We start from the raw sequence: 61,506 nt of genomic DNA, 5'->3' as shown, positions 1-61,506 counted from the left end.
GTTTGTGTGTTGAAGACCGAACGTTGACTTTTTATGGTTTACTTTCACAAATTATGACTTGGATGGGAAGTTGTCTCGTTAGCACTCATATCAAATCTTCTAATATCTATTCTTTTTCTTGTTTTCCTTTCTTTTTTTTCTTTCGAGTAACACTTCAAAAATCGATTCAAAGTATTTACAGTGTTATTGCTATACTCACACTCACCGATGTCTTCTTTTGTACTCCATGAACATGAGGATGGAGAAAATCGAAGTCCCTTTTCACACAATCCTCTCTCTCTCTGTATATTCTGTGTCACCATCTCCGTATTTAGTTTTTTATAACCGTCCGTATCTGGTTTTCATACTTAAATTTCATGTTTTAAGCAGCAAGACGGATTTGCCGAGTTATTCATCTTTTTCTTGCCACATCCTTTCTTTTGTGTCGGTATCGTTGTACATAGTACTCTTCTTATTGTATAAAATAGTATGTAACTCCATCAATACTACCATTTTTTGTTCTGCTTCTAAGGTGAGATCTGTATGTAGTTTGGACCTCTTATCCCTTTTCTCTAACGGCTCAACCTTGCTTAACACATCTGTGTCATTCACACATTCATGTATTGAAACACCTTCATTTGTTTTTGATGGACCAGCAATAGGTTGTGATTTAGTTTGGATTGGTAGGTTCGACATCTCTACTGGATCAGTGGTAGTATAAGAAGTCCCTCTGCCTCAACCTCTACCACTTCCACCACGCCCACGAGTTCTGATAGATTTTGGTTTCATGACTTTGCTGTTTCCGAAAACGCAACGTACCAGTGAGAAATAGAAGGAACGGAACCGGATTTATATGGAACACGATTTGACATTATTGCTGAGAGCGTAGAACGATCGCAATAAGAGTGTGGTTTGATCGTATATATGCTATAATTGCAGGAGAATTGCGGAAACATTATGCGTTCAAATATGTGCCGTCGCCACTAACAATTTGACGTCTCGTTTCTATATCATATTGCAACTATGATGATATGCTTAAATTTGAATGAAAATTGTACCATACACTTGTATTGTATTGAGAGTCAAACCTTATTTTACACAACGCGAAGTATACACCTCAAATCCAACAGTAAGATCATGTTGCAATCGAATACATCGTGGTATGGTCGTAGTGCGAACGTGGTGAGCGTAGACAGATCATGATACGCGTATTGAGGTCGCAAATAAAGCGTGACGAGAACGTGGTATAATCGTAGCGGGTTCGTTGTAGAAGCGTAAGAAGGAAGTATTATCATCGTGAATGAAACGAAAATTTACATTTTCCTGTCGTTCATATCGCGACCTCACCTCGTTCTGAATTTATTTTAGATCGCGGCAAGCGTGGTGCGATAGCGGTCTGGAGTGACTGAGGCATAATTTGTACTACAGTTGCATAGCACTCCGTTATATGATCTTATATTGACAAAATGTGTAAATAAAAATAAAAACTGACATATTGGGTAAAAACCCAACATATTTTAAGCCATAATGACGTCATGACTACTACTTTTCCAAGAATCATCGCTATTCCTTTTGAAATCTGAAAATAAAGTAATACCATTTTGGACTCTTTGGTTCCATATTTGTTCGAAAAGGACACACATCCTCCATTGAACAATTGCATATAGGTTTTTAATTGTGGAAATATGCATCGAGTTCTATATATTTCTTTGTTGTTTATTGACTGTGTTATTTATCAAACGTGTAGATATATACCATGCGTGACATATTTACACTGTCTTCTGCTCAGGTCTTCTGTGATCCTTGGTGATTTAAAAGATAAATGTGCCAAAGAAGATATGTACATTTTGTATTTGACATAAACACCTGACGTATATATACAATTATTTCAGAATAATATGGGGAGGATAAGCAACTGCTTTAAAGAACATAGTGATCAATTTGTTGATGTGCTTTCTAAAAATCTGAATCACATTGTATATATGTTGCACAACAGAAAAGCCATTACTGATGAACAAAAATTGAGTATTCATGATAGTTTTTCTCCTTATTCGGGGATAAAAAAAATTGTTTAAGTATATAGAAATAAATGACGAACAAGATGAGTTCATCCATGTACTTTATAGACAGATAATGGTGGAATCGTAAATTTCATTCGACGTAAGTAAAAACAAACAGTGTTTGTCAATTTCTATAAGAGTCACAACTCTATATTCAATGCGATAAATCTTTTACATTAATTTCAAAAACTAATTCAATTTCATTTTTTTTTTATTTCTCTGAACTTCAATGATATTCTATTTCTTTAATTATATAATAACTTGTAGCTTATCCTTTAGGATTTAAAACAAAATTTATTTTTTTGCGTATATAGGAATAACATTACTATATTATTTTTTCCTTTTCTGTCCGTTTATCTTATCGGTGTTCTAAATTGTATTTACCTTAACGTTCGGTTTGTATGTTTATTCAATAATGTTTCTTTGGTTACGTTTGCACTTTTTTCCCGAAAGGTCAATAGGGTGCGTTGAATCTGTTAGCCATTTTGTGATCTGTGATACATTCTTTTTAAAGCAACATTAGCATTTCTTTTTGAAAAGTGATGTAACCAAGTTTAATTGTCTTTCGTGTTCGGTTTCATTTGATAGGTAGATCTGGTCGTAACTTTGTTTTGTATATGATAAATATACTTATTCTAAACTAAAAATTTAGGAAATATGTCGTAATTATTGTTGTCGAACTGATTAAAATTAAATCTCCGCACTCGCTCATTTTACATGCCTGGTCGATGTCGGATGTTAGATCAAGCGACCAAGCATAAAAAAATGAGCGAATGCGGAGAATCCTTTGTAATAGATTGTCTATGCTCGTGGTACCTAATTTATGTATATTCGAATATGGAAAAAAAAGAAAACAGCACGTTTAATAATGTCATTACATGCTTTCGAAGCGCTTTTTGTGATTTACCTTCATCAGGAACGCTCAAAGCCAAATATAAGAGATCCGAGGATGTAAAAGTACCTAAACAGATGAAGAGCTATTTAACAAAAATTCCTAAAAAAAATGCCAAATTTATATAAGGTCAACTTTACTTGAGGGAATTGAAACCTTAATTTCAAATTTTAGAAACGAACAATTTAAGAAAGGGTTGTTATAAATCATATTAGTACCGAAGTACTGACTACTGAGCGTATGATATCCTCGGGGACTGATAGTCCATCAGCTGTGCTGTAAAAAAGTTGAAACAGCGCGTTTAATTATTTCAAGCGTACGAAGCGCTTTTCTGGATTTACCTTCACCGGAAACGCTCATAGCCAAATATTCAAAATCCGAAGATATAAGTACAAAAACTTATATAATGTACATCAAATCGATGGAATCCATCAATCATTTCTTAATTAAATTGTCTGAAACAACTACCAAAACAGTATACGTAAGCACAATTGTTTTTCAATCACCAAGCTATTGATGATCATATTTACCTACAAAAGATACAATCTAATAACCTTAAATACCTCATTATTTGTGTAAATATCCTGTCTGATCTATTGAAGGTGCACGAACCAATACATTTATTTAATCAATAAATTTATGTGAATTTCAAAACAAACCTTTTATCAGATCTCACAAACTAATGTACGTATGTCGTGGTTATGACCTATCATTTTTGTAGACCATTTGTATGCTATTTGACACAAATGCAGTTTTCTAATCAGATGAAGCGGTTTTTTCATTTCTATCTGATGTTTTTTTCATATTCACAATCTAAAAATCATATCAATGTTACAAAATTGTTTAAAGGTGTAATATAAATTTGATTTAATATTAAGTAATTTGTATATACTAAAAACTTAAACTAAGCTTTGATCATACCCTACCGGATAACACGAATGGACGACTAACGGATGGAAATAAAAGTTGTCTGTTGGCCAAATTGTTATCCGTTTGGAGTCCGTTGATGTACTGACGAAATAAAACGAACGTAACGAACGCATAACGGACATACACCGGATATGCAACGGAGAAGAAACGGAAACGTACCGGACAGAACGGATGTCGATGGTATATATCCAATGGAGTACCATATAAAACGGACATCTAACGAAATCGAACCGGATAAAACGGAGGAACAAGATATACGGAAAAATTAAAAGCGACAATAATAAAACATATAAATCGCATAGATGTTCAAAAAGTTTCAAAAAGTTTCTGTGTTACTAATTTTGGTTTGATATTGAAACCAATACTTGATATTGAAGACGTGTCGTTACTCTTAGTTTGGGTATGAATATGAATACTGAAGAAATCTTAATACCGATAATTGGCATTTTTGACACAAAATTTCAATTGGCATTTATCCGTTTCAGATCCGTTCATCATCCGTTTTATCCGTTATACGTCCGGTAGAAATCCGTCTCACATTTGTTTAACATTCGTTGTGTCCGTTACACGTCCGTTGGTGAATTTGTTTGACAGACCTCTAACGGAGGTATAACGGACAAGTAACGGATACAAAACGAAAACGAAACAGAAGAGTCATACAAAACGAGCGCCTAACGAACGTTCAACGGACACATCATCCGTTGGACGTCCGTTCAAAGTTTTGAACATGCTCAAAATTTTCCACCGGACAGGACGGATATCGAGTGATAAAACTTACGCTTTGCAGATATGAAACATGAAACGGATATGGACGGACGTCTAACACATAGGAATAGACGTCTTACTGACATGAACGGTTAAAACAAAGTTATCTCTTCAGCATCCGTTCGAGCTATCCGTTAAGGTGTGACCGAAGCTTTATAAATGTACATAGAAATTCTAAACGGTAATTTAGGACCTTCATTAAAACTGATTAGGAAACGAAAGAAAATTGTACTTGTTTTATAATCAATGACAGTCGAATTTTATTAGATATCTGTGATGATATCGATACCAATCACGGTTGCAAAGGTTTTATCAACTACATAATCTGTAAGACTTTCCGTAGATGAAATCAGTTACGGTTACAAAATCTTTATCAACCCCTTATTTGCATTACGCCATGTTTCCTAAAAAAACATAGTCAGTTGTACTCAACATATATAATTCTTTGAACAAAGATATTGGGTTGCTATTGTGTCTCGTGAAATGCAGCTGTAAATGAAGGTGAAAGATACCAGAGGGGCAGTCAAACTCAAAGATATAAAATAAACTTACAACGCCATGACTAAAGAAGAAAAGGACAAACAAACAAACAATAGTACACAAGACACAATGTAGAAAACTAAAAACTTAGCAACACGAACCTTAACAAAAAATGATCTCACGTGCTTCGGAAGGGTAAGAAGATTCTGCACCACGTGTGGCACTCGTCGTGTTGCACATGTTATAACAGACCCGGTAAGTAGTCTTATTCGGTAGATCACATTCGTTAAGAGAGAATGGATTGTTACGACACAAAGAACATATCCAATATCATCTGTGAAACAGATATTCCACAACAGTCAACCAACTCGTGATCTATCAAGAAAAGCTGAAGTCATCTCTTTTTAGTAGAGTGGTGTTTTCGACCGGTCCTCATTGTCAGTTTTTAGAAGTAAAGATATGAGACACGCTTAACTGTATCTGTTGTATCGAGGATCTCTAGTTCAATGAGTTAAATGCATCTAACGTATTCGAATTATTTAGTGAAAGAAAATCATCTCTTTAGCGGAAAGTACAATAAAAGGATGCAGCTAACTATTTTTCTTTCCTCATAAGCAATTCATGTATGATGTCAGCCTCATCAGAAACAATATAATTAAAAATAAATCCTTTAATTACTCCTGTTCTTATATGTCACGCATCAATGCTTAATTGCTCCTGTTCTGATATGTCGCGCATTCAGGCTTGATGCGCGACATATCAGAACAGGAGCAATTAAAGGATTTAATTTTATTTAGATTGCATCAGAAAAAAGGAACAAGTCGACTAGTAGAGAAGCACAATTGGTTCGTATGCCAATGCCGATAGTTTGTTAACAACGCATCCCCACAACCTAACCAATGTGTTAATCAAGAAATCAGGCATCTTGATGATGTCAGTTTCAGAGAATTTTTCGTTTGAACCAGAGTGATTTAAAAAAAACCCCGAAGTATTATGATATTATCAAAATGCTGGACCTTTTGATCGACAATATATTTGTTGAGTTTTGAGGATTTATAATTTAACAGACATTCAGTATTCCGATGGGTACTAAGTGTGCACCCTTACTGGCAGATTTGTTTTTGTACTCATATGTAGCAGAATTAATTCAGAACTTTTTAAAAGACAAAACAAAAAGCACCTTGCGAAATTCTTTAATTTTACTTTCAGATATATTGATGATGTCCTGTCATTGAATAACCCATATTTCAGTCAATACTTACATCTCATAAATCCAAGTGAACGTAAAAGTAAGGAAGGACTGCTTCATACCTTGATCTTTACCTCATTATTGACACAAATGGATGACTCTAAACGAAAATTTATGCTAAACAGGACTATTTTACTTCCTAATTATCAATTTCCCATTTCTTAGCATTGACATATCTTCTGACTCTTCGTATGATGTTTATATGTCAATTGATATGTTATGCACGTGCAGGTTCATACTATACAGACTTCATACAAAGTTATGGGGAGGACAGATTAAAAATGACACTCCTTAAATTTTTGCGGACACCATCACGAATTGCATGGTTGATCCATGCGATATGCCTTTGTCCAAAATTATTCCCGATTGTGACTGTTTTGCTGAGTGTGAATTCGTTTTGCTATAAGACGTGTTACGGTACTTCCAAATTCCTGTACTTTGTAGTGAAGTTATATTTGTTATCCTTATCGGATTGTGTAAAATGTTTCGTTTGTATCGTTTGTAGTTGTAAATCTTACTTTAGTCTGTTGTATTCTTGTGTTATGGTAACGATAATTAATTATCCAGTTTAGCTATTAGATTTAAGTTTGGGTCAACTTAATTTATACGATATATTTGGTTTACAGTTTGATTTAAAAGAAACACCGATATAGCTAGATACTACTACCACTATTTTATTTTAATTAGTAATGTAATTTTCATTGTTATCAATAAAATGTTAAATAAGTATTACAAACGTTGTTTTGAATTCTATCCTCATTCTATCCTATTTTTGGATTCGTTTAGAAATTCAAAAGTGACTTCACTTTGTGCGTCGATCACTTCGGCTAACTCGGCTGTCACTTTTTACATGCTGGTTAAGGTTTTATTTTTGTATTCGTTTTTATTCTGTAGTTGGTCACCACTTCGGTGTTATCAGATATATCTAATATAAAGTCATCTTTATAAATATACTGTTTGCAAAAGTATGAATTATTCTAAATATTAAGGATGGTATTATCCAAGGCAGCAAACCTTAGCCTGTGGTCCTAAATGCTCTTCAACTTTGAACTTGTTTTGGCTTTCGATTTTTTTTTATCTGAATGTCATTGATTAGTCTTGTGTAGGGGAAACATGCGTCTGGCGTGATAAATTAAAAATCTGGTACCGTTTGATAGTTATTATTCGTGTGTTTCTCTGTCCTATATAAAAAGAAGATGTGTTATGATTGTCAATGAGGCAACTATCCACAAAAGACCAAAATAACACAAACATTAACAACTATAGGTCACCGTACGGCCTTCAACAATGAGCAAAGCCCATACCGCATAGTCAGCTATAAAAGGCCCCGATAAGACAATGTGAAACGATTCAAACGAGAAAACTGACGGCCTTATTTATGTAAAATTTTTTAACGAAAAACAAATATGTAGCACATAAACAAACGACAACCACTGAATTACAGACTCCTGACTTGGGACAGACACATACATAAATAATGTGTTGTATAGGTTAAACATGTTAGCGGGATTACAACCCTCCCCCTAACCTGGGACAGTGGTATAACAGTACAACATAAGAACGAACTATAAAAATCAGTTGAAAAAGGCTGAACTCATCAGATGGACAAAACATACAAGTGGACTGTATGTTATTCAAATTATTTGTTTTGTAGCCCTGTCATGTAAAGTTGTCATGATCATGATATATAACATTGCTAAAAAAGCGGGGGGTTTGTCTGCCACAAAACCAGGTTCAACCCATAATTTTTCTTAAAATATCCTGTACCAAGTCAGGTAAATGGCCATTGTTATTTTAAAGTTCATTTCTGTGTGTGTTACATTTTAGTGTTGTTTTTCTATTGTGTTGTGGTTCTACTTTTATATTTGAATCATTTCCTAGGTTTTGGTTTGTGACTCGGATTTTTTTTTTCTCAATCGATTTATGAATTTCAAACAGCGGTAAACTACTGTTGTCTTTATTTATCCCCATCTAAGGCATGACACTTGTATGTAATCTAATATTTTTTTATGAAACAAAGCAATATCAACTCGTTCAATTTGTCTTTCAATTTATAATGAGGAATACTTGTGTAAAATGTATAAAAAATCAAACATTTGAATGCCAAGGTAAACAGTTTCAGATGAATATATACTGACCGACTTTAGAAACGCAACACTAGATTATTTGTGTGTTATTTTTGAATGAATGTGTCAACGTCAAAAGCGATGACTGCCTGTTACAAACGCCAAAATGATAGTCAGAAAGATCAACAAATTCTGTCTGAAATTTTTTGGGTTCTGTTTTACACCTTCTGATTTTGCATTTGTTCAACCCATTAATTGGTTTTGGCAATTATGCGGTTGGAACTTGAGGGCTTTACAGGTTTTCCTTCAGTCAATTATTTGGCAATGCAGTTCATGGGAAACATTTATGGCATGAATCTGTTCTCAATGGCACTCGGCAATTTGGTTAGCAGTTGACGTTGCTGCCGTAAAACATGATTGGCAAATGACGTTGCATAAACAAATTCTGTTCATTGTCACTTCACGTTAATCTGTTCATTGATGGCCAGCAACAAATCTTGTCTACTTGTATCGTTGTCGGAAGTACAGTAGGACGAGTTTCTGAAGTCATACGGTATGGTTGCAGCACATTTATGTTTTCATGTTTGCAGTATTCTTAAGGGCTAATTCAGTTTCTTTGTTTCGTTTTTATTTCTCAGACTTGGCAAAATGGAGATGCAACATTTAAAAAAATAATAAGTAAGGCAAAGGATTGAAAGAACTGTTTCACAAAGCAAAAAAACTGAATCATTCTTTCATGGGACCAAAATTTCGCTTTAAGAAATTCCTGCGACTTCAAAAATTCGGTATGTTCAATAACCACAGGTAAGTCAGATTTTGATTTTTTGTAAGGAAAAAGAAGCATGATAAGCATGAAAAGTAGTTGTAAGAGAATAAAAAAAGATTTGTTAAAAAAAATCAACAAAATGAGTGTTGCGTTTCTAAAGTCGTTCAGTATATTTTTGAAAAAAATGCAAAAATATTTAATATATAACTGATCGAGGAACCATAACAAAAGCTGTTTTTCAATTTGTGAATAATTTTGAATTTAACTTTGAATAGAAATTAAGATAGTGCTTCTTTATGTTATTATTTTTCAATAGTTGCAGCGAGATATTACTTTACATCAGAACTACTGAAAAGTCTGGCTTTTGAAATCGGAACAGACGTTGTTTTATCTTGCGAAGTCAGCGATGATCATGGCGTACAATGGTTCAAAAATGAAATCGAAATATCAGCAAACCAAAAATATATCTTAAGGAACAATGGTCTTGTCCGTATGCTCATCATAATAAAAGCACAGCCAGAGGATGCAGGCGATTATGTATGCAAATGTAGTTACGACAGAACAGAGTGTACCATAAAAGCAGGTAGTATTATATTGCACCATTTGACAACAAAAGAATGTGTATATGTGTGAGAGTGTCTAATATCACTTTATCTGATAGATAAGATCCCTTACATATACCATGTGATAAATTACCGTATAGCGGGTTATTTTCGCGGGGTGTTAATTTTCGCTTATTTACGCGGATAGAACAAAATCGCCAAAATAAATTCCGCCAATTTAAAAGTGTACCTACAAAAGTATTGATGAAAGTTTTGAATTCGCCAAAATAAAAACCGCCAAAATATTTCTTATCCCCGGCTTAGTATATATCTAAGATTTTGATTGGTTAACGCACGTCGTTACAAAACCCATAGCCCCTGGGTGTTGCTAACCCATATCCCCGGACGTTGCTTACCATTATCCCGGGGAACTTCACTCAAGTTTTCCTTAGTACCATGATTGCTCCTTGTGAACTATTGAATTTTGTAGATTATACATGATTTTTGTAATTACATGTTTTTAATTCATTAACGACTTTGTCCTAATATGCCAATCATTTACACGCATTTCATTAAATGCATCACTTGACTGCCAGATTTTCCGTAATGGGACTACTGACCTAGCTACGCAAATGACCATCGTTGACGTCACACTATTTATGATCTCTCACATATTGAGCGCCAAATTTGACTCAATCTAGTCTCTCTGTCTACGTGTTAAAACTATTTGACTACTTGTAGGGTTCTACCAAAGGTACCTACACCCCGTAAAAAATATGTAAAATTTTAAATTTTCAATAAAACTATTTTAGATAATGAAAAAAAAGTTGTTTTCATGTAACACTTTGTACCCGAATTTCCATAAAACTCGCCCGATTCGAACTTAGACCGGGGATAAATTCGTTATCTACGTTCACATTCGATACTGGGATACTAAAAGGTGTTAAAATATCCACATTCACGGATATGAACGTAGATAACTTATAGTATACCTTATTCAAGGTAAATCGCGAAATTTTACAACCGCGAAAAATAACCCGCTATACGGTATTTGACGTATCATACTGAACATAGCGGTATCATATGTTAAATTGGTTGGTCTGTTCTGTAATATGAATGTCATTGACTATGAGTTAAGGGAATGATGACTAGAAAAATCACTTCAGAGGAGTAAGCCCAGTAGTCAGCAGTTCGGTGTTGGCATGAATTGCAATTATGTTGTTATCTTTTCTTTTTTTTTAAATTTCCTGTTAACAAAACTTTCAATTTAAAAAAACTAAGAATTTTCTTATTCAAGGAATGGATTACATTAGCCGTATTTGGCGCAACTTTTTTCGAATTTTGAATCCTCAATGCTCTTCAACTTTTGTACTTGTTTGCCTTTATAACTTTTTTGGCATGGACGTCACAGATGAGACTTATGTAGACGAAACGCGCGTCTGGCGGGCTGAATCATAATCCTGGTACCTATCAAATGATCATCCTGATAAATATCAAATGTCACGCACATTGTTACTACAACTCTTGGAAGGAAAACTGAATCTTCAAAATCCCCCCCCCCCCACACAAAAAAAAACCCACAAAACCAAATGTTGCAAATACTAACCCCTATCCAAAACTAATCAGTATACGTTTTCAATTATATTCTTATAGCTGGGTCATATGCTTAGTATTATCTCGTGATTTTGAGGATTAAAAAACAAAGTTACATTTTTGAACAACTGTTTTATCTCTCATTTTAGTGATCCTTATTCTCTGATCTTCCTGGAAGTTGGCAGGAACAAGATCGTGTGTCGGTTTTCTGTGGCGGATAAGCCGTTGTTTTCAGTGGCTTCAAACTTAGCTGGAATAAGAAAAATGCCCAACGACGTTTTCGTTTACTTGAAGGGACTGAAAGTTAATTTTTATAATTAGATATAGCAGAAAATGTCTAAAAATTAAGATAATAAGAACATTTATAACTTGATTTATTTCACTTGACTGTTTGGAGTTTAAAAGTTTCATAAAAGACAAGTCTATTCATAGATAGGTGTTTCGGGATAAACTCACCAGTGAAGTAAATTCATTAGGTGACACTCATATGGGATTAGAAATCAATTAATATTATAACGGCAATCATCATTTTCACACATTTCTTCAAATAGACTGTCCTTATGATAATTAAAACGTAAACTCTAACCGATCAGTTGAAATGACATTGATAATACCAAAAATAAAAATATCTGCCTTATTGTACGTATATAAAAATGCAGATTATATCAAATATTCTCTACACGGTCGTTTTTGTGTATTTTGTAATGTATCCGTTTTCATTTTGTAGCTAGTCACCACTTCAGTTTAATCATGTATATCTAATATATAGTCATTTTATAAAATTTACTGTTTGCAAAAGTATTAATAAGGATGTTCTTGTCCAATAAAGGCAACAGTAGTTTACCGCTGTTCAAAAATCCATAAATCCATGGACAAAAAACAAAATTGGGGTAACAAACTAAAACCGAGGGAAACGCATTAAATATTAGAGGAGAACAACGACATAACACTAAAATGTTACACACACAGAGAGGGACCGAGCATCAGACAAAATCCCACGACAATAACAAGGCGGACAACCCCGGTCGTATTGGCCACAATTTTTTGGAACTTTTGGTCCTCAGTAATCTTCAAATTTGTACTTGTTTGGACTTTCCAATTTTTGATCTGAGCGGATTGGTTAGTCTTGTGTGGACATGGTTCGCGTCTGGCGTATTTACTTTTTTTTACCTAGTACCTTTTGTTGGCTATTATTCCTTTGTTTCTCTGTCCTATATTTTCACCAATTTTTTGTATTGTAGTCCTGTCATGTAATGTTTTCATTTTAATTTCATAATTAACATTGCCATTAAAGCGGTAGATTTAGCATGCCACAAATCAAGGTTCAACCCATCATTTTTTTTCGTAAAATGAAAATGACCATTGTTATATTTTAGTTCATTTTTGTGTGTTGCATTTTAATGCTGTCTTTCTGTTAACGTTGTGTCGTAGTTCTCTTATATTTTATACGTTTTCCTCAGTTTTGATTTGTAACCCGGATTTGTTTTTTTCCTCCATTGATTAATGAATTTCGAACAACGGTATACTACATTTGCCTTTATTAAAGTGGAAGTCATTTTATCCAAATTTATTACATTTGTAAAAGCAATAAATGATAGTTTTCTTTAATGCATATTTTTTTCATTTTATTTATTACATGTCTGAAAGGAATAAAATGCTACGAAATATTACAAAACGGTTTTCGTTTTGTTCAATTGGTTAAAACGTCGAAAAATCTGAAAAACGCTTTTTTCTGAAGATACATCTGGTAGTTGGGGTTAAATTGAATGTTCCTGATTATCAAAACAAATCGTGAGTTTGAAGTAGGAAAGAAATGGCTGTCGAACAAAATATCGTGCACGTTGATAGACTCGGAACAGATATTCGACCCAATTAAATTTTGCTATTTTTATTAATCGTGTTCAGCTTTTAGCGTTTACAGCATGATAAAATCACATTATAAAAAATATCTCCTTACAGGAACTATGTACAACTTTTACAAAGACAACTTTGGAAACACCAAGATATTCCCCTATATAAAAAGGCGAATGTTTCATTATGTTACGGAAGTTCCCCGAAATGGATCATTTAAAGTCGTCCCTTTAAAATGGTACAGTCACCAAATTAAAAGTACAAGTGTACAAAATGTTTTAGTTTGGTACTTTAGTAAATCTTGATGAAGCTTATTCGCGTACCAGTGAAGCCGAATCCTTTAATATTATTGATACAATCGATATCCACAAATTGAGGTTTTCATGGTTAAAAGACCTAAACAATATAAGAGACAGGATCAACCAACGACATATAAAAAAAAATCGATAGAAACTTACAAATTTACTTAATTGACGTCAATATTTAAGAAAACCTCAATTGAACGAATTTTTGGTGTAACGTCCGTTGATAGGAATATTGTGCACACATGCTTAATGGGTTGTTCACCTGACTGTAATAACAAAAAGCCATCGTTTTGAATAAATAACTTTCATTTCTTCAATATCAAACCAAACACTATAGAACTGTACATTTAGGTAAAGATAGATTGTTTTATTTAGCTGAAAAAATCAATCCCGGGTGGCATGATATCCTTGTTATTTTTTAAAGTTAAAAAAATAAGCTTAAAGTTGAAAATAATATTGATATCCTGACCCAGTCCATACGGCTGAACCAAATCATCAAAATGGATGGCAAAATGATTTTTCAGTACAAATATATTGAAAATGGTATATTCTTTATTAATGATCTGGTGTTAGATAATAATTATTTATTCTCATATGAAGAATTTTAAAACAAAGTATAATATTCATACTCATTAAGAAGAATTTTGTGTAATTTAACGATAATTTCATATATATGGAAAAGTATGATAGGAGGTAGTTCCAAACTGGAAAATGTTGAAAATGAATTGATAAATAAAATGAAAAGAAACCAAAATCATGAATGATTTTTTTAAATGACTTTTGGAAAATAATAAAGAATTATCTGTATCTTCCCGTAATTAATACGAAACAGATTTGAATATGCATTTTTTTTTCTACAAAATTTCAATTTAAAATTGTTCATACAATTTTAGCAAGTTATCCATTTTATTATAATGTAAATCAACAGAAACTTAACTATGAACATGATGTTCAGAAATTAGACAAAATGTTTTTACATTTTTTTGTAAATGCAATGTAACACAAAACTTTTGGCTACCCAATACGTCCCGGATTCATTCTCTTGCCTTTCAGTATGAAAGAAATCGTTTTAGATTTCGTCACTGATGAGTCTTATGTAGGCGAAACGCGCGTCTGTCGTATTACATCATAAACCTGGTACACTTTGATAACTATTGACCGGGAGTGCTAGTTTTCCTTCAAAAGGTCGGTGTTTCCATTCCAATAAACTACAACGATGTAACTTTAAGTGTTGAAAGTAGCGTAAAACACCAACATTCAATAAAATGTTAAGATTTACATTTGAAATGAATATATGTTTTATATCTTTCTGCAGATATCAAAGTAATTGAAAGTCTAAAAAATTTAGAGGTAGTAAAAGGAGACAGTTTACAACTTACATGCAAGTTGAATGCCAATGTTAAGGTCAAATGGAGTAGAAATGGCCAAGAACTTTCTAGGGACATTCACACAGCAAATGAAACGACTGAAGAATTTTTTTTCAAGTACACTTTAACGATAAAAAACGTCAAGGAAGACTACAGTGGAGAGTACAGTTGCCTTTACGAGAACTTGAAGACTTCTTGTCATGTGGTAGTAAAAGTATGTGTATTTACAGAATCGAAAAAAGAGCTTTGAACATTTAACATTTAAACAGAAAAACTAAATGCCTGGTATCTATTCATGTCACAGCTAAACATACAACATTTCTCTTGTTCCAAAAAAAAATAGACAGGTTGCATCTTTCAATATGATCCATATTATGACAGTAAAACATTTTGTGACGAAGTCAGTCGTTCATCTTATTTTGTTGGATCCCGGAGTAGGGAAGGGGAAATGTCGTTTTTGAGAACAAACACACAACGGTTGTGTTTTGTATCATAACGACTGTTAAAGTTCAAATCAATTATACATTTATTTCGATAACTTTTCAAATAGTAGATACAATAAAATAGTAGACACTGCATTTGTTAACTTTCAGAAACGCATGTTGTTAAACAATTTTAAAAAGCAAAGATAAAATCTTATTTTGTGAACTTTCTCAATTGAAATCAAAGTAAAACAAGTAGAAACGGAAAATCAAAGAAAAATCAGAAATTTACTTTTCAGCTACTGTTTTTACTCTTATTTCTTTTTCTCACGACCTCATCTTAAATTATAAGATGTGGTGTGATTGTAACTATTAACCTGAGTTCAAAGGACGCTGTATATGAGTTTCAATTCGGATTTTTAAATCCCCTTTTCGAATAGTCAGCTATAAAAGTCCCCGACATTGAAAAAAGATAAGAAACAATTTAAACGAGATAAGGACAGACTTGTTCATAACAATGAAATCAACGGAACACACGGCAGCACTCGCACCCGCAAAGTGGAAAGGGATTAATATGAGTTACAAAACTTGTTCCCCAATCCACTATAAATAAATATGTTTGAACTAAACTAAACGAAAAACAAATACGACAGACATGAAATAAGAGGCTTCAGACTATTGGAAAGAATAAACATGCTTGTGAACGCTCAATCATCCACAAACCTGGGATTATTCTTTATGCCCGCGTCACACTGTCCCGATTTTTACGCCGATGGCAACACGATTATTGGAATTTTCAAAATCGGGACTGATCGTATCCTGATCGGGCTAATCGTAGTTCCATCTTTAACCATCGTAGAACTATCGGCCACTTTTTCTAGCCTTCGGGGACAACTTCGGGAAAGGTTCTAATTTTTTTAACATGTTAAAAAATCACCGAAGGTGCGTCCGATGTTGAGGGTTCGTATTGAGTTCGTATCACCATCCTCACCATCGTAATGTCACCGGGAATGCATCTTTGAACATCGTATTGCATTCGTGTTTCCATTGTTTCCATCGGGCAGTTTTGACATTACGATGTCTACACGAATGAATCACGAAGCTACCCAAAGGTCTTACGATTGCAACACGGCTTCGTGAAGACCTCGTAATTCCATTGTGTTGCCATCGAAAAAAAGTACGAAGGCGACATCATGGAACTACGACGGCAATAAATCCACCTAAATGTAAGTTAATTTTTGCGCTAAAATGCATTTAAAGCGCCATGCGCGATATGCACTGGTCAGTCTAATACGACAGTTAAAAAAGACGTTTACAAAACATGGAGCTCATATCATATGATGAGGACAAGAAAGGCGACACCTTGTTTCTATTAATTCAAATGGAACAAGAAGAGCAGCTATTACAGGCTCATGATATACTTTTACGAGTAAAATATTACTTTTTGTCAATTTTTCATATCAAGTAACATAATGAAAATCATAAACGCGCCTCGTACACAAACACCGCAGGTACACGTATATAGGGAGACCAACTTTTTCTTCATTATTCTGATTTTTTTTGCATCGTCTGAGTTGTTGTCACACGAATGTTTACTCCATAACCATTTAGTTTTCTAAATGTCATATGTTGCCGCATTTGTTGCTTTCCCACATCCTTCCGTTTGTCTATATTATTATGATATTCTCCTGGAAAGAGCTCTTTTTGAATAACGAACCCATTACCTCACCTTTAAGATAGATCAGTAAACATGGGCATAAGTATGGGTGATTCTTCAGACTAGTGCACACATTTTACAGTTCAAACAAGGCAATGCCGAACGTGGCATCACCTCGTATGTAACACATTGGGGACAAATATGGACACTATATATGTATATGACACATGCAGAAAATGGTAAATTGAATATGCATGCATATTTGATACATAAACTTTTTTTTTAGAAATCAACCAAAACATTTAGTAACTAGAAATAACTTTTATATTGTCTTTAGAACCAGCAGGTAAAAAATGAACCAATTCCCTGTGTATTATGCTATTTCAAGAAAAAAACAAGTTTATCTGCATGACCTTGACCTTTGGCCTTGAAAGTAAAAAATGTCAGATCATTACAAGGAGGAACAATTTACCAAATGGGGTTAAAATCTTTAGAAGCATATTGGTTTTAGTGTCCACAAGGGTGATATTGCCTTGTACTACAACTGCCACTGTGACATTGACCTTTGAACTTGAAAGTACATTGCGCTTAAGATATTCTTAAAGAGTAACATCATACTAAGTTTCGAGCATTTTGGTTCTAGAGTGTCCATAACAATTTTATCCACACGCAACTTACAAGTAGTATATGCAACTTCAGTGCATCGTAAGCTGTACACTTTTAGACATCGTATGGCCATCGCGCCATCATCGTAATCCATCGTGTAACCTTCTTGATCCATCGTGTAGGCTTCGGCTGAGATATGAGGCTAAAATACCCGTCTTCGGTTAACATTCGTATGTCCATCTTTTGATATCGTATATAATTTCGGCACCATCGTATAGATTACTTTATTCATCGTACTTGCTTCGGTCACATTTTGGTATTTGAACGAGATCGGGACCAACTTCGTACGAACTTACAATTTTCGCTTTCGGGTGTACATCGTATATAAAAATCGGGACAGTGTGACACGGGCATTAGCAACACAACCTAAGATCAGTTTTAATATTATACCATTTAAAATAGTTATTTTACATATCATTACAAACTGTCCAGCGTCTTAACAGACCCGAGCACACATTTTACTCGACTGGTTTGACATTGCCTCGGCAGTACTTGACTGTACATAACTGTATAATGGACTAGGCCTCGACTTTTCATAATAAGTCTGATTTAGTACTTGATGATCTTGGTGTAGTTTGAAATGGTCTCAACCAAGGCTCAACCAGTCTCGACTTGTCTCAACATGGTCTCATCCAGTCTCTACCTGTCTCGACTAGTTTGGACCTTCAAATGTAGTCTTGTGTAAATCAGCCCATCTAACTAAATAAAATATAGTTCTTACAAAGCCCCATATTGTTTGAAAAAGTTAGAAAATAAGTTAGAGTGTACTCTCTGAATTTTGTGCGAATTGCAAATCCTAGCTTTATTTTTACCTAGATTAATTCAATTCTTGAATTTTACAGCAATACACCAAACTATATAACGACCTGTTCAGTAAGATCAATACATTACCAGTGTAGCTGTATAAAAAGTTATGAAAAAAGTTAAAGTGTACTATCTGGATTTTGTCCGAACTGAAAATCCTAGTTTTTTTTACCTACATTAATTAATTCTCAAATTTGGCAGCAATAAACCAAACTATATAATGACCTGGGAGTCAGTAAAATCAATATATAAATAAGATAGCTGCATAGTTTGATGAAAATCCAAGTTGATTTGAAAAAGTTATTAAAAAAAATAAAGATGCCTATATGAATTTAATCATTTTTTTTTACCTATTAATTACATTCTTTAATTTAACAGCAATGAACCAAACTACCAAATAATATGGAGTTTTGTAAGAACTATCTTTAATTTTGTTTGATGAACTGTTTTTATCCACCAGACAAGACTAAATTCGAAGGTTCAGACTAGTCGAGGCTGTATGAAACTGAGTCGAGAGAGGTCGAAACTGGTTCAGCCTTGGTCGAGACCACTTCAGACTACACCAAGATCATCAGGTACTGAATCATACAAACTAAGTAAAGTCGAGACCTAGTCGAGTACAGTTAAGTACCGTTGAGTACTGTCGAGACTAGTCGAGTAAAATTTGTGCTCGAATTTACTGGTCAAGCACAAAATCGGGTCATTTCAGACTCTGAGCAGTGTGTAGTGTATGTAAAAGTTAAACATGTATTTAAATTTTAAATTAATTGGTGTGAGAAAAATCCTGGCTGTAAATAAAAAAATCGTTCTGCAGCCATTGAATGAAATATTGACCGCTAATATTCGCTATATGATAATTATATGCTGATAATTATAAAATGTAAAAATCAGCAATTTAATTCAGAACAAATTTGAAACCTACAGATCTAGTAGAAGTCGTGTTGTGTATGTAAGGTTGTTCAGGGGTATACTACCATTTTGAATTGTACAATCACAGTACATAATCGGTCTAGTTCGTTGCATAAACCATTTTTCACATGAATAAATGCTGATACCAATCAGGAATATGACAGTTGTTATCCATTCGTTTGATGTGTTTGAGCTTTTGATTCGGCCATTTGATAAGGGAATTCAGTTTTGAATTTTCTTTGGAGTGCGGTCTTTTTGTTATTTAACCTTTTTTTATATCAGATATATATAATCCAGCAAATAGTTCGATTCGCTGTTAAATAATAATCACTGTACCTTAAGTCAGGAATCTATGTAAAAAATGAACCTTCTCTTATATAGGAAAAAACGATTGAAGACATAATCAGTGCTGGAACAACAGAAATATTACATGAAATAAGTGACTCAAAACACAAACTAGAGAAAAAGAAAGAACAAATAAACGCGAAAGAAGTAAATCTTGCAGAAATTGAAACTGAAATTAGAACAACAGAACAGGAAATGACTGCTAAAGAAATTGAAATAGAAAGTAAAATGTCAAAACTTCCATTGGAATCAAATGATTCGGAACTGCGGGAAACGGAAAAAAATCAGTTTAATGATTATTGCCGAAATTTGCGCCAGGAAAACACAAATCTACGTGAAAATGCTAGCATGATGCATGCAGAACTGAATAAATTAAAAGAAGAAAGGCAAAAGCTAGAAGACAGAGTAGTATTGTTAGAGAAATATATTGACACTGCAAATGACAAACATCAAAAGACAATTGAAGAAATGCTGGCAACTCAAAAAAATACGATAGCAGAATTGAATGAAAAACACGAAACAACATTAGAAGATATAAAAAAGATTATTCATGGTTTGTATGACGAACTTTGTTCGTATTTTTTTGCTTTACTTTGTTTTAGAAATCAAGTGCAGTACAAGAAAGTAACTAGGAAACAATTATTATAAGTTGTAATGATATTTGTATTTATTTGAGATACCCCAAGTCTCCAAATATTCTTCAGTTCATGGATGAGGATTTTCAAAATCAAAATTAAGCTTTAATTTAACTAACGTTCATACATGACGAAGTTCTTGATATTCGCAATTTCTTAGTGTACCACCTATATATTGCCAACTGTAGTTATCCTTAAGGAGTTTTGGTGTGTAACATATCCTTAAGGAGTTTGGGTGTGTAACGTAGCCATCAATATCGTTTTAAATCAATAAGAATAGACACTAGACACGTCCAACAATCAGAAACACCATCTGACGATATGATAAGTATGTGCGTCTTCTCACTTACGAGTGTGTTTGCAGTCCTAGTATATAAGATGTAAGAACATTTGTCTAATCGGTAATTAAACCGATTCCAAAACTATCTTGGGTCAAATATATATGTTATGGTTAGTGTCAAAATAATACATATAAAGATTGAGGCAATGATTCTAAAGAACAGATAAGTTCAAGCTTTCTGATATAAAATATCAGTTATGAGTATCTGAGGTAAAAGAAAACTGTTTAATTATAGGTTTATCAAGACGAAACTTTGAAACATTTAACACCGGACATTAAAAAGATTTTTTTATGTCAGAATAATCATTTCTATTATTGAGTATGTAATAAATATAACTTTTCTTCATTATCAATGACCGCAAGTAAATTTGAAAGTTCAGTACAAAAAGGTAACTAGGTTACGATTCTTATTAGCTGTAATGTGATTTGTATTTTAGAAATTGAGAATAATATGCATGTTTGCAATAGTACAATTAAAAAAAATGGTATGGTTATTCATTAAACGTTCATATATATATTCAATATTTCATTCTTTCAGAACATGAACAATCCAAAACATGTGCAGTTTCATAGATGAGATTCAGCATCAATGATTATAAAGAATTCTTACAGTGGTTTCAAACATATGAACTATTTGAAATCGATTGAGAAATATAAAACATGTAAAACGTTTCAATGATTTGTATATTCATCCGACAAATTTGTTTTATTGACAATTTATTTTATGTTTGTACATTTATGTTGTTTTAAACTGAAATGGGTGACAGTTGTTTTTTTCTTATCCTAGGTATAGATAACCTTAGTCGAATTTGGCACCACCTTTTGGAATTTTGGGTCATGCTCTTCCACTTTGTACTTGTTTAGCTTTCTAACTTTTTTTTTATCCAAGCGTCAATGATGAGTCTTATGCAGACGGAATGCGTGTCTTGCGTATTAAATCATAAACCTGATACATTGATAACAAAGTACAGTTTAGTTTATTCTTTGTGCGTTATTAACCTAGGACAAATTAAAATAGTTCAGAATTGTTTTACCATTATCGAAAAGGTCAGTTTATAGATATCATAATACCCGTATTTAAAAAAAGTCCAAATTACTTCTCCTTTTTGTAAGTCCATCCTGAATAGTCTTTAATTAAATGTTGTTCTGATTTCACATCTTTTTACAAGAATTAATTTGTGTTAACTATTTAACAATGTGAAAGAGGATGTGAAAAATAGTGAAAACGCAGTATACCATCACCAAACGTGGGAAATATTTTTACAATTCATCTACAAGAGTAAATTCAAAATTGCAGATTTTTTCTTTATGGTTTTGAAGAATTTGTGCTTGCTTTTCGTGAATTTATTTATACTGTACATGAACCATCCTATTAACGTTCGTCAAAACTTTAAATTCTAACTGTTTGTAGTTAAGTTCACATTAGAAATAGATAATAGTGTTGAACTTTTTTTTTATTCTTAATAACCAATGGATCAGTTGTTGCTAGTTTTTCAAATACAAATTTTGTTCATAAAGAAAAAAGAAAAACTCATAAAAGATACCTGACTAATAATTTTGTACGCCAGACGTTTGTTTTGTTTAGGAAAGACTTTTAAAGGCAACTGCGGTTTACTTGTGTTCAAACGTCATAAATTCACTGATAGAAAACGAATCCGGGTGACAAACTAAAACCAAGGAGAACACATCAACAATGAGATGATCTCAAAGAAACATCATACAAAAACTAGACTCACGGTGGATGTACAAGTTGCTTAATTCTTACTAGTAGCAATGTACCAGTTTCACCTGCGAAATCTTTGCGACTGTAATACAAGTGAGATAGCTTTAAATCCTACATTTATGGAAATACCTATAATTAGTCAGGAATATAACATCTATTTTCATTCGTTTGATGTGTTTTAGATTTTGATTTTGCAATTCGATAAAAAAAATATGTTTTGATTGGGATTTTTCTGAGGTTTTACTTTTTTTGGTTATTTTACCATTACATTATTCAATTAAGGTGGTATGGGAGTCTAAAATAAAAATGATGGAATTTGTTCATACTTTGCCAAAACGTAGTATTTATTGATATATGTTGAAAACTATGATAAAAAGTATAGGTTACCGCGCATTTTCTCAGCTACAGTAGGTGACAAAATGACACAAATTGTATAGATTATACAGGAAAAAACACCATTCTGTGATTAGAAACTGAACAAAGTGATAGATTTGTTAAATACTTCACGAAAAGATAGCTTTCAGACAATGCTTTGAGAATATCAAAAGAAAAGATAGGGTCATCGTACGTCTTTTCCTGCTAAAATACAAAATAGGAAAATTCCATGTAGAATCCTTCAGAAAATGCACTGTTTTAGAGTTACCTCCCCTTAAAATGCCAATTATTTTTTTTAAACAACCAAAAATAATCATCTTTTGTAAAAATATTAATATTTTTAAGTTATATCCTTATAAATTGATTCTTTTAAATGAAAATTCACATTAAATATCTGCATTTTGCATCAAATTTTGCAAACTTGATAGAAAATCTTGACCTTTGATTCTCTGTTTTTGACAATCCAAGTTTGAAGAAGACACCCATACCACCTTAAGCTGAGTTAGGGCTAGGCTGCAGACAATAAATAAATCATACCCTATCACAAAAATACATAGTAGAATTGAGAAAGGAAATGGAGAATGTGTCAAAGAGACAACACCACATTAATATATAAAATAAATGAAAGTCATAAATCTAAAAAGAGAACAAAAATCCGGGTTACAAACTAGAACTGAGGGAATGATATCCAAAAAAAAAAGAAGAGAAAACAACAGAAATATTAAATTGCAACAAAAAACAAACAGCAATGCTTCACACACAGAAACAAACTATAAGATAACAATTGTCATTTTCCTTACTTGATACAAGACATTTTTAGAAATAAATGATGGGTTAAAACTGGTTATGTTGCTAGCCAAACCTCTCGCTTTTATGGCAATGTAAAAATATAACACATAAATGACAACATTAGATGGAAGGACTACAATATAAATAAATGGGAGAACCATTACGACAGAGATATTCAGTTATTAAAGATACCAGACTTATAATATAATTCGCTAGAAGCGTGTTTCGTCTACATAAGTGACGCTCAGGTCAAGACAAAAAGCCAAACAAAAACGAAGAGCATTGATGGACCGAAATTCAAAAAAGTTGTGCCAAATACGGCTAAGGTTATCTGCCTGGGATACAAATAGATTTTTCAACACAGCTGATACGGGCGTCAGCGGGACCCTTACATAAGACCTTTTCGGCAAAAACGTTTTACTGAGAACACAGTTATTTCGAAGTGCATTTCGTTTAGACAATAAATTCGAATAAAAAATAATCGCATCGGCTCGATCTATCTCAATGTTTCTAAGAGTAGCAACACGAACCCCACCAAAAAATGGGGGTGCTCCTGAAGGGTAAGCAGATCCTGCTCCTAATGTTACACCCGTCGTGTTACTTATGTTATTACAAATCCGGTAAATAGTCTAATTCGGTAGGTGGCATTCATGGAAAGGGAAGGGTTTAGTAATTACGACATAAGGAACAAATCCAATATAATTTGTCAAACGGTAATTCCATAATAGTCAACCAACTGGTGATGGCGTTCGTAAACTTCGGGATGGGATGATTTCAACTTTTTTTTCATTTGAAACTCTTGGTTTAATAGCTTCCTTGTGAGCAGCAACCCTCGATCAAGGAAATTATGGTAGGAAATACAAGCCCAGGAATAACGAATCTATTGGGAGATATATATTCCGTATGCAGGCGGCGTTTCTGTAATGTTGCTACAAAGAAAGAGAAAGTTCACATCTTGGAAGCTGATATAAACTCATTTGTCGCAAAATGATGTTTTCAACCGACCCTCATCGTCAATTGCTTGATGTAAGTCAAGATATGAGACAGACTTAACTGTATCTGTAGTATCCTTTATCTCCAGTTCGATGGAATAGATTCGTTCAAAATAGTCACCAAATTTTGTATCATATTTTTAAGAACATCATCTATATAGCGGAACGTTAAGTTTCTCATTTCTATAACACTCGCTAAATAACGACAACAATGTGTGAGCAACACAGTAGTTATAAATGTAAAAGAAAATATGGTACAGCATTCAACATTGTGTTATAATCTTAATCACTATTTAAACAAACAACAACTCCAACAAAGAAACACAAAATGACGTATAGAAACTATAAAGACAACCATTTTGTTTGATCAAACAAACTTGCTAAGCTGAACCTATTATAAGAACCCCTGCGCACATTTTTAATTTCTGATCACTCTGTTTTGATTTTACTTAGTTCAACAATTGTTATAATATATCATTTTGTCTAACCTGATTCTTATATTATCAGGATTGTCGTTATTTAGTATAGTCATGTCAATAAGGATTTATTGAGTTGTTACATAAATAGTTCAATTCGAAGATCTATACAATGAATTCATTTAATTACTACGGGGAATCCTTGGTAGTAATTTAACAAAACACGTGTCAACAGGGTAAAGATGTAAGGATTGATATTATTAAATTAGAGACATTAAAACTTCCGGAATACATGCACTAAATGCGTTTGTCATGGGGAGAATACAAGACTGTTTTAAGGAAAACAGGGATGTTATTGTGGAATTGCTGTCCAAAAATCTGAATCAAATTGTGTGTAAGTTGCACAAAAGAAATGTAATAACCGACAGTGAAAAGATTGGTGTTGAATGTAGTTTGTCGCCTGCTTTAGGAATACGAGATTTATTTTATTACATAGAAGCTAATGATAAATCTGAAGATTTTATTGATGTACTCAATCAAACTGAAAATGGCGGAATAGCACATCTTGTTCGCCGTAAGTAAATTGCAGTGTGATATAAATATCTGTCGAAGTAGTAAGACGTTGGGCGAACAGTAAATTCTGAACAGTGATTATTTATGAAACGAGTTTTACAACTTTTTTTTTCTTGTATGATTCTGAAAAAAAAACTTATCTTAACTTATTCTTACAGTAAAATCCATTTTTCCTTGTGTTAATTCAACTTTCAGAGTTTGTTTGCGGTCGTGAAAATAAAGGAAAAAGAGACATAATAAAACACCATAAGTGAAATTATGACAGACATTTGTTTGATGCGTTTGATCTTTTGATTTTGCCATTTGATTAGAGACTTTCCGTTTTGAATTTTCCTCGGAGTTCAGTATTTTTGTTATTTAATTTTTAACCAATGAAGTGACGAAAAGGCAAACAACAGTTCCTCCAACCGAGGTGTTATTGATTGCAAGTATAGATTGATAAATCGCGGGTCTATGGTGGATCAATCTAGCAATAAAGACGGGATTGAAATTATAAAAAGACCTTTTTTTTTTTATTCAAGTTCAAATTAAAAGAAACACATACTAATCAATAGTTTAAGGAACTACTTACAGCAGTGGTAGAAATAATCAACAAGAAACCAAAGGATAGAAATCTTAAAAGACAAGCATGGAAATTACAGACAAAACAAAAATTTGAATTAGGTGTTAATTACATAGAATTTAACGGTTAATATTTGATTAAAAATTATATAGTCTTACTATTATTATATCGGAATCTAATTTGAATAGGGTCATAAATTAGTACATGTTTGTCATCAATTATACATTTAAACACAATACTAGTTAATCAGATTACAACTTTGATTTAAAGTCAGTCTTGTTACCGATATGAGGTTTGTTTAGAAATCAAATATCTTGGGAGGTAAATAAAATCTGTTATAAAAGACATGATATCCGATTTTTTTTAAATTTGAGAACGAATTTTAAAAACTTTCGAATAAAAAATCGTAAAAACAATTTTATTTGCGTTATAAGCGCTTTATTAAATTAATTGCTTTATTAGTTTCAGCGAATTATTACTTTACATCAGAACTGAAAAATTCGGAATTTGCTATAGGCACGGATGTTGTATTGTCCTGTGAAATCAGTAATGATCGTACCGTTCAATGGTTTAAAAATGGAATAGAATTAACCACATGCTCGAAATATACCATAACAAAAGATTTTCTTGTCCACCAGCTGATTATTTTGAATGCACAGGAAGAGGATGCAGGCGATTATTTATGTGAATGTTGCTACGCAAAGACAAGATGTAGACTTAAAGCTGGTAGGGCAAACTAAATATTTCTTATGAAACATAGGTTTTACGATTGACAGTCTTTCATGTGATATTTCTTCTTTAAAAATGAAACTCAAATTCACGAAAAATTACGTATGATAATTTTTTTGTCATAAAGCTAGTTTTGTGCATGAAGCAATTTTAAATTCAAAACATACGTCAACTAGTTTATCAAAAAAACATTCCGAATATATTAGATAGAACTATCGAGCTATCACTCAATCAGCTCCTACTACTTTACAACTTAAGCTTTAACATTGACTCTTTAATTCAGTTATTGACCATCAATATTGATGGTTTTGACATATGTTTAGCCTTTGCATCTGATACTGAATAACAAGAAGCAGATGATGTTTGCCCATATATATATATATATAACACTTTTTTATGAGATATTTTCTCATTAATATGATCAACTATAAAACTAAAAGCTAACCAAGCGAATTAGATATTTAAACTTCGACTCTCGAGAGCAGACAAATTGGTGTATCCTTGTTGAACATTTAGCCATATATACAATTTTGAGATTTATTCCTTCATTTTTGTTTAGATGATACCTTGTATGCCAGCAAACCCTTTGTCAAAATGATTAACAAACAAAATGTGTATTTTCTATGCGATCTCATTAGACATGGTTGCCTTTTGTTTTGACGTTTTGTAGTTGAAAAACATATATTTAATGTTTATTCAGGTTTACAAGTAATTAAAACTCTCAGAGATGTTGAGTTGGTGAAAGGAGAAACTCTTCATTTAAGTTGCAAGTTGAATAGAGATTTGAATATTAAATGGTTGAAAAATGGCAGAGAAATTTCATGCGACAAACAGACAGATTGCAAGAAAACATCTCAGGAAAATTTGTTTAAATACACATTGAAGATAAAAAATATCAAGATGATAAACAGTGGAGAGTATAGTTGCGTGTGTGGTAATTTCAAAACATCTTGCTTTGTGATAATAACAGTAAGTAAATTTGTACAATACAGGTACGAAAAACATATAAATGTCATTCATAGAGTCTGACTAAAATACTATTCAAGCCTTACCTTAAGCCACTCTTTTGCATAACTTGATTGAACGAGTTACTTTGTAATAATCGAAGGAGTGAATAAAACACTTTGAAAATCAATAGAATACAGCAAAACAAGTTTTGTTTGCTATTTGGAATCATATCGTTGTTGTTCGATATGAAAATTTTAATGTTATTTTCAGACTTTATATTTTTTTTAGGAAAAAAGTATTTCCGAGATAGAATATTAATTGTTGCTTGGATAAATATCCATTCCAATATGGTATATAAAAAAGAAGCTTCGATATACTTATATAAAAAGTAGAATACTTGTAACAAAATACTGAACTCCGAGGAAAAGTCAAAACGGAAAATCCATAATCAAATGACAAAATCAAATAATAAAACATATCAAAGGAATGGACAACAAATGACATTTTCCTGACTTTGTATAGGCAAATGTAGAAAATGATGGATTGAACCTGGTTTTATAGCGCTAAATTATTTATGACAGTCACATCAAACTCCATTATAATCATAACGGTGCGTGAACAAAACAGACACAATAGTTTAAATTGTCAAAATAGGTATACAGCCATTAAATCAACTTAAATGATGAGATTAACTGCCAAATTCTATTTATGTTAAGAAAAGTAACAATTAAATTATTAACGAAAGGCAGCCTCGAACAACAAACACTGAATTACAGACTCCTTTGATAATAAAGTAACGGTAACAAAAAAGGTTTAAACCTTTCCTTCTGGTATACATGAAGAATCCCACAAACTATACAATTTCTGACAATAAGATAAGTATCAAATACTTTGTTATATTTAAGGACATACCGATAGAACAAATAATCAATGCAAGAACTACAGAAAAATTATATGAAATACAAGGGAAAAAAGAAGAACTAGCACAGAAAGAAGAAAAAATTGTTAAAGAAGAAACAAAGCTTCTTGAAATGGAAACTGAAATTAGGAATAAAGCCATGGAAATCAAAGAAAAGGCAGATGAAATAGAGAGTCAAAGATATAAATTAGCTTTAAAAGAAAAAGAAATGAAAGAACGAGAATCTCAGTTGGAATTGAAAGAAGCCAAATTTTGCGAACTTGAAATGGAGAAAAATATGTTGCAAAAAGATTCTTTGACCTTGACGCAACAAAGTGAAGAATTAAAATTTACACGAGCAAACGCAAACATGATGCAAAACGAATTGGAAAAATTAAAACACGAGAAGACAGAACTCGAAAAAAGAATTGAAATATTAGAGAAATATATTGATAATGGAAGTGTAAAGCATGCACAGACAATCTCAGAAATTAGAGAAACCTATGAAAATATGATAACAAAAATGAAAGCAGAGCATGATGATACATTATCTAATATTGATAAAAGATTGGAAGGTTTGTAATTTACCTGTTAAACTTTTTATAGCTTATAGGGATATTTTGTGTCATCTTTTCTCTTGTTCGTTTCTATTAAACGTATCCAATACGCACTTTCTTGTTTCTTAATAATGACCTCAAGCAATTAACTTATATCTTAAAATCACAGCTTTCTGAGATAAATTTTCTAGTTAAACATTTTGTTCGATATAAGAATATTTTTCAGGTAACCGGTACATAACTATGTAGATTTATACATTTGAAAGTTACTGATAATTCTCAGCAAAAAAATATAAAAACACTATGATTGTGAGAACAGCGGTCACCTTTATAATACATCCTTTTTTTGTGTTTCAGAGATGCAGCAGAAGCAATCCGGAATATGTGTAGTTTCATAGTGAACTTTCAAACATTGGTTTGCATAGTACTTTCTGGATTATGAAAGAATTGCGGTAAACTGTTTCAGCTGTGTGCTTTTTTTAAGCATAATTTGACTGTTGAAACACATTCAGATTTTGTTCGAATAAATTACATCCAGTATCCTACATTAAAAAGAAAGACATATGTATTTGAAATTTTGTTTCAATATATATATTGTGCCAAACTGTTTAAAGGTAACTGTGTAATAATATGTGGGTATCCAAACTATTAGGCAATTTTGTCTTTCTTTTTTGTACATTTCTCGTATACAATTAAACCGAATACTGTGAACACATATTAAAAAATATAAAATATATATTGTTTCTATATGAATATATTCACCATATCTTTTTTCATTGATTTATCATACTTTGTATAAAATACCATGTTTTAGACGTGTGCTTCAGTTATATACTGCCACACATTTGCATTATTACCTATTCATTCAAGAGATTTTTGTCATAGCGAACAAGTTTGTTTAGTCCTGCCCCGGCTTTCAGATGTCAAAAGCCTGTTATTTAGTGACTATCGTTGGTTTCTGTTAATTATATTTTCTTTACGCTATTTGAATCATCTTATCATGTTGGATCTTTTCATAGGTGACTAACCGGTATGGACATATAGTTGCTTTTAACCCCGTCGTATGGACTATTGTTGTCAGATTTAAAATCATAATGAATCTTGCTATATTATTAGGTTTATCTCTTTATAAGAGGTTTTTCGGAACTCACATTGTTTGCCCTATCCATGCACAATATTTCCGCCATGTTTTCGAAAAAATGCTGCTTTAGATTATAATGAAAATATTTTAACAATTAATGGAAGTGGACACGATTTTATGGTAATTGGTCCTAAACAACACTGTGTTTGACATCACAACTGTCAAGTGAAGCCATGCAATCAATGGGTCATTTAACTTGACAGTTTACACAGCTAACTGAACTTTCTGTCCATGGAAGAATTACGAATTTGCCGGTATTTCAAAGGAAGAAAATGCCAAGAGAAAAGGCAAATTTCACGATAAAAACGACAGAGTGCATGAGAAACGACAGACAAAAAGGGCGCAGGCGTCAATAAAAAAGAGTGGGCGCTGCGCCCTGTTCAAACTTTGTAGTTGGTACACTGCTCTATAATCGTAACATAATCAATATTCCGATTACACGATGAACAAAAGAGATCATCAAAATATATTATCTACAAAAATCAAGCAACTATAGTTGTAAACAGAAAGCTAATAATTTATTTTTGTACAACCAATATATTTGTTCATTTTGAAAACCATTTTAGAGACATAAGGCAATCATTAAACGTATACTTTCCGAAAATATATCATTCGGATAGGATTTCATAAAAATGTTTATCACAACTATCGCAATGTTTGTTGAAAGATTGATTCAGATTCGATCATTCTATAATCATGATCACCTGTACAATCAAGGGGCTGCATTGAATTCATTGGTGTCGTATTTTGCTTTCTATGTCCTGCTGATTAATATAGATGTCACTTTTGCCCTGATACTGAGACCTCGAAACATTCTTAGTTCTTTCAACTTTAAGTTGTCGATTTTGACCATATGATTTTTGATATGGATGGCCCGGCAATGACCAGATATCTAGGGTTTGGATTTAACATTTAAAAATCATTTGATAAGTTAAATTTAAGACAATTTCTTGAAACGAAAGATCACGTGATAAGATACGCAAACTTAGAAAAAAATACTTTATGTTAATTGATATTTGGGTGTAGATGATTGAGAATTGAAAATGACCTTCTGCGTGTGATAAACTTATTATTTTTTTCTTCGTGTGACGATTTTTTAAAGTGTAGTTATACTGCTTTTTGAATACGGGTAGTTGCAATTCTATGGCAAACGTTTGCATTTATTTACTTTAATTTGTCTAAGAATTTTTCATTTTAAGTTCTTCTAGAAAAGATAAAAAAAAAAAAAGAAGTTGTGGTATGATTGCCTATGAGACAACTATCCACAAAAAAGAGCTATTTCTTAAAATCAGATTTTTGGCTTTTCATTTGCATTCAAAGTCACATTGAAATATGTACTTTATGATCAACCAAAACACTACAAAATCTGTAACTTTGCTTCTTGTTTTGATCAGTGTGTGTAAAGCAAATGCATTAATGATTTTTTTATTTTCCAATAAATAAACAAGCACTGCATAGTTTTAAATTGATTTTCTAACAACATATAAACACTGGAAGATCTTCATCAGTAAATTGCTTATGCGCATGGACCTTGTTTTACCATTGTCAATGTAGTCTTTGCCCTGCAATGAAAAACATATATAGCATATCATGGTAAATGCTGACACTTACTACTTTACTAAGTAAAAAAAAAGGATATCATAACTTTTCAGGCCAATAAACGACTACCAAATTTATTTTTCTTTGAATAACTAGAATTAAGAAAAGCCATGTATTTATGAATCGAATTCTGATGTTCAATCACTTGTACTTCTTTTAATGAAATTTATTTTGGATAACTCCTATGGATTTAAAAAAACATATTTTGAAAAACAGACTTTCAAGTATGAGGTTTGAATATACCAAACTCTTTGTTTTATGTGATGTTGGGTTACTGTCTTAATGAATTATACCCAATATCTTCGTTTTCACAATTGCAGACGTACCAGTCAAAGGAATAATGTTTTATCATCGTAAATAATACTGCGTCATAAAATTGATGTTTTTATGTAAAGATATTACTAGTATACTTACATGCAAGCAGAAGTTTCCATTTCACAAGTATTGCCATATGTTTTCCCATCACTTCCGCAGATAGGGAAATAAATGTATGGACAAATTCGGAGGCATTGTGTGTCTATCTTTGGAGCTTGAGTTGCTTCAACGAAACAAATGTTACGACAAAATTAATTCAAGTCTTCTTAAAATATAGATATGTGCTAAGCTCTTCATGTTTTCAACGTTTCAATGATAATATGTTGTCGATCTAACTTAATTCTAATTTATAACAGTGCCAATTGATTTTTCAAAGAACATTCATTTTTCAATGCAACATTATAGTATGAAAAAAGTAAAATCACAACAATACTGAACTCCGAGAAAAATTATAAAAAAAAACCCTAATCAAATCTCAAAATCAAAAGCTCAACAACGAATGCAATGGCATCTTCGCTAGTTAAAGGTTACGATCCACTTCCCTCCTCTCCTCCCAATTGAAGTGTTCAAGTGCTACCATTGGTCAAGAAACATGTATTCAGAACGGGCGCGACTATATGGCGCAAAATTGTTATCACAAACGTTGGCTTAATCTGCCAAGGGTGGAGAGGAGGGAAGTGGATCGTAACCCTTGGCTAGCGAAGATGAATGCATGGATAACAACTGTCATATTCCTAACTTGGTACAGGCATTTCCTCATGCAATGTTAAATATGTAAAAATATTGCCATGTTCAAAAGTGGTGTGATTAAAAGCTGTTTTTAGGTATGTACAATGACAATTATTTTATTCGTCTGGTAAACTATTAATAGAATTTACTTACGAGCAGGTGTCGCGGCAACAACACATGGACCATTGTTTACTATTGTCAGCTCTGTTTTCAGCCTGAAAAGACAACCCACATTAAATTCTATGATAAAACCTAAAATTGAATTAATAATTTCGGTGAGTGCCACATTATAAAATTTACATAAGTTATAATTATTATATTTTAAAACGATGTTATTAATGAGGATCTGGATAGGTTAACATAATATATGAAATTTACAAATGTAAATATAAAAAGAATAGGGAATATTGTAATGAAAATAAAGAAAAAAGACAAATGGCCTAAACAATTGAAGTATATAGAAACGAATTCAAGTTTTAAATGCTTTATTTCCTCAAATAAAAATGTCAACAGCAAGAGACAATGTTTTTTTTTACAAAAAGACCCCCATCAAGACCCTTATTTATTATTTTCATAGGTTGAAGAGGATCTGTAGTGTCAATTTAAACATGTTAAAATGTACCACAATTCCTCAGGAGTTTACTCTTCGTATAATGAGCATGTTTTCATAGAATTGATTATACAGTATATTCAGATAGGGTGATGTGGTATGATTGCCAATTAGATAACTATCCACAATTATCCACCAAAGTTCATGTTACCAATTATAGGAAGCATTACGGCATTTAACATTGAGAAAAATTCATACCGTGTATTCCGCATTAGAAGGCCTCAACATGAAAAATATGAAGCAATTCAATTGAGAAAATTAACGGCCAAATGTATCGCAAACCAATTTACGAAATACAAATTTGACAGACATGAACCAAAGACAACCAACCACTGAACTAAAGGCTGCTAACTTAGACTATGCATTTTTTCACACAAGTCATTGTTTGTGTTTGTGAATCTCTTGTGTCTTATTGGTATGCTGCACACTGATTTTAGAATAAACGTCTCTGTTTTATCGTCTTATCAAATTTTGGAACGTACGATATACCCGTACACTATGAAATTAAAAGATTTTGCAAGGGGTTTATTACAGCCATTTTCGCGATAATCTATCAAATGGCAACATAAAACACAGCTTGAGTACGTTTTTGTTCCAGAAAACTGAAAAATAAACCTCTTCGAAAATACATCATTTGACCGATTTATCAATCATCTTTAACCATTTTTGGAAGCGAATTCTAACAGACATTCTGTCAATCTTGTACAGATGAGTAATTGAATATGTACATTATGATTATTTATATTTCGTGGTCAATTAGCAAGCAAAAAAAACAACAAAAAACACAAAACTTTATAGTTTCTGGGTTCACCAATGAGTCCCTTTATACTAATCGTACCTTGACCGTATGGAAAACTGTGTAGTGGTATAATTGTGGTCTTTCACCAGATTACGCACTTTCAACGGTGTTTTTCTTCTACTTTTACTTACTCACAAGATGCTGCTCCCATCACACATTTGTTTGAATATGTCTTTCCATTACTGCCACATACTGGCATATAAATCATAGGACATGCTCTCAGGCAGTTTGTGTCAACGGACAACCCAACAGCTAGAAAAGTATGAAACAATATATTATTTTTATACTATTTTTCATTTTATCATTTGACATCTACATGAAGATACAAATAAAGTGTTTTGAATATTAGTTTGATAAATCGCTGCTGTATAAAGAAACATAACAGATATTCGTTATAGTAGAAAGCATTACTCTACTCTATCTGTTGACTGGACAATACGATTGTTCACTTGGTAGATCAAATTATAAAAAGACAACTTAATTATTGATAACATTCCTTCGAAAAATATCATGTAAAGTGATTACAATGATTTGATCTTTTCTTTTTTTTTAATCTTGTTTTGGGAAAAGATAAAATTTCTGTATTTGACTACTTTTTATTTTTAAATTACGGGTTCGAAATGCTCTTCATCTTCTTAATTTGACCCTTTTAACTGTCAAAATGTCAATCCTTGTGCTTTTGATGAGTTCATATCATATCGCCATGCAAAATTCTTTCTGTTTTGTTTGATATTTCTTTTACATTAAAAAATGAAATCAAGGTAGAAACTAGTTATAAAGGTTGAGAATTGAATTTAATACGATAATTAAAAATGAATTTTCAATGATGTAAAACACATGTGTATGGTTTGAAACTAACCCCCATGCGGACTCATAATAAGAACGCAGGCCTTCGACTACCCTATGATGTTATTAAGCCTCTGTGTTTCCGAAAAGATCAGTAACGATCCGTATAACGAATGTATGGCACAAGATAATTTAGTCTAAGCATAAACATAGATGGATGTTGGGCATAACACAGCAAGGCCATTATATACCATCTCTCCCCAAATACGGCTAATGTAATCTATGCCTTGGATAATAAAACTATCCTTAGTATTCCGAATAAAAGAGACATCACTTTTATGTACTTTTAAATGTAGTAAATAAAGTCAACAATTTGAAGAAACGACAAGCAAAATAGTACAGTATTGAAGTTTCTAATTTAATTCAAATGATGGCTGTCAAATTTCTCTGAATATGGAACAATTATTTTCTAATAAAAAGGATTATTGTTCAATGGGAAAGGGTTATGTTCCTATGTCGTAGTCTACAATCCTGTTATCATTTCACAACTGTGACCTACCGAATAAAGACTATTTACCGGCTTTGTAATAATATGAGTAACATGACGGCCCCACATGTGGAGCAGGATCTACTTACCCTTCCGGAGCACATGAGATCACCCCCAGTTTTTGAAGGGGTTCGTGTTGCTGAGTCTTCAGTTTTCTATGTTGTGTCTTGTGTAGTATTATTTGTCTGTTTTTTAGCCATGGCGTTGTCAGTTTATCTTAGATCGATGAGTTTTACTGTCCCTTTGGTACCGCTTTCGCCCCTCCTTTATAAAAATCTAATGATACGTCATCTCAGACGAAAGCAGACGAAAACAAAAAGACAAATTGAAAAAAAACCAAACAACATTTGGAGGAACATTTGGACCTTTTAAAGTGATTAGTAGTATTTATATATGTACAAAAATAATAAAGAAATTATTACACTTACCAAATAAAGCAAACAAAACAATACACAACTTCATGTCTATCAAATTCAAATTAAATTAAAATTATTACACCAAATGTAGATAAGATAAAGGTATTTGTCATGAAATACTAACACCTGTTTCTGGTGGTCATATACAAAGGACAAGGTCAAGAATAAAAATAGTTATGATTACACATTTTGCGAATTAATAATATTCATGGAAATCTTACTTTTAGATAAAATGTTAGAATATGACACGTACAAACTGGGCACGACAATAAGTAATGGTTATTTGATAACACAAGACAAACAATATTTAATCAATGAAATTTTAACAAATATTACACTGTAACTTAAATCGTGAAAATTAAATTTTATTAATTCATTTTACAACGCGATTAATGATACCGTTTAAAGTTTAGATCCCTTGATAGATCATCACACATAAATGTTTTTATTGTCATTTATTGACTTACAATAGATCTTTCGTGCTCGATTCGTGTAAAGATTTTTTTGTTGAATTACAAAAACTATCATGTGTTCTTTTGAATTTTATTAAAACACCCAATTAATTAAGGAATGACTGTAATATTTTTTCTGTCTATGAAAAAATAACATAAAAAATTTGGTGCACACTGAATAACGCGCGTAGCCTTCAAATGTTGTTTGTTTATTCAATTTATCTTTTTGTTTTCGTCTGCTTTCGTCTGAGATGTCGTATTTGCCATATTGATAAAAAAAAATCCTAGCGCTAACATTCTAGCCCAACGTTTAGCACTCTGAAATAATTCGATTATCGGGGAATCCCGTGTTTACTCGGTACTAAGATAGAACAATTAAGCTTATAGCCACATTCTTCTTTGTTTGGTAGCTTAGAGATATGGAACTTGATATACATTGTATATATCTATCAATGGTTCATAGTCACCAAAAAATAAAAACAATAAAAAATTGAGAATGAAAATGGGGAATGTAAACATACTAAAAAGTACGATATCAAAAGGAAGTATTCAAAAATATAAACTAAACATAATTGAAATAATTTGGTATAGTAATAAGCAATTCCTGTATTCTCTTCGTGTCGGATATAGATCGACTTTACGCTAGATATTCGCTGGACAAGGACAGATCTTTATCATTGATATGATACAACACGGTCGTACTGTTGTGATTCGTGTATTTGAATTTCTAAACTACATGTACGTAGAAAGTAAAATAGAATGCTCAAATTAGAAAGTATTAGGGCTGGTATTCTCATTCATTAAATTATGTATTTTGGACGAGTTTAATTGAAATAATACTAAAATTATTTCTAACAACGAATCAAATAAAATCAATTTGTAAAGTATTACACTAGTAGCATCCTTTTTTCGATTTTAGTAAATCAAACAGTTGACTTAATTTTCGAAATATGGTCAACCCTTGACTACTCCCACCCTCAGTTAAACAATTCCATACAAGGCCATTTTCATATAATATTATAATAAAAAAAGTGTAAAATGTGACAACTTTACATAACAGATAGTCTTACATTTTACATCGCTTTTTTTAAATAAGGAATTGTAATAAAGTCAAAACTCCTTGACCACTCTCCAAATTTTGACAATAAACATACATATATTGCTTACATATCGGGTTCTTTGAACATACATGCATTTTTGAGTCGAGATTTGTTCTGTTAAATGGGAGATAATAAAATTTGATTTTATCCCAGTTTATGTTCGACTTATGATTTTGGAAGACCCTTTGGTATCACCCGCCTTTCTTTTCCAATCGTCTTTGAAAATGCATCTAACTCTGCAAATTCTTTAGTTCAGTACGATTATTAGTAATTTCGAACAAAACCCCACACGACCCTTATATGCAACTAATACAACCATTCGTATATATAGAAATGTAGTTGTGCGTTCATAAAAGGCAACACACAGTCGAGAAGTCTAGCGCTATCTTGGAATGATTTACTGAAAGTAATATTTTAATTCTGTAACACAATTGGATTTGAATGCAAGATTGTAAACGTAAAATAATCTATTTTACTTATATATGATGTATGACTTTGTCAAATTCTTTAAATGTTATTGTATTGCTTAACCTGTCAGTGTTCTATTATATAATATCGGTATAATAACTTAGATTATGCAAAGTAGATAACAATTTTTAACAATTGACTATTGTAATTAGCTTATTTTGATCGTGTTAAACATCTTATATAAACTGCAAAGTAATTAAAATATCATTTAATCATCAACATATATATGCTGAAATAGCTTAATTCGTTAAAATTTGACTGAATGACTGGGAATAGTAGGTTGATTCTGAAATGAATATTGAATGAAGCAGTGAGATTAAGATATTTTTAGTTCGGGCTGGAAAACTAAGGTAAGCAAGAACGTTACCATGAAAACAATGCACATAGTACACACAATGGAATATTGTATTGTGCTACACTACATAACTATTATTAACATATTAAGTAGAATCTGCAGTTGCAAATTCGATAATTGAAAATTAATACAGTGTATAGAACAATCAAATATGTATTTCCAACTCCCTAAGACAATGTCTCGTCCTTGTTAACATTAATGGATTTGGTTATTCTTTTGAGGTCCTTTTTGATCATATAGTTCCCAACGTTTTCTTTGTAACTTTTAATACTCTGAATTTAATCACTGGATTTCGAATGTTTAGGTTTAAGCGTTCTTGATAAAGGTTAATCCAGAAAAGCCATTCTGAAGAACGAAATTTACCGAGTGTTATATTCATTTATTATGTTCAATGATATATGGCCCTGTTTGTAAAAGTATTCTGCAACATAATTGAACATTTCCTTGAAAATAGAAACATCACGTATTTTTCAATTAGGTCTTTGTAGCGGGAACAAATTTAAAATAAATACCAAGAAAAGAAAAAAAAAATCATATAAAAAAATGATATGAGGAAAATTAATGTTTCTAGCTGGAAATGTAAAACGAAATATTCTGAAAATCAGATTCTTTTTTACTATAAATTTGATTTTTGCACACAAATTTGATCCATATCAAATTTGGCTTTCTTTTGTTTTTGTCCTTTTTTTGTTAAACGAGTATAGCTCCTTTTTAAAAAATGGTTAAACGTTCCTTGTGGAGGCAAATGATGTTAAACCTTACAGACGCATGATTTTTTTTTACTAAAGTGTTAAATCTGTTTACTACCACTATGTCGATACCATTATTGGTAGACTGCTTTCCCCTAGGGAGGTACTGAGATATCTATACATGATATAAGATAAGAAATGATTAAGAAACTCAGGTTCCATCTCTCACAGGCAAAGATGACTGAAGACGAATGTTGCTATAGGTTTATGTCCGTTTGGTTATTTTTACATATAGCGCCTTACATTGCAGCATATTTAGAGACTCTTTTCTTTCAATTGTTTTGCTTTTTATCATTCTTAATGAACATAAATCAAGATCTTGAAAAGTGCTTTTGACGCATGGAATGCATTAAATTTATTTTAAATCGTTGAAAAGAGGTATCGAACACTTTTTTTATTATTAAAATATAAACAAGTGAAAATATTCATTCAAATCGATACTGTGAATTCAATTCTATTCATGAGCTAATGTGGAAAACGAATTTGAATGTTCGACGAAGATTTTTTTTTAAAGCTTGATTGCAGGATTAAGCTAAAAACCGAAATCAAATATCCACGAAAAAACATTTGTTTCTTTATTCACGAAAACTGGTATCCATGAAATAACATTGTTTCTTATTCACAAAAATTGGTACGCACGAAAATAAATGAATCCTCAGTAATGCGAAGTCTTCGTTGAGGATAATTGTTTTCCACTTCTGTAAACAACATTATCATATAACCTTATCTGATAGAAACTTTTCCATATCATAAATTATCTTTCAAAAACTGATTGAAAATATAACAACGTTCTTTTGCACAAGCTATTTTTGTTGTTGGCGCTGTGTGGGTGCATAAGGAACAATATCTGGTATTTGATAAAATTTGATGTTAATGAACAAAGCGTTGTCTGACAAGAAGGTTATACCTTGTGCTAAATTGATCATATTATCTTATTTCAGATGAAGTTTTGTAGTCGCCTATTTTACTGTCTGACATTACTTTATGGGACAATGTTTGTTTTGTGCATATCCGATACCACACAAATTGCACCATCAATAAATTTCAATATAAGTCGAAATGATAAATCCTTCAATTATGGATGTTCTTCAAATATACGATGCAAATGTTTAGATTCAAGTGAAGGAATCTTAGCCGACTGCTCTGCCTTAGGATTAATACAATCTCCACATTTCCAAGATGGCGTTGTGTCAGTAAATCTAAGCTTTAATTTGCTCATCTACCTCCCAGACGAGGGATATCTACCGACAACTCTGAAATATCTAGATTTAACAAAAAATAAAATTTCAAAATTTAGGAATCGTGAATTGGTTCCCTTTTCTAATGTACACAATATCATCAGCTTAAATTTATCAAGCAATTTCTTATCACTAGATGTTGACACGTATTTCACAGGGGTGTTTCAAAATTTGAAATATTTACAATATTTAGATGTTTCAAACAATTCAAATGAAAACAGAAGTTATTATTGTCCAGATGAAGTATTTCAAGAACTTTCCTCTCTTCGCAGTCTTTTGATCGACGGAGTTCAAAATGTAACGTTTGGCAAAGGATTTTCTACTCTGAAAAATCTCACAATGTTGAAAATAACTGGAATTGCTGTTCAGAGGATCTTAATCAAAGAATACTTTGACAATTTCCCCAATCTTGAACATCTCGACATATCAGCTACATTAGAATGGCGCAACATATCTGATTTTGCACTAACAAATTTTGAAAAAGGGGCTCTTCAAAAACTTTCAAAGCTACAGTATTTAGATATATCATATCATCGGAAACTTCGAATGTGTGGATTTAGAAATGTTACGAATGACCTTCCAAAAACTTCAATCCGTATACTAAAAGCCAATTATTTGGAATGCGAAAGATCAGTGAGTACCGTGTTATTTGTTGAGGATATTGAAGCTTTGAATTATACAAAGCTTGAAGAACTATACCTCGATGGAAATAATTTAGAAGAAACTGATTATTTTGTGCCACTTCATTTACCACTGTCTTTGAATTATTTCAGCGCTAAAGATAATCGATGGGTTATAAATAGATACGCATACTTTTATATTGCTGGTTTGACGGGAATTAAAACTGTTGACCTGAGTTTTCAAAATAAACACCAGTTTTCGCAGTCAAATAACGCCTGGCTTTGCAGTGAAACAGCACATGAAACAGCACATTGCATCTGTGACAGAGTTCCACCGTATGTCGGCGAATCGTCATTTCTTAACGATCATCTCCATAAACAAATTTGGCAGACATCTAAAAATATTGACAATTTTCCTTTGATTACATCCTGTATTCCTTACGACGGCACCGTTTTTGAACTTGCCCTTATTCCGGTAAATACAGAAACAATTATTATCGAAAGTGCAAAGGTAGGACAACGTATTCCTCCTATTTATTTTAGTACATCTTCTGTGAGAAAAATATCTTTGAGAAACAATCAAATATATTCCTTCACAGGACCAATATGCAACTTAACCGAGCTACAATACCTTGATTTGTCTAGTAACAGAGCTGTTGATATATCCAGTTATGTATTTGGTTCCCTTATAGGTCTCAGGCATTTAAGAATTGATAATAATCTGCTTGGTAATTCCAACATTTTTCAGACAAACAAGTCTCTTTTTATTTTTGAAAATCAAACAAATTTAATGTTTCTCAACATGTCTTCAAATCGCCTATCCATTTTATTCCGAAATTTTCTATTAAGGTCTTCAAAACTGAACACTGTTTTGATGGATCACAATTTACTTACAGACTGGAATATTTCCCTGTACCATATGAAAGACCTACAATTTCTAGATATCAGTTGGAATCAGATATTGTATTTGTCTAGTGACGGTATGAATCTGCTTGAAAAAGTCTTTCACGTGAATACCACCATCGATTTGTCAAATAATCCCTTCGAGTGTTCATGTAATTCAATATATTTTCTAAAATGGCTTCAGTTGCATCAGAAGCATTTTAAGGGTTTTGATTCTTATTCGTGCACGTACTTACATCAGTATTTTGACATACCAGAGGCAAACATTCACTTGATAAAAGATTGTAATTCCTATGTTGGATTGATTGTATCGGCGGCGATTGGAATAATTGTCTTTCTGGCTGTTATTTCTTCTATGATAATTTACCGATATCGATGGAAATTGCGTTATTGGTATTATATCTTCAAGGGAGCATACGGAGGCGATCGTGTAAGGACTGCGTGCAATTTTCAATTCGATGTTTTTGTATCATACGCGGAAAAGGACAGATGATTCCCAAAAGAACATATGATAGAATATCTCGAGAAACAGGGAGCAATGCGTTTGTGCATTCATGATAGAGATTTTATCGCAGGAAGTGCTATTGCTGAAAATATAACAAATGCAATCCACAACAGCCGAAAATTTGTTTGTATTCTAACAAATAATTTTCTCAAGTCGAAATGGTGTATGTATGAATTTAATATGGCACTAGAAGATATTGTCGTGACAAGACAGGGAAGAAATAGCATTATAATTGTTCAACTATCGAGCACCGATGTAAGAAATATTCCTCGCGAAATGAGGTATATAATGAACGAGGACACATACATTGATTATCCAGAGGATGAGGAAAACAGGGTAATATTTTGGGAAAGTTTTGAGAGAGATTTGAAGTTTTAGTGTTATAACATTCAGTGCAAAGGCTTTTAAATTTCAAAGCCTCAAGTTTCGTGATATAAGAAGAAAAGAGTTCTTTGAATTTAAATGAGTTTTAAAAGTTTTAATAGTATAATCTGATTAAACAATATAATTTGAATTGTGTTTTCTCTGGAAAGAGAACAGTAAAGAAATTAGAAAATGCGGTATGATTGCTTATGATTCGACTTTCCACCAGAGACCAATTGACTCAGATCGTATACCGCATTGTAGGCAATAAAACGATCCGAATTGACAAATTTGAACCATTTCATTAACGAGGCAAATAACGGCCTAATCTATGAACATAGCAATTAACGGAAAAAAATATAAATATATTATGCAGAAACTTCTGACAACTACTGAAGTACAGGCTCCTGCTTTTGGACAAGCACTTGTAGAATTTGACGGAGTTTAACATATTTGCTGATTTAAATGAGGGACGAAAGATACCAAAGGGACAGTCAAACTCAGTAATCTAAAACAAACTGACAACGCTATGGCTAAAAATGAAGAAGACAAACAGACAAACAATAGTTCACATGACACAACATAGAAAACTCTAGAATAAACAACACGAACCTCTGATAGTGATGTAAAAGCACAACAGAGAACAAACTATAAAATCCTAACAAAATAAAAGATTTCCTTCGTCATAAGGTACATGTTACCTACTAGGCTTAAAACTTGTATCTACCTTTTACATTCAAACATTCGAATTCATTTTTGGAATTTTCCGATCTTTTATGCTTAATTTATGAAATGAAAACATAACGCCTTTTTGGTACTCACACAAGCAGAAGGTTGTATTTGGGTCTAAGGTCTGTATGTATGTTGTAACGACACAGAAGCAAAAGCACATAAACAGCATTATATAAATCAATATCAGCAGATCAAAGATCTTACACATTTACATTTGATAATCTACAATATATTAATTAAAAAGATAGGTAGACAGCAGCTATAGGCAAAAAAGAATTCGTTAATGACAAATTTTCAACGGATGTGATAATATTTCGTTTCCAGTACACTTTATGAATACACGTGTATAATAACTGCTTTTATGTCATTTTAGGCTTTTCCAGCGCGTCGATAAACTTTCAGATCCTAAACTTATATCTTGCATAACTGTCATGCAAGTCTGTTTTATTTCTGCAAAAAATACATTTGCAATAACATGAATAATAAAATCTTAGACTTTACAGGTGAAATTATCTGTTTTATGACCAAGGGGTTTGGTATTCTCTCTTTTTTTGCTACCGTCACCTCAATTCGTCGTTTACTTCTAGGATAGAACATATGATTTGTTAGTTTTAAATTATTTACTGTATTGAATATCAGCAAGTTTTGATGCATAATTGTATAGATGAAATTTCAAAGACGCTTTGCAGAATTGTGGTGCGTACTTCATTACGACATTTTGAAGAGCTTGGCGTTGTTTATCGAAATACACGGTCAGTCCTGTAAATCACATAACTATATGACTACAGTCGACGCATTTTTACTTCTCAAGTAGGATTGAGGTGAAAATATTAATTATCAGTTTATGTCAAAGATTTAAACCAACCTTCGTGTTCTGCTATTTTTATATTGAATTTCTTTTATAATACTTTGTCAATAAGACACAAAGGACGAAATTCGTATATGTCATGATTGATAAAAATAGTCAAAAGATTTGCATATTAATTCGTCTTTTGTTACACGTTAATATAAGGCGGAAACATTCCACTAAATGTCCTTGATGACCTCATAGAATTGATACTGCAATGAATTAGTACACATGATTTAGTGGATCAATGAATCTTTCTATTACCTTTTAGTATTTCTTACCCCTAGTAGTTCACTCCTGGAGGTGACATATAGAATAAAGGTCAAATATTTAACTGCTTCAGTTATAAAATTGTCTGTTCTATAATACACAGAAGTGTTGCGATAATAGATGTACGTCACAACAATACTTTTTATATAAAATAAGGTAGGATACTATGTATATTAATTTAGAATAGTTTGTAGACTTAAGAAGAACACATAAATCCAAAGTTGAAATATTTTTCCTGTTGGATGCATTATGATATTCAATGCATTGATTTATTCCTGAACAGTTTTTCTAAGGTCAAGTTACAGTAAATGGGCTATGTCACAGATTTCAGTAAAATTTGGCATACAACTCTGGCTCGATGAACTTCAACTGAAAATCGAAAAAACATTTGCATTTATCTCAATTATCGTTTGAAATATTACTGATTGAATTCTTACAAAATGGGTGAACATTTGTATAGAAACCACATAAAATCGGCGAAAAACCTTCTTAGTGATTTTACATTACATTGTATTTCCTAGGTAATGCTTTTGCACGTACGATATCGGTTATGTGTTAATAAGGAAATTCAATAGGTCAGTTCTATTAATGTACAGTTTTTTTTACAAATGTGGAAAGGACGCAATTTTCGAATATATATTGAATATAAAAAAGAAGATGTGGTATGATTGCCAATGAGACAACTATCCACAAAAGACCAAAATGACACAAACATTAACAACCCCTGAACTACAGGCTCCTGACTTGGGACAGGCACATACATAAATAATGTGGCGGGGTTAAACATGTTAGCGGGATCCCAACCCTCCCCCTAACCTGGGACAATGGTATAACAGTACAACATAAGAACGAACTATAAAAATCAGTTGAAAAAGGCTTAACTCATCAGATAGACAAAAGATACAAGTGAACGTGCCCGGATACTTATACATCCCGACATAAAAAGACACAATGAACAGATCTGAGAGTACTCGCAGTTATCTGACAGCTAGTTCAAAGCCACTAACAACTAATAAAAAAGTCATGCCTCTAAGTCTAAACACTCAATCCCTACCCATCCAGCATACAATGGATTTAGTGTAAAGACGTTATGAACAGCCAGAGAAGAACATGACCTTATGCAATGCCATGTAACAGGTATCGACAGATTGTAGATCCATGAAAATGTATATGTATATAACATACTAGTAATATTTAGTTAGCTTTTAATCTACTGATAACAAAATCAATATTTTTACCAATAAAAACAATATTCAATGATATAATTACAGTGTTGAATAGGTAACCTTTTAGAATAAGTTTATTTAAAGGAGCAACACGTTTACATGGATCATTTCTAAGTTGTTTTACGTTAGCTTTATAGTGAAAAGTGATGTTTTCGTGATTGTCCGACCCAGGTGAAAAAATATATGTTGAGAACCTTACAAAAAGAAGAATCCAAAATACGTTAATGATTGCAATAAATATTGTAAGTCTGTTCAATACCATTCTGACTCTGATATTTGTGACAAAAAGTGATGACGTCTCAAAATTTAGGATAGTCATTTTTAGAACCCCAAAGAGGAGACAGACTCTCTACGTAAGGAATCCACCGTCACAATCACCATTTCAGCGTACCTGACCAGACATTTTTGACGTCATGTTTAATAACCAACTATTTCGTAGCTTTCAAAATTACTGCCAGCGCCATAACTTTACCTCAAAACAGGCTTTTGAAGCTACAGACACTTGGGGTTAAAGTCATGAAACTTTGCACAGTGCTCGGATAAAAAAATCATGCTCGAAATATGAAATCCAGCATTTTGATTGGATGATTGTAGAATATGAGTACAAAAAAAAACTCGAAAGTTTCATGTCTTCAAGGCCAGAAGGGAACATTACCTGCCACTACTGTGAGATGGTGGGGGTATTTAACTAACGTCTACCACCTCACAATACTATTGCGTTGTAGAAAACCAACCCCGCTTTGTTCATCTGTCCAGAACCTTTAAATACACGCCAGTTATGTTGAGTGTTTTTTTTATTTAAACTTTAAGATGAATACTAGTTTGACAGAAATATTCGTTTAAAATAAAACAAAACTGTTCAAATAGTCTTAATTGGAAAAAAAGTAGATGGAACGACTATCAATGAGACAACACTCAATCCATGTCACAATAAAATTCAAGAATTGTTTATGATTTTGGATTAACACTAAGCGATCAATAGTGTGAGAAAATTAACGACTGGAGTATTCGGGTTAAGCTTTGACCTGTTTTCAGGATCAAATATATATTGCGTCAGCAGGTATTATAGGGAAATGAAACGAATATATAAAAAAGAAGATGTGGTATAATTGCCAATGAGACAACTATACACAAAAGACCAAAATGACATAAACATTAACAACTATAGGTCACCGTACGGCCTTCAACAATGAGCAAAGCCCATACCGCATAGTCAGCTATAAAAGGACTTCTCTTTACTTCATAACTTTATGAAAACTGTATGAAGACAAACCAATATGTCAAATGCGATATGTGTAACAAACGCACAATCCGTTTTCCTTTTTGTTGTGTATTATTGTTAAGATCAGAATATGTTCAATTTAGTACGAATGAATTCAGGGGGGAAATAAATCTATTCCTCTGTCTTCCGTTATTTCATTTTTGGAATATTCACCTAACTAGGTATTTTCCCAGGGTTATGTATTTTCACTGTTGGTTTTGTTGAGTTTATATAAAGAGTTTGTACAGATCTCTTTAACGAACGCTCAACGCATTTTCTTGTTTGTTGTTAATATAAATTTAAATCAGAAAATATTATTTTTTGTTCGAATGAATAGAGGTATACAATTAAGTTAAATATCTCAACCGCAAATTATAAAGTTACTTTAATCATGCTAAAAGTCTGACCTCAAATACAAGATTACCATTAAGATTTAAAAATCAAGCAAGTACAAAAAAAATAAATGGATAAACCGAGACATTAAGGAAGTTTTAATTCGGGGATGAAGACCACGGTAAGTTATCATTTAATCCTGTGGTATCTATGATGATATAAAAAAGAAGATGTTGTATGATTGCCAATGAGACAACTATCCACAAAAGACCAAAATGACACAAACATAAACAATTATAGGTCACCGTACGGCCTTCAACAATGAGCAAAACCCATACCGCATATAGTCAGCTATAAAAGGCCCCGATAAGACAACGTAAAACAATTCAAACGAGAAAACTAACGGCCTATAGAACACATCAATGTTTGTAATTAGTAAAAAGAATGTTATATTCATGTATGTGATGTAAAGTACTTTTATATATGTCGTAGGTGAATATTTAACTACATAAAGAAAATTAGATTGTCAAAAAAGTGTCAACTCATAGTTAATCGATTTATAAAATCCAAACATATCTTGGCATACATGTATGCAAACCATGAGAAATAAATGTTCAATAAAACACATGCATCATCAAAAATTCAACTCGAGACTCAGGACAAATAGACAATTGGATTCAAATTATAGTATTAGAGTTTTATTGACAATATGCAATTTTGATGTTTAAATGTTAATAATCTTATACCTTATTTAATCTGTAAATTGAAACTGGTCTAAAATACAATAAACACTGCTATTGTCGGTTGTGAAACTATTTTTTTTTAATTCCGTGCTATAACGCAGTATGAAACGAGTTCGATTTTGTAAAATAATTATGTAATATAAAAAGTAGCGAACAAAACCATAGTACCGTACATCGGTTTCTTTTTGCGTCGGCTTTTTCTCTTGATTTCATGATAAAATGGGCATGTTAAATTTTCACTGTGTATGATTTTTACACACAATTTATAGGTAATCGATCACAAATAAATACGAGTAAACCAAAATAAGATAACCTTTTAAGAACGTAAATTTGAATTATGCACATTAAGGCATGCTAAAACGTAAAGGTTTTGATTAATACAAATAAACAAATAACATTAGTCGCCTATTGTTTAGGTTATGACAACTATCAATATAATAGATAATCACTATTTAACATTTGATTGTTATGTTGTCAAAAGGCGAGACACGTATGTTTAAAGAGCTAACTTAATTATTATGAAAATATAAATTTTAATTTAGTTTGATCATTCTTGTGATCTGTTGAACATCACAAAAGACTCCATAACTAACGTAATAATATAAAACTTTCAAATTTTGATAAATCTGGGATTATGAAGGGAAATTTTAGCTGGGTACTTTTTTTGCGTTTCTTTTGATACTGCAAACAAAGCTAAAATTAAATACATCCGGAAAAAAAACCCCGATATACGCTATTATTGTACCTGTTAATAGGTAACCAAGCTTAACTGTTATCGTATACATTTGAAGATTCTTTTAATTAGGTTTTTAAATGCACTGTTTGTTAATTTAATAACAAATATCCCCACTGTCTCAATGTTTAATTTTATTTCTAGTGTTGTCAAATCTTATAGTTTTACCTTACCGGTTACTCGGATAATTGTTCGATAGCTTAACAGGCTAACCGGAAGTTTAAGTTAATGTGTTAAGGCTTTGTCTGTAGTACCCTACACATGTTCGAGTTTATCATACAATGAATTGAAGTTTGTCCTTTGGTACCTTTAACAACTATTGGCATTACATGCATTTTAAGGCTTGTCTGTGAGGATTCTTGGCGAAGTTTGGCTTTTGAAAATCCTCTACACGGTCCCTTCTAAGGTGTTTGAAATAACTTCAGATTGAAAAATATTTTTTACTTTCTTCCACAGATGATAGCGAATATGTTCCTTATACATGTATCGTTGTTGTTCGGTGTGAGCCAAGGCTCCGTGTTTAACCTATAATGGTTTACTTTTTTAAATTGTTTCTTGGATGGAGACTTGTCTCATTGGCACTCACACCACATCTTCCTATATCTATCGTAACTACAGTCCGGTTATCCTTTTCATGAATGTGATCTAGCCTATTAGACTTTTTACCGGATGTTTAGTAACATGAACAACATGCCATATGTGGAGAAAGATCTCTTTACCATCTCAAGAGCAGCGAGTTCAACCCTGGTTTTGGTGGGGTTCGTTTTGCATAGTGTTTATTTTTCTATGTTGTGTTTTTTGTACCATTGTTTGGCTATTTCCTTCTTCTTTTTTAGCAATGGCCTTGTTACTTTATTTTCCTTTTATGATTTTAAATGTTTCTCTGATATTTTTCGCTCCTCTTATAATCCGAAACAAAATCACCATATGTTTAGTTAATCTAATTATTTGTCTTTCTTTTCAAGATCTATTGACTTGTTTTTATTTAGTTTTTAAAATGAATAATGGTATCATAAAAAAATAAAATAAACACTTCAAATATGCGTTGATCAAACAAAACGAATACAATTATATCACAAACCAGGGAAAATATAAATAATACAAAGAGGAGAAATAATTACCTATAATAAAAAAAAACTATAGATGAATGTTTTCATGAAAATCTAAATATCAAAACAGCAACTTAGTAAAATTGAGAATTGAAACGAGGACTGTGTCAAAGAGACAACAATTCGATCATAAAGCGGTCATCAACAGAAGGTCACCAACAGGTCTTCAATGCAGCGAGAAATACCCGCACCCGGAGGAGTCCTTCAACTGGCCCTAAACAAATATATATATACTAGTTCAGAGAAAATGAACGCCATACTAAACTCCGAATTGTACACAAGAAACTAAAATTAAAAATAATAGAAGACTAACAAAGGCCAGAGGCTCCTGACTTGGTACAGGCGCAAAAATGCGGCGGGGTTAAACATGTTGATAAGATTATAAGTTTATTTGAGGTGAATGCATTTCCAATGTATATTAAGAAAGTATAACTAAGTGAGAAATACTACCCTCTTCAAATAAAGACAGATATTGCTAAATGGAAAACAACACGTTAAATAATTTATTGTGTCCGAAGCGCCTTTCTGGATTAAAAATAACTTTCAATTGTTTTTGCTTAATGTTAATGAATTTATCATTATCCAGATCCATTACTTACAACAAGACAAGAGAAACACATTCAGAGTCCATTTAAAAACAACGAGATAAGAGAAACACTTTTAGTGTCCATTTGAAAACAAATTACATAACAGTATTCCAGATTCCACAAAAACGAATTTATTAAGTATTATCAATTAAATATTGCTGACTACGATAGTTTGGAATGATATATCTTTGAAGATTTTATCAATTGAAAAATATAACAATGGGTTTCTCTTGATGCGCCCAAAAAATCCCTCAAAAGTTGGCTGTGTGGTATGGAGGAAACATGAACAAATAAATAAAAATAACATGAAAAATGCAACTAAGAGAAATAAGCTTCTTATGTGAAATTTTATACCCGATAAACATCGTGGTTGATTATATGTATCAGTACATATCAAGAATGTGTCCATAGTACACGGATGCCCCACTCATTTTCTGTGTGGACCATGAAATTTGGGTAAAACTCTAATTTGGCATTCAAATTAGAAAGATCATACAGGGAACATGTCTACTAAGTTTCATGTTGACTTGACTTCAACTTCTTCAAAAATATCTTGACCAAAAACTTTAATCTGAAATTTGCACTTTCATTTATCACATGAACCGCAAAATTGGGGTCAGAACACTTCTTTGGCATTTTAATTAGAAAGATCATATCATAGGGCACATATGTACTGAGTTTCAAGTTGATTGGACTTCTACTTCATCTAAAACCACCTTGACCAAAAACTTTAACCTAAAGCAGGACGAACGGACGCACTGACCAGAAAACATAATGCCCCTCTACTATCGTAGGTGGGACATAAAAGGTATTTTTTTATGTTTAACTAACATCGTTTTTTTTATTGAGAAAATGATATTTGTGAAATGATTTTTCTCTTAGTTAAAATTACATTTTTTCATATTTCAGATGCAATTTTGCGGTGGTCTATTTATTTTACATGTTATGCATTGGGAACAAAGTTTGGTACTGTGTATGTCTGATGTCATACAAAGTTCATTATTGTTGAATTTGGAAATAATTGGAAAAGATGCCGCTATCTACGATGGATGTTCTACTAATCGTAAATGCAAATGTACAAACATTACTGATGGAATTTTAGCCGACTGTTCCGCTTTAAATTTAACAAAATATCCATATTTCGAGGAAAGAGTTGTTTCTGTTAATTTGAGCCGTAATTTGCTTACACATCTTTCAGATGAAGGACATTTACCGGCAAAGCTGAAATATTTAGATGTAGCAAATAATATGATATCAAAATTCAGTGAGGGAGAGTTAGCGCCATTTTCTACTGCACGTTATGTAATAAGCTTAAACTTATCCAACAACTTCTTATCACTAGATGTTGATACGTATTACACAGGCGTGTTTAAAAACCTTAAATACTTACAATATTTAGATATTTCAAACAATTCGAACGCAAATAAAAGCTATTATTGTCCAGACAAAGTTTTTCAAAAACTTTCCGCTCTCCGAAGTTTATTAATCGATGGAGTTAAAAATGTAACGTTTGGAAATGGATTTTCTACTCTGAAAAATCTCACATTATTGAGAATAACGGGAATAGCTACCAATTGGTACTTACATAGAGGGTATTTTGACAATTTCCCAAATCTGGAATTCCTCGATTTGTCAGCAACATCTGAATAGCGTAGAATATCCGACTTTGCACTTATTGGTGTTGAACAGGGCGTTTTTCAAAAGCTTACTAAATTACAGTACTTAGATATATCATATCACCTTAAACTTCATATGTGTGGTTTTCGAAATGTAACCAATGATCTTCAATATACTTCAATCCGTATACTTAAAGCAAGTTATCTGGAATGTGAAAGATCGGTTAGTACCGTGTTATTTGTTGATGATATTAAAGCTTTGAATTTCACTAAGCTTGAGGAACTATATATTGATGGAAACAATTTAGAAGCAACTGATATTCGTGTGCCACTTTTTTTACCGCCGTCTTTGCATTACTTCAGCGCCAGAAATAATCGATGGGTTATAAATAAATACGCGTACTTTTATATTGCTGGCTTGACAGGAATTAAAACTGTTGACTTGAGTTTTCAAAATAAACATCAGTTTTCGCAGTCAAAGAGTGCCTGGCTTTGTAGTGAAGTTTTCCATGAAACTACACATTGCACTTGTGATAGAGTTCCGCCTTTTCCTTATGAATCGTCATTTCTTAAAATGGAATTATACGATGACATTTCACAGGCATCTAACAAGAAAGATAACGACGCCTTAATAACAGCGTGTATTCCTTACGATGCCATTAATTTTCAACTTGCTCTTATACCTGCAAATACGGAAACAATAATCATAGAAAATGCAAAAGTTGGAGAAGATATTCCTCCTATATATTTTAGTACATCTTCTGTGAAAAAAATATCATTGCAAGGCAATCAGCTTTATTCCTTTACCGGACCAATATGTAATTTAACAGAGCTACAATACCTTGATTTGTCTAGTAACAGAGCTGTTGATATATCCAGTTATGTGTTTGGTGACTTAATAAGTCTCACACATTTAAAAATTGATAATAATCTTCTAGGAAACGCAAAGATATTTCATACAGACAGTTCGGTTTTGATTTTTGAAAATCAAACAAACTTAATGTTTCTGAACATGTCGTCAAATCGAATATCAATTTTATTCCAGAATTTTCTGTTCAGGACATCGAAACTAAAGACGTTTTTATTAGACAACAATTTACTCACCGACTGGAATATTTCTCTCCATCATATGAAAGACCTAAATTTTATAGATCTCAGTTGGAATCAGATATTATATTTGTCAACTGAAGGTATGAATCTGCTTGAAAAAACTTTTCATTCGAATATCACTATAGATATATCGCACAATCCTCTTGAGTGTTCATGTAATTCAATGATTTTTTTGCAATGGCTAAAGTTGCATAGAAACTATTTCAAAGGCTTTAGTAATTATTCATGTATTTATTTGCATAATTCAATTAATATATTTGAAGCAACCGTTCGTTTGAAAAAGGATTGTTACTCTTATGTTGGAGTGATTGTTTCGGTGACAATCGGAATAATTGTCTTTCTGGGATCTATTTGTTCTATGATTATTTACCGATATCGATGGAAATTGCGATACTGGTATTATATCTTAAAAGGAGAATATGGTATAGATCACGATAAGACTGATGACAATTTTCAATTCGACGCTTTCGTTTCTTATGCTGAACATGACCGGTGGTTTCCGAAAGATTATATGATAGACTTCCTCGAGAAGCAGAAAGGATTGCGTTTGTGCATTCATCACAGAGACTTTATCGCAGGAAGTGCCGTTGCTGAGAATATAACGAATGCTATTCACAACAGTCGGAAATTTGTTTGCATTCTCACAAACAATTTCCTCGAATCCAAATGGTGTATGTATGAATTTAATATAGCGCTTGAGGATATTGTGGTGTCAAGACAAGGAAGAAATAGCATAATTATAGTTCAACTATTGAGAACAGATATAAGAAATATTCCACGCGAAATGAGGTATATAATGAACGATGACACGTATCTTGATTATCCTGAGGACGAAGAAGATAGGATCATCTTTTGGGAAAGTTTTGAAAGAGATTTGAAATTTTAATTTAATCGTTTAAAATATATATATATAGCCTTTTCAATGGTTGCCGGTTGTTATTGTGTTCAATTTGGGATGTAACACGTGTTCTGATTGGCTGAGAGTGTAGTATCGATCACCACATATACATAATTTCGTGATGTGAGCGTGACGTCACCAACTTTTTTTCTTCAAAAATTTGCCCCTTTAAATGGAATTTAGAATTAAATTATTTATACATAAATCGTTTGTTTTCCCGTTTGATTGTTTGACATTTATCGTTTCAGTGTCTTTTTATAGCTCACTGTGCGGCATGGGTTTTATTCATTTTTGAAAGCCGTACGTTAACCTGTAATTGTGGATTTCTCCGGGATTTAAAAAAAATCACGTCACTATATATATATGTTGGCGGTATTGTAGCAGTTCAGTGTTGCTGTTGTTCCGTTTTTCATTTCCTCAATGTTGATAAGTTTTCCTCAGGTTTTGTTTTCAGTCAATTATTCAGTTTTATGACTATTGCACAGCGACATACTACTTGCTGTGAGATAGTAAATAAACAGCAGAAGGTCACCAATAAGTCCTCAATGCAGCGAGAAATTCCCGCAACCTATGGCTATGTACATCTTACAATCATTCAATACCCTAAATAGAATGACTTATTGCTTAGTCTATAAGAAACAGACTTTTCAAAAAAAAATAAACATTGACCAATGAACCATAAAAATGAGGTCAAGGTCAGATGAATCATGCCAGGCAGACTTTCACAGAGTACAATCTTTACTTACAACAAATATAGTTTACTTATTCAGTTTAATGCCTATTGCACAGCGGCATACTACTTGTTGTGAGATAGTAATTCTCCCATTTACCTTCAGGCAATGTGTAAAAGGTAAACGCACTGCATACCCAAGGTGAGACAAGAGTGCAAACGCTGGAATGGGTCGCCTTCTTTACTTACCAGTAATATCATGTTGATAGTTCTAAATATAAAACAACTACAACTATCACAAAAACTTGACACGATCCAAGAAGATGAGGTGGCGGCCATTTAAACCATACGAGAAGTATATAAAATTGAGAATGGAAATGGGGAATGTGTCAAAGAGACAACAACCCGACCATATAATAGTACAACAGCAAAAGGTCACCAATAAGTCCTCAATGCAGCGAGAAATTCCTGCAACCTAAGGCTATGTACATCTTACAATCATTCAATACCCTAAATAGAATGACTTATTGCTTAGTTTATAAGAAACAGACTTTTCCAAAAAAACTAAACATTGACCAATGAACCATAAAAATGGGGTCAAGGTCAGATGAATCATGCCAGGCAGACATTCACAGAGTACAATCTTCACTTACAACAAATTTAGTTTACTTATTGCTTATAGTTTGAGAAAAAAAACCACAAATACTGAACACTGAGTAATGAACCGCGAAAACGAAGTCAAGCTCCAAAAAAAACCTGCAAGACATTTAATGACTGAGATGCCAGTTTCCTACCTAAATTGAAATGGTCGAAAGCTTGTGTCTTCAGCAATGAAAATCAACTACAATCCCTTCCATCGAAGGTGTTTCGCCATGCAATCATTAATTTAACGCAATCCGTATCATCCTGGTTTAAGAATATTTGTAAAATTGAGAATTAAAATGGGGAATGTATCAAAGAGAAAACAACCCAACCAAAGAGCAGAAAACAGCACAAACCATCAGTTTCTCTTCAACACAGCAAAAACATCTTACCACCGAGGGCGGGCTTTCGCCGGCCCTTCAACAAACTGTTTACTAGTTAAGTTAAAATGGATGTCACACTTAACTGCAAAACATATAAATGAACTAAACTGATTTTTTTTTTTATTAAATGTGTTTCTGATGCAAAAACCATATGATGGAATTAATTTCATTTCCAAAATATCTCATCTTTTATAACTTGACAACAGTTTTATAACTATATCTCTCCTGAGTTAGTCTTTTTAAAGGTTTCGTTAGCTTTTCAAATTTCTTCAAAATACAGGATTGTTACAAAAAAAGTTATACGCTAGGACAAAAAAGGGAAGCTAGAATCTCTGTTATTTTTGAAACAGAAATGGGACTTATGATGCCGAATTCATATTTTTTCATATCTATTTTTTTTCTTTGTAAGGAGAGGGAAATTTATTGAAAATATTGATTAATTCCAAAAAGTAATGTTTTTAAGTTGCTGTAGAAATATCATTAAAAATACCAAAAATAAATTATAATACATTCATGCAATGCAAGCAAAACAATGAAGAGAAAATGTATGACTCATTGTTTAAATGAATGACCAAAGGGTCGTTTAACACTATTGATAAAAAAAACATTGATAACTCTAGGCAGATAATATTGTTAGACTATGAATTGAAGTTTATTTTTCAGTTAGATTAATAGTGTTAGATATCTGAATTACCAAGTATCAAGATAAATTATCCGTATAAAATGCATGTTCTAAATCTGTAGATTACTTTAAAAATGTGTAATACATGTTAGTACAAATCAATAAATGAATAAAACGATAACGATAAAGGAAGTTTGAAATCCATTATAAAGACTGAGGTAAGTAAGAACGTCATCATATTTTATTAAAAAAAAGAAAGTTAAATATATTATATTCATAGTTCTTGAATTACCAAAATAAATGAGAAAAAAAATGTGTCAATTACGTTTCTATACTAGTTTATCGTTGCATTTTAAAAACTCATCTTTAATGTTTCATTTGCAAATTCAAAAAAAGGAAATCATAAAAACTGCCAAAATCAAACGCTTCCATGCAATGAAACATTAATAAAAGACAACTGCTATAATTTTTGATTTTGGTGTTTGTCATTGCCGAAAAAAATGGTCGGTTTATCAAATTTTAATGCTCACCAAACCTCACACTTGTATGACACTGGCTAAAAGATCCGTAATGTTGACAACGTTATTGAAATGAGCAACCAAATCACCTAAGCTGACATAACAAGTAAATGTTACAAAAAATGAGATCCAGCAATCAAAACTGTGTAAACAAACACCACAGACATACAACACAACTGACTAAAACATTTGACAAACATATCAATAAATCTTAAAAAGACGCAGATAATGGATGGAAGTTTATTCGTTATTCGATATTCAAATTTAGTTGAAAATCATTAAAAAGTATATTATTTAATAATATTAAAAGCATAATTTTCAAAGTTGAAAGGAGTGAAAAGATACGTAGGTAATCGTTTTCTTAAACTCTCGTTGTCCTCGAATATAAACTCTGATCAATGCTTATGTAAGTTGCATATTTGTCTTTATGTAATACAGATTTTTATCAATAAAACGACATCAAAACTGTAATTTTATATCTAATATTTCTTTAAAAAAAAAACGATCACACTAGAAAATTTTGAAATATAAATGGAAATATATATCGAAAGCCCCTAAAAAAGAAATATATAGCGAAATTCTACATGAGACCGCTTAAATCACGATGAGACCCCCCCCCCCCCCCCCCTGTTCTTTTAATGACCATAAATTCGACGAATTTATAGACTGTATATATAAAGATTGTTTTAAAAGGATTTCGCAGAATAATGTCATTTTCGATATCTACGGAGGGCTTAGATTGTCACTTTTTAGCTAGAAATTGTCAAAATTTCGGGACTAAGGGCACAGGGCAATGGTGAGAGCCCCCTGATCTCTTAATCTGTCTAATATTAAGCAGACAGTTGGTTAATAGGTAGCTACAAACGTGACTTAAAGGAATTTGCGTACACTTCCTGCCTTATATGTTTACGAAGGGCCCAAAGTGCCAGTTGGATATTCAAAATATATAGCGAAAATCTATCTGAGACCGCTTAAGTGACGGTGAAACCCCCCTTGCCGAATTCATAGACTATGAATATATATGAATATTTTATAAAAAGGATTTGCCAGAATAATGTCATCTACGATATCTACGGAGGGCTTAGATTGTCGATCTTCAGCTAAAATTTATCAAAATTTCAATACAAAGGGCACAGGGCAATGGTGAGAGCCCCTGAATTCTTCCTGTCTTCCATGTTTACGGAGGGCTTAAAGTGCCAGTTGGATATTCAAAAATCTACTTGAGACCGCTTAAGTGACGGTGAATTCACCCTGTTCTTTCAATGACCATAAAATTCGACGAATTTATAGACTATTGAAGACCTGTTGGTGACCTTCTGGGTTGTTGTCTCTTTGACACATTCCCCACTTCTATTCTCAATTTTATGTATATATAAAGATTTCATCAAAAGGATTCGCCAGAATAATGTCATCATCGATATCTACGGAGGGCTTAGATTGTCACTTTTTAGCTAAAATTTATCAAAATTTCAGGACAAAGGTTACAGGGCAATTATGAGAGCCCCTGATGTCTCAATCTGTCTAATATTAAGCAGACAATTAGTTAAAAGGTAGATAAAAACGTGACTAAAAGCAATTCGGGTACACTTCCTGTCTTTTATTATTACGGAGGGCCCAAAGTGCCATTGAATATTCAAAGTATATAGCGAAAACCTACCTGAGACCGCTTATATGACGGTAAGACCAACCGGGTTCTTTCAATGAACATAAAATTCCACGAATTCATACACTATGTATATATAAAGATTGAATCAAAAGCATTTCCCAGAAAAAATGTCATCTTCGATATCTACAGAGGGCTTATATCGTCACTTTTTAGCTAAAATTTATCAAAATTTTAGGACAAAGGGCACAGGGCAATGATGAGAGCCCCTGGTGTCTCAATCTGCCTAATATTAAGCAGACAATGAATTTATATTTATATTTTTTAATGTTTCTAGAGTTATAAGTTTTCATTTTTATTTTAAGAATTATCATATATAAAAGTACATATTTGAAGTCGTTTTATTGATAAAAATCTATATTACATAAAGACAAATATGCAGCTAAGAAAAGGGTTTATATTCGAGCACAACGAGAATTTATGACAGCGCTTGAAGAGGTCATTAAACGATTTCCTACGTATGATATCAGTCCTCTTAACTATGAAAATCATGCTTTTAATGTTATCAAGTATTTAACTTGTTTATTATTTTCAACTAAAGTTTGAACATTGAACCGACTGCTAGCAGCCGGATGGATATTGAATATTGAATTTCGAATAATGAACCGGCTGCTAACTTCACATACAAATAAAGGAGAAGTTAGTAAAAATTTGACAATTACGTCATAAAAAAAAGATGAAACTTCTTGAAAGGGGTGAAGTTGAGTAAATATAAATAGAAAGGTTAACAAAATTGAGGCAACACCGTAAAAACACTTTTTAAATCCCACTTACACCCAGTAAGCCTTAGTCACAAAGTCAACAACCCCAAATGCGGAATCCCTAAATATAATGGCTTGTGATATGTCATACGATCAAAACAAATATAATAGCACGAAGCAAAACCAGTGGAAACTAAAAAGAAAAGGCGACACACAGCTTCAGCACATATGATATATTACTGAAGACCATCTTGTATTATCACTGAAGAATGCACTTAATCGATGTGTTTTAAAACAAAACGATGGCTAATTAATGCTTTTGTTCAGACACCGATGACGTATTACAAAGTCTGGGCAGTGGCTTCACACTCTTGAATATCGTATGACTTGAGAAATACTCCATACTTGGGATAATTTAGTATATTGCTGCTAATGTGACATGACTATATTAACCAAAGGAAACAACTGTCATGTTCTGACTTGGTTCAGGCAAACATACGCTACTACTTTGCTATTCGTATTTTTCTGTATAAACGAAAAGATATTTTGCGTCATTAATTGTTACACAATATCATTTTTTTTCGATTGAATTTTGATTTTGATTTCTCTGATGTAAATTTCTACACACTAATCATGGCCATTGACTCTTTGCTTTCATCCTGTTCTTTACGGAACTGCAATATGATTTGATGCATCATAAGTATTTATTGGAAGCAGAATGTACATTCTCAATTTTAGTTCTGTTAATAATAATGTGTTTTCGTTGCCATTTGCCACGTATTGGGTAGAACTCAACATGCCGTGGGCTTCCTTGCTATAAAATTTCAGTGTTCTATAGGAAAATGTATGCTTTTAATTATCAAATCAACAAATTAACACCAATAGTTCAAAAGACTGAGCCAAAAGAAGTTTGTAAAGGAATAACAAAAAATACATTGATAGAAGAAATAGTTATCAAAGGTACCAGAATTATAATTAGAATTAGAAAACAATTCCTTACAAACAAGTTTTTATAATTTTCGACCACTATGATAATGTCGGCAGTAAATTTGATACAAACATATTTATATTTATCTAAAACTAAGATGCATGACATATCTTCGATTTTGCTTGAGAAAAAAATACATGTAAAAAAAAGTCTTGCATGTACTATATTTAAATGTTGGACGACTTTTGGTTAAGTTTGTTTTATACACATATTATGAAATAATGCTTTACAATTATCGTTAAATGCTGGTTAGAGGTTATTCCAGTGAAAATATCAATAAACAATTGCACAAAAAACTCCTATTTTTCTATTTGAATATGTGCCCTTGTTGTTAATTCGTTTATGATTTAAATAGTACGTTCATTTAAATTAAGATAACGCTGCTAAGATGAATACATCGAACCATAAGAATATCACAACAAAGGCGTCAAAAGTAGACAACGTTCCGCTTATTGTGAAGAATGATTCAGTAAAGATAAAAAGACTTTTTAAAACCGAATGGTGATTTGTTTCGATTGTTTTGAAAACTATCGATGTCCATGGTGTATTTAGAAACAACGATTTATGGAGAAAACTACCTCGTTTCAAAAGAGGTCGAAGATGTTGAATTGTTAAATTAAATCAAATGATTTTCGATTTGTAGCTATACACCAATATTTGTGACATATAATTATGTTCGATAAACACAATACTATTTACATGTTTAATTGAAATATTTCAACAGGGTTAATCACTTAAAGAAATTGTAACAATTGAAAAACATAAATAATAAAAAAAAAAAAAAAAAAAAGTATTTATTATACTTCATGTCAAAATGTAAGATTTTGATTGGCTAATACGAGGGTGTCATTTTACTCTATTACCCTTCATGGAGACGCTTGCTCAAGTGTGCGCTTTATTAAATACGACTTCAACCTATGACAATTACTCTATCACCCTTCACAGAGACGCTTGATCAAATGTGCGCTTTATTA

At 32.3% G+C, this 61,506-nt stretch overlaps 2 protein-coding genes, 1 long non-coding RNA gene and 1 pseudogene across 4 annotated transcripts; 3 read left to right on the top strand and 1 right to left on the bottom strand.

The window, feature by feature from the left end:
- Positions 1-1,890: 1,890 nt before the first annotated feature.
- LOC134681934 (uncharacterized) lies at positions 1,891-15,060 on the top strand. The gene is made up of 3 exons (XR_010100723.1): positions 1,891-2,139; positions 9,504-9,770; positions 14,794-15,060. It is a non-coding gene; the product is annotated as an uncharacterized LOC134681934 (long non-coding RNA).
- Positions 15,061-25,183: 10,123 nt separating this feature from the next.
- LOC134681933 (obscurin-like) lies at positions 25,184-29,659 on the top strand. Of its 2 annotated transcripts, XM_063541559.1 has the most exons (5): positions 25,184-25,492; positions 26,516-26,779; positions 27,483-27,751; positions 28,636-29,203; positions 29,543-29,659. In XM_063541559.1, the coding sequence occupies exons 1-5, from the start codon at positions 25,231-25,233 to the stop codon at positions 29,581-29,583; spliced, it is 1,404 nt and encodes a 467-aa protein (XP_063397629.1). In that variant the 5' UTR covers positions 25,184-25,230; the 3' UTR covers positions 29,584-29,659. The 2 variants fall into 2 exon arrangements, with proteins under 2 accessions (XP_063397629.1, XP_063397631.1); XM_063541561.1 differs by lacking the exon at positions 26,516-26,779.
- Positions 29,660-31,737: 2,078 nt separating this feature from the next.
- LOC134681932 (uncharacterized) lies at positions 31,738-36,251 on the bottom strand. The gene is made up of 5 exons (XM_063541558.1): positions 36,140-36,251; positions 34,510-34,630; positions 33,123-33,184; positions 32,340-32,463; positions 31,738-31,888 (listed from the first exon to the last, which is right to left on the bottom strand). The coding sequence occupies exons 1-5, from the start codon at positions 36,171-36,173 to the stop codon at positions 31,843-31,845; spliced, it is 387 nt and encodes a 128-aa protein (XP_063397628.1). The 5' UTR covers positions 36,174-36,251; the 3' UTR covers positions 31,738-31,842.
- Positions 36,252-40,828: 4,577 nt separating this feature from the next.
- Positions 40,829-42,895, top strand: LOC134727695 (toll-like receptor 4; annotated as a pseudogene).
- Positions 42,896-61,506: the final 18,611 nt, after the last annotated feature.

This window comes from Mytilus trossulus, chromosome 8 (assembly GCF_036588685.1).
Source record: "Mytilus trossulus isolate FHL-02 chromosome 8, PNRI_Mtr1.1.1.hap1, whole genome shotgun sequence".
NCBI lineage: Eukaryota > Metazoa > Mollusca > Bivalvia > Mytilida > Mytilidae > Mytilus > Mytilus trossulus.
This window is presented reverse-complemented; position numbering and strand designations above follow the sequence as displayed.

Coding starts and splice junctions, on each gene's coding strand:
- LOC134681933 (XM_063541559.1), top strand. CDS start 25,231: ATGGGGAGAATACAAGACTGTTTTAAGGAAAACAGGGATGTTATTGTG. Junction 25,493..26,515: donor AATAGCACATCTTGTTCGCC/GTAAGTAAATTG, acceptor TTGCTTTATTAG/TTTCAGCGAATTATTACTTT. Junction 29,204..29,542: donor TATTGATAAAAGATTGGAAG/GTTTGTAATTTA, acceptor TTTGTGTTTCAG/AGATGCAGCAGAAGCAATCC.
- LOC134681932 (XM_063541558.1), bottom strand. CDS start 36,173: ATGAAGTTGTGTATTGTTTTGTTTGCTTTATTTG. Junction 32,464..33,122: donor TGTTGCCGCGACACCTGCTC/GTAAGTAAATTC, acceptor GTTTCGTTGAAG/CAACTCAAGCTCCAAAGATA. Junction 31,889..32,339: donor ATGGAAACTTCTGCTTGCAT/GTAAGTATACTA, acceptor TTTTCATTGCAG/GGCAAAGACTACATTGACAA.